Here is a 72,089-nt window from a genome sequence, read left to right as displayed (position 1 = left end):
AGGCGGACGATGAGGCGTTCTTCCTCCAACCGTCGTTTGGTTGTGGTCTGACGATGGAGGAGTCCAAGGACCTGCATATCCTTGGTGGAGTGGGAGGGGGAATTGAAATGTTGAGCCACACGGTGGTTGGGTTGGTTGGTCCGGGTGTCCCAGAGGTGTTCTCAGAAACGCTCTGCAAGTAGCCGGCCTGTCTCCCCAATATAGAGGAGGCCACATCGGGTGCAGAGGATGCAATAGATGATGTGTGTGGAGGTGCAGGTGAATCTGTGGCGGATATGGAAGTTTCCTTTGGGGCCTTGGAGGGAGGTGAGGGGGGAGGTATGGGCGCAAGTCTTGCACCTCCTGCGGTTGCAGGGGATGGTGCCGGATGTGGAGGTTGGGTTGGTGGGGGTGTGGATCTGACGAGGGATTCACGGAGGGAGTGGTCTTTACGGAATGCTGATAGGGGAGGGGAGGGAAATATATCCCTGGTGGTGGGGTCCGTTTGGAGGTGGCGGAAATGACGGCGGATGATGCGCTGTACATGGAGATTGGTGGGGTGGTAGGTGAGGACCAGTGGGGTTCTGACCTGGTGGCGAGAATTTGAGGTCGGGGTGGAAGGTGTTGGTGAAGTGGATGAACTGTTCAACCTCCTCGTGGGAGCATGGCGCCGATACAGTCATTGGTATAGCGGAGGAAAAGGTGGGGGGTGGGGCCAGTGTAGTTGTGGAAGATGAATTGTTCCACATATCCTACGAAGAGGCAGGCATAGCTGGGGCCCATGCGGTGCCCATGGCTACTCCTTTCGTTTGGAGGAAGTGGGAGGATTGGAAAGAGAAGTTGTTCAGGGTGAGGACCAGTTCAGTCAGTCGAAGGAGGGTGTCAGTGGAAGGGTACTGGTCGGTACGGCAGAAAAGAAAGAAGCGGAGGGCTTTGAGTCCTTCGTGATGGGGGATGGAGGTGTACAGGGACTGGATGTCCATGGTGAAAATAAGGCGTTGGGGACCGGGGAAGCGAACATCATGGAGCAGGTGGAGGGCATGGGTGGAGAAGGGGTCGTCAGAGGGAGGCGCGGTAGTAGGGTTGTCAGAGGGAGGCTCCTGCCCCACCGAACCCATCTCCGCATACCTTGACACCGTCCTGTCCCCCTTAGTCCAAGAACTCCCCACCTACGTTCGGGACACCACCCATGCCCTCCACCTCCTCCATGATTTTCGCTTCCCCGGTCCCCAACGCCTTATTTTCACCATGGACATCCAGTCCCTGTACACCTCCATCCCCCATCACGAAGGACTCAAAGCCCTCCGCTTCTTTCTTTTCTGCCGTACCGACCAGTACCCTTCCACTGACACCCTCCTTCGACTGACTGAACTGGTCCTCACCCTGAACAACTTCTCTTTCCAATCCTCCCACTTCCTCCAAACAAAAGGAGTAGCCATGGGCACCCGCATGGGCCCCAGCTATGCCTGCCTCTTCGTAGGATATGTGGAACAATCCATCTTCCGCAACTACACTGGCCCCACACCCCACCTTTTCCTCTGCTACATCGATGACTGTATCGGCGCTGCCTCGTGCTCCCACAAGGAGGTTGAACAGTTCATCCACTTCACCAACACCTTCCACCCCGACCTCAAATTCACCTGGACAGCTCAGATTCCTCCCTCCCCTTCCTCGACCTTTCTATTTCTATCTCAGGCGACCGAATCAACATGGACATCTACTACAAACCGACCGACTCCCACAGCTACCTGGACTACACCTCCTCCCATCCTGCCCCCTGTAAAAACGCCATCCCATTCTCCCAATTCCTTCGACTCCGCCGCATCTGCTCCCAGGAGGACCAGTTCCAAAAACGTACAACCCAGATGGCCTCCTTCTTCAAGGACCGCAATTTCCCCCCCGACGTGGTCGACGATGCCCTCCACCGCATCTCTTCCACTTCCCGCTCCTCCGCCCTTGAGCCCCACCCCTCCAACTGCCACCAGGACAGAACCCCACTGGTCCTCACCTACCACCCCACCAATCTCCATGTACAGCGCATCATCCGCCGTCATTTCCGCCACCTCCAAACGGACCCCACCACTAGGGTTATATTTCCCTCCCCTCCCCTATCAGCATTCCGTAAAGACCACTCCCTCCGTGAATCCCTCGTCAGATCCACACCCCCACCAACCCAACCTCCACATCCGGCACCTTCCCCTGCAACCGCAGGAGGTGCAAGACTTGCGCCCACACCTCCCCCCTCACCTCCCTCCAAGGCCCCAAAGGAAATTTCCATATCCGCCACAGATTCACCTGCACCTCCACACACATCATCTATTGCATCCTCTGCACCCGATGTGGCCTCCTCTATATTGGGGAGACAGGCCGGCTATTTGCGGAGCGTTTCAGAGAACACCTCTGGGACACCCGGACCAACCAACCCAACCACCCTGTGGCTCAACATTTCAATTCCCCCTCCCACTCCACCAAGGATATGCAGGTCCTTGGACTCCTCCATTGTCAGACCACAACAAAATGACGATTGGAGGAAGAACGCCTCATCTTCGCCTAGGAACCCTCCAACCACAAGGGATGAACTCGGATTTCACCAGTTTCCTCATTTCCTCTCCCCCCACCCTGTCTCAGTCAAATCCATCTAATTCAGCACCGCCTTCCGAACCTGCAATCTTCTTCCCGACCTCTCCGCCCCCACCCCAGTCTGACCTATCACCCTCACCTTGACCTCTTTCCACCTATAACATTTCTGACGCCCCTCCCCCAAGTCCCTCCTCCCTACCTTTTATCTTAGCCTGCTGGACAAACTTTCCTCATTCCTGAAGAAGGGCTTATGCCCGAAACGTCGATTCTCCTGTTCCCTGGATGCTGCCTGACCTGCTGCGCTTTTCCAGCAACACATTTCCAGAACAAAGGGTCAATGTCTAAGGATAAGGGTTCGGCTATTTCGTGCTGAGATGAGGATAAATTTATTCATTTCAGTTGAGAGTGTCAGAGAGAGTGTTTGTTGGCTAAAACACTGAATGGTTGAAAAAAAAGTCAAATATTGTTCTCAACAAGAACAGAAATTACGGGTGAAACTCATAAGGTTTGCAGAGAAACAAAGTCAGCTGTGAAGAAGGATCACTGGACTCCAAACATTAACTTTACTTTCTCTCCACAGATGCTGTCAGACCTGTTGAGTTTCTTCAGCAATTTTGGCTTTTGTTTCAGGTTTCTACTATCTGTATTTCTTTGCTTTAGTACGTCATGTTGTGGCTGTGCAGGCCATTGCTTTGGCCACTTTTGAAATGCTGCATGCAGCTCTGGGCTTCTTGCTATAGGAAGGATGTTGTGGAAGTTGAAATGGTTCAGAAAGGATTTACAAGGATGTTGCTGGGGTTGGAGGATTTGAACTAGAGGGAGAGGCTGAATAGGCTGGGGCTGTTACCCCTGAAGCGTGGGAGGCTGAGGGGTGATCTTATATAGAGGTTTATAAAACCATGAGGGGCATGGGTAGGGCAAATAGACAAGATGTTTTCCCCAGGGTTTGGGGAGACCAAAATTAGAGGGCATAGGATTAAGTTGAGGGGACAGGATTTAAAAATGACCTAAGGGCAACTTTTTCACACAGAGGGATGGTATGAGATTGGAGTGAGCTGCCAGAGGAAGTGGTGGAGGCTGGTACAGTTACAGCATATAAAAGACATCTGGATGAGTTTATGAATGCGAAAGGTTGAGAGGGATTAGGCCCAAATGCTTACAAATAGAGTCTGTGATGATGCTGCTCCTTTAACACGGTTATGTTGTACTTGGTTTCCCCCTGAGGCTGCTGATCCAAGAACCAGTTACGTGAAAGAAGCAAATCCGTGCTGATCCTCTCTGCCTGACATCTCTCTCCTGTAAGACCCTGTGTGTCTGATTTGTGCCAAGAGACATTTCTGGGGATTGTTGCATGTATTAGGAACAACATCAGTAAAGTCTGTTTGTTTTTTGGATAGGTTAAGTTATTCTGTATTCGGTTCTCTTTTGCTTGTATTTCATTGGGCAATCTTGTAAATAAATTCTGTTTGTACCTACCACCTTCTGTTTAAAGTACTTGCCGCGTGTATCCCCCTTAAACTTTTCACCTTTCACCTTGAAAGTGTAACCTCTAGTTATTGAATCCTTGACCCTGGGAAAAAGCTTATCTTTATCTACCCTGTCTATACACTTTTCCAGCAATTTTTGGTTTTGTTTCTGATTTACAGTGTCTGCAGTTCTTTTGGTTTTTAAATGAGTGTCCACCATATTGCTGTCTATTCTGTTTCTTCTTTCCTGAATCCATGTTGCAACGTTAGTCATGAGTTTACTTTGAATTTTTTAAAAGACCAGATCTAATACAGCCTCTGTAGTACCTTTACCCATCCTGTTATGTCAGCAAACAATTCAATAAGGTTTGACACCAGTGCTGACTGTTCTTTTCTGTATTCTCAGTTTTCAATATTTTTCCATTATGGTTTTTGTAAAGACTGCAATATTTTTACTCCAACCAACTTTAAACAGTTTGGACTGCAGACTCATGCTGCATTATTACCATGATTGTGATTCAGTAGCTGAGGATTCATTGAATATTATCAAAATTATATGAAATCTGTTTGACCAATGAGCTCATTTTGACCTTATGGTGTCCAAAATCTTTAAAAAAAAGTGTTAAACGTCAGCCACCAAAACACTCACTGTTTTGATATCGTGGAAGTAATGGGCAGTATTATCTCTAGACCATTAACCCAGAGGCCCAAATAATTTTCTAGGGATCCGAGATCAAATCCCAGTACAGTCAGAGATGAAATCTGAATTTAACAAAAGATCTGTAATTAAGAGTCATAACAGTGACCATTATCAATTGTTGGAAAAACCCATCTGGTTCACGAATGTTGTTTAGAGAAAGAAACTGCCATCCTTACCTGGTCTGGACTACATGGAACTCCAGACCCCCAGCAATGTGGCTGATGCTTAACTGCCCTGTCCCTCCTTGATGCTATCATTCCTGCCAGAATTATGGTCTTTATGGGGTTCTTGTCATCCTCAAGGAGGTGACCATTCCTCATCTGAGACTTGGAAGTGGAAAGTACTACGTTATAGAACATTACAGTGTAGTACAGGCCCTTCGGCCCTCGATGTTGTGCCAACCTGTGGAACCAATCTGAAGCCTATCTAACCTACACTATTCCATTTTCATCCATATGTTTATCCAATGATCATTTAAATGCCCTTAAAGTTGGCAAGTCTAGTACTGTTGCAGGCAATGCGTTCCACACCCCTACTATGCTCTGAGTAAAGAAACTACCTCTAACATTTGTCCTATATCTATCACCCCTCAATTTGAAGATATGCCCCCTCATGCTAGCCATTACCATCCAAGGAAAAAGGCTCTCACTGTCCATCTGTTCTCGCCCTCTGATTATCTTATATGTCTCAATTGAGTCATCTCTCAACATTCTTCTCTCTAACGAAACAGCCTCAAGTCCCTCAGCCTTTCCTGATAAGATCTTCCCTCCATACCAGGCAGCATCCTGGTAAATCTCCTCTGCACCCTTTCCAAAGTTTCCATATCCTTCCTATAATGCTATGACCAGAACTGTATAATACTCCAAGTGCAGCTTTCCCCAGAGTTTTGTATAGCTGCAGCATGACCTTGTGTCTCCAAAACTCAATCCCTCTACCAATAAAAGTTAACACAACATATGCCTTCTTAACAATCTACCTTAGCATTGATATTCTCAATAAACCAGCCTATACAGTCATCTGTGACAAATAATTCCATTGATTCATTACTCTCAGAAAAGAAATTCCACCTGATGTGTCTAGGGTGGTGAGGGATTATTTGGGGATTATGCCCTCTGGTTCCAGACTCTCCTGCAAGAGGAAACAATCTTTCTGCATCGACCCTGTCAAGTCCTCTGGGAATCTAGGATGTTTCAAGAAGGTTGCATCTCATGTGGAAAGGTCCCTGACCTGTACCAAACGGTTTCTCTCCACAGATACTGTCTGGTCTGACGCAGTTTCCCAGCATTTTGTGTTTTTAATTTCAGATTTCCAGCATTGCCAGCATTTTGCGTTTGTCTCAGGACATTAGGCATGAACATAGAACATAGAACATCACAGCACAGTCCAGGCCCTTTGGCCCTGAAACCTATCTGAAGCCCATCAAACCTATACCATTCCATTCTCGTCCATATGCTTATCTAATGACCATTTAAATATCCTTAAAGTTGGCGAGCCTACAACTGTTGCAAGCAGTGCATTCCACACCCCTACTACTCTTAGAGCAAAGAAATACCTCTGACATTGGTCCTATATCTATAACCCCTCAATTTAAAGCTATGCCTCCTCGTGCTAGCCATCACCATCCAAGGAAAAGGGCTTTTACCGTCCACCCGATCTAACCCTCTGATTATCTTGGATGTCTCAATTTAGTCACCTCTCAACCATCTTCTCTCTAATGAAAACAGCCTCAAGTCCCTCAATCTTTCCTCATTACATCTTCCCTCCAAATCATGCAGCATCTGAGTAAATCTCCTCTGAACCCTTTCCAAAGCTTCCACATCCTTCTGAGAATGCGGTGACCCGAACTGTGCACAATACTCCAAGTGCGGCTTTCCCCAGAGTTTTGTACAGCTGCAGCATGACTTAATGGTTCTGAAACTCGATCCCTTTACTAATAAAAGCTAACACACTGTACACCTTCTTAACAGCCCTGTCAACCTGAGTGGCAACTTTCAGGGAACTATGTACATGGACACTGAGATCTCTCTGCTCATCTACACTACCAAGAATCTTACCATTTGCCCAGTACTCTCCATTCCTGTTACTCCTTCCAAAGTCAATCACCTCACACTTTTCTGCATTAAACCCCATTTGCCACCTCTCAGCCCAGTTCTGCAACTTATCTTTGTTTCTCCGTAACCTACAACATCCTTCGGCACTATCCACAATCGTACCGAACTTAGTGTCGTCCACAAATTTACTAATCCATCCCTCTCCGCCCTCATCCAGGTCATTTATAAAAATGACAAACAGCAGTGGATCGAAAACAAATCCTTGCAGTACACCACTAGCAACTGAACTCTGTGACAAACATTTCCCATCAACCACCATCCTCTGTCTTCTTTCAGCTGATTCATGATCCAAACTGTTAAATCATCGTCAATCCCATGCCTCTGTACTTTGTACAGTAGCCTACCATGGGGAACATTATCAAACGCCTTACTGAAATCCATATACATCACATTAATGGCTTCACCCTCATCCACCTGTTTGGTCACCTTCTCAAAGAACTCAATAAGACTTGTGAGGTATGACCTAACCTTCACAAAATCCTTCACCTCTTCGGGAATCACAGTGGCTCAATGGTTAGCACTGTTGGCTCAGAGCCCTGGGTTCAATTCCTGCCTTGGGCAACAGTCTGTTTGCACATTCTCCCCGTGTCTGTGTGGGTTTCCTCCCACAGTCCAAAGATGTGCATTTTAGGTGAACTGGCCGTGCTAAATTGCCCATAGTGTTAGGTGCATTAGTCAGGAATAAATGTAGGGGAATGGGCCTGGGTGGGTTGTTCTTCGGAGGGTCGGTGTGGACTTGTTGGGCTGGAGGGCCTGTTCCCACACTGTGGGGAATCTAATCTAATTTAAGAAAAACCGTGTTGACTGTCCCTAATCGACTGATTCCTATCAAGATGATTATAAATCCTATCTCTTGTAACCTTTTCCAATACTTTACCCACAACCAAAGTAAGGCTCACAGGCCTATAATTACCAGGGTTGTCGCTACGCCACATCTTGAACAAGGGAACAACATTTGCTACCCTCCAGTCTTGTGGTACTATTCCTGTAGACAATGACAACATAAAGATCAAAGCCAAAGGCTCAGCAATATACTCCCTGGTTTCCCAGAGAATCCGAGGATAAATCCCATCTGTCCTATTTATCTATTTTCACACTTTCCAGAATTTCTGACACCTCTTCCTTGTGAACATCAATCCCATCTGGTCAAATCGCCTGTATCTCAGTATTCTCCTCAACAACGTTGTCTTTTTCCAGTGTCATTACTGACAAAAAATATTCATTTAGCACTTCCCCTGTCTCTTCTGACTCCATGCACAATTTCACATTACTGTCCTTGATTGGCCTGAATCTTGCTTTATCCCTTCTATACCTGTAGAAAGCTTTAGTGTTTTCCCTGATTCTATCCACTAACAACTTCTCATGTCCCCTCCTCGCTTGTCCTAACTCTCTCTTTCGATCTTTCCTGGAAAACTTGTAACTCTCAAGCACCCTAACTGAGCCTTCACATCTCATCCTAATATAAGCCTTCATTCTCCTCTTGACAAGAGATTCAATTTCCTTAGTAAACCACAGTTCCCTCGGTCGACCTCTTCCTCCCTGCCTGACAGGTGCATACTTATCAAGGACACACAATAGTTATTCCTTGAATAAACTCTACATTTCTGTTGTGCCCATGCCCTGCAGTTTCCTTCCCCAACCTATGCATCCTCCATGTTGTCTAATCGCGTTGTAATTGCCTTTCCTCCTTCTGGTGTGTACCTATCCCTTTCCATAGCTAAAGCAAATATAACTGAATCGTGGCATGACGGCTCAGAGGTTAGCACAGCTGCCTCACAGTGCTGGGGATCCGGTTCAGTTGAAGTCTTGGAGCCCGTGTGGAGTTTGCACATTCTCCCAGTATCTGCATGGGTGTTCGTCGTGTACTCCAGTTTCTTCCCACAGTCTAACGATGTGCAGGTTAAATAGATTAACTACAGTAAATGTGGATTACAGGATAGGACAGGGAGCTGGGTCTGAGTCAGTGCAGACTCAATGGGCCAAATGGTCTTTTTCCACATTGTAGAGATTCTGTGATCAGGAATTCTTCCAAATAGTATCCTCGTCTCACCCATTTTCAGCTGTTCCTTCAACAGTCCTCCATTTATCATATAAAGTCACAGCGATATTAGCAATTTTACATCGTTCAGCTCCATTCCCATTCCTTCAAGAATAAGGCAGCTCACAAGATGCCTATAGCAGGACCTGGTCAACATCGTGTGGCAGGTAGTACTTACTAATGAAGAAATAACAATTTCTAACAAGAAAATGTTCAACTGCCTGATGATTGAGAATGCGGCAGAGACTAGATACTGAGTGACTGTCACATTCTATCCACCATTTACACATTAAAAGGTAGATGCAAGTGATGGAAGTTTGAAGTTTCCTTCCACAAATGGAAATTGATATTTGATCAGTTGTTAACTCTCAAGTGAAACTAAGATTTCTGTTAAGCAGAAGTACTGAGAGATAGAGAACAAAGGCAGGTAAAAGGGACGGAGCTGCAGATCAGCCAGGATCACAGTGGAGGAGGAACATGCTTGTAACATTAAACTGCCTCCTACTCTTTCCATGTTCCCAACTAGAAGGACACTCAAGAAGCTCCAGAAGAGCAGCCTGCCTGATCGGCATCTCGGACAGGTTATCCATCCACTGCACCTGAACTATAGCTGTAAGACTGATCCTCAGAATGCATTACACCAACTCATTAATAACTCACTCCAACAGTACCAACCAACCAACTCCACATCCTATACCAACAGGAAAAACAAAGACATACCATACCCACTACGGACATGCTATTCAGTTCCTTCATTCTGCCGGATTAATATCCTGGAATTCCTGACACCTTCATCACTGGGACAGGTGAATATCAATGAGAAGGCCTATGAACACCTTCTCAGGGAAACTGGGGCTGGACAATAAATGTGGCCTCACAGTACGGCTCACTCCAGGAGAATAAAGAGGAAGAGAACAAATCACAGGTTGAGTGGTTATACCGAAAACTATCAGAACTGGCTTCGGATTTTACAGGTTAAGGTAAAACATGAGCACTGACAGAGGTTTAAAACTTGCTGAGCACGGGCGTGTAAGCGATAATAGTTAAAAATGGACAGAACGAACACAAGCCCCAAGGAGGAAGGACAAACTGGACATGGGAACAAACACAGACAGTTTTTAGTGGGACAATGTCTCTTAAAGTCTTAAGTTAGAAAAAGGAAGCAATTCTTTTCTCATTCTGATTTTGTTTTGCACATTCATATGGAGTCACAGAGATGTACAGCATGGAACCAGACCCTTCAGTCCAATTTGTCCACGCCAACCAAATATCCTAAATTAATCTACTTCCATTTGCCAACACTTGACTCACATCCCTCTAAAATAATCCTGTTCATCTACACATCCAGCTGCCTTTTAAATGTTGTAATTGAAGCAGCCTCCACCACTTCCTCTGGCAGCTCATTCCATATACGCACCAATCACTCTGTGCAAAAGTTGTCCCTTAGGTCCCTTTTACAGAGGAGCCTCGATTATCCGACATTTGATTAATCGAATTTCAGATGATCCTGAAATTAGATCCCAATGCGTGGCCTACTATGTTTTCCGGCATTCAATTAACTGAACAAAATACTCCCCTGCTTGTGCCCTTTGGATAATTGAGGTTCCTGTGTATATCTTTCCCCTCTCATCCTCAACCTATGCCCTCTAGTTCTGGACTCACCCAACCGAGGTAAAAGACCTCGTCTGTTTACCCTATCGATGCCCCTCATGATTTTATAAACCTCTATCAGGTCACCCTTAACCTCCCATGCTCCAGGGGATTGAAAACTATCTGCTACTTTTCCGCCCAACTCTCCAGTCTATCTATACCCTCCTGTATTCTCTGACAGTCCCTTATGCTTTCTGCTACTCCACCAATCTTCGTGTCATCTGCAAACATGCTGATCATACCCAACAGTGCCCTCTTACAGACCGTTTATGTATATTACAAACAACAGTGGCCCCAACACTGACCCCTGTGGAACACCACTGGTCACCTTTCTCCAATTTGAGAAACTCCCTTCAACTACTATTCTCTGTCTCCTGTTGCTCAACCAGTTCTTTATCCACCTAGCTAGAACATCCTGCACACCATGTGACTTCACTTTCTCCATTAGTCTACCATGGGGAACCTTATCAAATGCCTTTCTAAAGTCCATGTATATGACGTCAACAGCCCTTCCTTCATCTACCAACTTGGTCACTTCCTCAAAGAACTCTATTAAGGTGGCAAAGCACAATCTCCCCCTCACAAAACCATGGTGCCTATCACTGATAACCTCATTCTTTTCTAAATATAAATAGATCCTCTCCCTCAGTACCTTCTCCAGCAACTTTCCCACCACCAACATCAGCCTCACTGGTCTGTAGTTACCCGGAATATCCCTACTACCCTTCTTGTACAGAGGGTCAACAAGAACAACCTTCCAGTCCTCCGGCATCTCAACTGTATTTAAGGATGCCACAAAGATATCTGTCAGGCCCCAGCTATTTCCTCTCTCACCTCCCTCAGCAACCTGGGATAAGTCCCATCTGATCCAGGGGATTTGTCCACCTTAATAACCTCTAGCCTACCCAACACATCTTCCCTACGTATGCCAACGTGATCCAGACTAATCAAACTTCTATCTCTAATCTCAACATTCATCATGTTCCTCTCCTCAGTGAACACTGATGCAAAGTAATCATTCAGAATCTCACCCATTGTCTCAGATTCAACACACAGCCTCCCTTCATTATCCTTTAGTGGACCAATCCTTTCTCTAGTTACCTGCTTGCTTCTTATATAAGAATAAAATGCTTTGGGATTGTCCTTAATTCTGCGTGCTAAAGCTATTTCATAATCCCTTTTAGCCCGCTTGATTCCTCGCTTCAGACATTTCCTACTCTTTCGATATTCCTCCAAGGCCTGTTCTGTTCTTCGCTGCCTAGACCTTATGTACGCTTCCATTTTCCACTTGGCTAGTTGTACAATTTCTCCTGTCTTCCACGGTTCCCCAATCTTGCCCTTCCTATCCTTTGCCTTCAATGGGACATGCCTATCCTGCACTCTCTTTAACCTATCTTTGAAAGCATCCCACATCTCAAATGTGGACTTCCTTTCAAATAGCTGTGTCCAATCCATATTTCCAAGCTGCTGCCTAATTTTGATACAATTGGCCTTGACGCAGCTTAGGACTCATCCCTTCGGACCACTCTCATCTTTATCTATGAGTATTCTAACACTTACAGAATTGTGGTCACTGTTCCCAAATAAATCCCCCACTGCAACTTCTACCACCTGTCCTGGCTCGTTCCCCAGTACCAGATCCAATATAGCACCTTCCCTCGTCAGACTATTGACATACTGCTCTAGAAAACTCTCCTGGATGCTTCTTACAAATTCTGACACTAAGTGTATCCCAGTCAATGTGGGAAAATTAAAATCTCCAATCACCACAACCCTATTGCCTCTACATGTTTCCATAAACTGTTTATCTATTTGTTCTTCTACCTCACGCTCACTGTTGGGAGGCCTGTAATACAGCCCCAACAATGTAATTGCATCCTTCTTATTTCTCAGCTCCACCCATAATGCCTCACTACCACGATCTCCATAGTGTCCTCCTTTAGCACAGCCGTGATATCATCCCTGACCAGCAATACAACTCCACGCCTCCTTTTACTTCCCTCCCTGTCCTGTCTGAAGTGTCTATATCCTGGAACATTTAGTTGCCAATCATCATGCCCTTCCTTCAACCAAGTCTCTGTGATTGCAATAACATCACACTCCCAGGCACCAATCCAAGCCCTGAGTTCATCTGCCTTACACACTATACACCTTGCATTAAAGTAGATGCATTTCAGGTCACCAGTTCTTTTGCACTTATCCGCTCTCTGCCTACTCTTCCCTTTATTAATGCTATCTTCACGATTCTTGCCATCTCCAGTCTCCACCTCGCTGCCTACTTGTTTTCTCTTCTGGTTCCCAGTCCCCTGCCACATTAGTTTAAAACCTCCCCAACAGCAGTAGCAAAACCTCCCCCAAGGATATTGGTTCCAGTCTGGTTCAGACGTAGACCGTCCATTTTGTAATAGTCTCACCTTCCCCAGAACCGGTCCCAATGTCCAACAAATCTGAACCCCTCCCTCCTACACCATCTCTCAAGCCACGTGTTCATCCTGCCTATTTTTTCATTTCTACACTAGCTGTGGCACTGGTAGTAACCCTGAGATCACTACCTTTAAGGTCCTCCTCTTTAACCTCTCTCCTTGCTCCCTGAGTTCTTCTTCCAGAACATCATCTCGTTTTCTACTTAAATTGTTGGTGCCTAGATGCACCAAGACAACTGGCTGTATTCCTGAAGAAGGGCTTTTGCCCGAAACGTCGATTTTACTGCTCCTCGGATGCTGCCTGAACTGCTGTGCTTTTCCAGCACCACTCTAATCTAGACTCTAGTTTCCAGCATCTGCAGTCATTGTTTTTACCTGCACAAAGACCTGCTGTTCACCCTCCCCTTTTAGAATGCTCTGCAGCGGATCAGTGACATCCCTGACTCAAGCACCTGGGAGGCAACATACCATCCGGGAGTCCTGTTTTTGGCCTTCTTCACTGCTCTACCTACCTACAATTTAACTTTCAAGGAGCTATGAACCTCCACTCCAAGGTCTCTTTGTTCAGCAACACTCCCTCGGACCTTACCATTAAGTGTATAAGTTCTGCTCTGATTTGGTTTCTCAAAATGATAAATACACCTCACATTTATCTAAATTAAAGTCCACCTGCCACTTCTCAGCCCATTGGCCCATCTGATCAAGATCCCGTTGTAATCTGAGGTAACCTTCTTCACTATCCACTACACCTCCAATTTTGGTGTCATTTGCAAACTTACCAACTATACCAGTTATGCTCACATCCAAATAATTAAGTTAAATGACAAAAAGCAGTGGACACAGCACCGATCCTTGTTGGCACTCCACTTTCAACTAATTGAGTGCACTAATAACCAACAAACAAAGGCAACTCTAATCAGCTTTACTTCAAGGTCAAAGAACGCTTTGCACTGATACTCCAAATTGCCTCACAGCAAATTTTTTTTTAAAAGTCAAGTAATAAATTTAGTTGAAGCAGAAACTTACAACACCACTAATAAAATCTGAATTCACCATGGAATCTTTTTCTCTGCATGCACTCTCTATAACTGGATCAGAAGTCACACCTGACGTGTAGAGAAAATGTATTCCATTTTGAGAATTGCAAGGAAGCCGATTGACCAGTCACACCACATTACAAAGAACAAAGAAAATTACAGCACAGGAACGGGCCCTTCGGCTCTCCAAGCCTGCGCCCATCCAGATCCTCTCTCTGAATCTGTCACCCATTTTCTAAGGATCTAGTATCCCTTTGCTCCCTGCCCATTCATGTATCTGTCTGGTTACATCTTACATGACGCTATTGTGCCCACCTCGACCACTTCTGTATCAATTTCCCTTTCTCAATGAGAATTGAAGTTTCAGTTCAACATTATTTTGTAAAAATCATGTCACAAAGTTAAGATGACTTTGTTAATATCTGTGTCTTTGGATTAGTCATTATTTGCGCATAAGAAGCATTTTGTTACCATGAACCTTACACACTCACAAAAAAAAGTGAGACAAGACTTTTATTAATGCAGTTTCAGTGATTTCACAGCCAGTAACAATATAACTGAGCAATGACTGATCAGAACTGCTTAAAGACAAATTTGGGATTTAAAATTCAGAGACTAGAACCAGATAATTTAAAGCTGAGTGGAATATGCATATAATAGAACAATCCTGATACAATTTTCTGTATATAACCCAAAGCAGATTTGAATAATTTTGTGACATTAAGATCTGTTTGTTCTTATTAATTAACAGTGAAATGTCTCAGCCCCTTGTTCAGATTCCATCTCACAATTAGAGAAGATGGTCATATTAGTCAATACTTCAAACCATTTTCATGCACTCTGAATTACAAAATCAGAATTAATTGGCAAGATTGATTGGTTTTGATATCTTTAAACATTGTCAGTGATCTGTGTCATTGCCTCATGGTTAATTTGAAGCATAGCTGCATTGATTAATGTTCACCTGGACCATTCCTTAAAAAAAAACTGAGCATTGAACATCCAATTGGCAATATGAGGGCAAGTGTAGGAAGGAGACTGTTAAAACAAAGGGAGAGTGCTTGTGGTCCTCATGCAAAGAACTGGCACTTCAACAACAGGAAGTGAAATAAAGTGCCAGTTGCATTTTTGTTTAATTATTTCTGAGTTTCTTAACAGTGGAACCCGATGCTACAAGGTGAGCAACCCCAAAGGCCAGGACAGATACAACTCAATTATTCACGCAAAAACTGGACAATTACTTAATGGACAAAATGTTACAGAAACACAGGAGTAGACACTGGAATGGGAGCAGCCAGAGGAATCAGATGCTGAAGGGTAGAAAATAAAGTCAATCAGCTGAAATGGTTAGGAACATCACATTCTCAATCCACCTCACAGAACCAGCCGAGACACCATAACACCAGATGAGATATCAGTTTAGTACAGGAGCACTGTGCAGATCAGGGTAATGTACTGATAAATACAACCTGACAATCTGTGAAACGTCTGCTGACTACAGCAGTACATTGATGTATAAACCATGCTTGACACCCGGCTGGCACGTGGAGCTGTGTTAACTACACCTGTACGTTGATCTATAAACTCGGACTGGATATCTGTCCAACGCAGGGGAATGTGCAGACCATGCTGGTCTATTTATATTTAATGCGAACCACATATCTGCCAACCTTGGGTGCTGTGTAGTGAACACCAGTGAATTAATCTGTAATCCTGGAGCAGTTATCCTCCCAGCATGTAGAGCTGCATCCACCACGCCAGTGCATTGCTCAGTAACACTGTGTTAGATCGCTGCACAGGGTGGGCAGACTTGCAGCCCATGCTGGAAGTGAGAGAATGTGCAGCTCCCATCCATTTACAGCTCCATATCTACACTGTGCCAGGACAAAGGGTGCTGTGGGTGTCAAATTCACTGCCAGGAAGAGATCTCAGGGCAATCAATTTAAATACCAACAAATGGGAGGGGTTTGGGAAATAGACAGAAAGGGGCAGATTGAGAGATAGTGTTCTAGAAGGAAGTGTTCCCAGGTTACAGAATACTGCAATGAAGATATTTCGATAGCATCCTGTAACGTGGACCCATGTTTCCAGAAATGATGGGTGAATAGGATTGGTGTGAGTTCAGATGATGGAGAGTTTTGGATGAGCAGCTTTGTTCTGCAGCTTTGTAATTGTGAATGGAGTCGGCAGAGTTTTGCCTCATTGGGCTGAATCTAACAATAATTTGTCTCAGCTTCAATTTCACTGAGTGTGACAGAGGAATTGCCTGCATGAGGCTGAGCCCGATTCCTCATAATATCTTATCAAACTCATCTCATTAACTATCTACCCCACCCCGTGGCAGCCCTCTCATTCAATGCCAGCCCGCTTCTTCCACCCATCATGTCAGGAGGGTACTCACCCGGATATCCCTCGCTATTCCATGATCCCTGGCACTGGTGCTATTTTGAAAAGGCCAATGGGGAACAGGTTGAGCTTTCTCCGTTTGGAGTTGCCAAGCACGGCTTACCCTGAGCATGGCAAATAAAGGGCAATTGTATCGCAGTTTTTCGACAGGGGTACAGAGGGCCTGGTGGATGGGCTAATACAAAGGAGGAACACTCTCTCCCAGAGGAGGCCACATCACCAGACCCAGAAATGTCCAGTTTCAGCATCAATAACCTTTTCCGCTCTGCCAGTATAGTGTCACCATATCCTCTCTGCTCCCTCACACTCTGTTATAGAGCCTGCCCCTGAACAAGGCTCATGTCCACCACTCTGCATCCAGCAACTTCCCCCTCTCTCTCTCTCCTCCCTCTCTCTCTCCTCCCCCCTCCCTCTCTCTCTCCCCCCCCCCCCCCCCCCCTCTCTGACCTATGCAATGTTCCCACATAATTCCAGAGAATGCCAGTTACAGAAGGCTCTGAAAAATACTGGTTCTGGAATTTACTGGGTGATTTGATTACAAAATGTTCCAGGGTGATATGGTGACTCAGTGGTTAGCAGAGCTAACTCACAGTGCGAGGGACCTGGATTTAATTCCAGCCTTGAGCAGCTGTCTGTGTGGAGCTTGCACATTCTGTGCACCCCTCCCCGATCCTCGCTAGCTGCACTTCCATTCAATTTTGCAAGAGTGACATGTTGCTGCTGTTGTACCTCACCTTATGGAGACCTCTGTGTGTGAAGTTCTTTTTATCTCTATACCTGAGAATGGATAGAATTGGAAGCAGTTCTGTAGGGGGTAGTGTAATTTTTAAACGGTTAGTTGCATTTTAGTCTTTTCTACCTTATGGTAAACACAAGCAGACACTCGAAACTGTTGCCGGACCTCCCCCATGTTTTTATGAATGAAACAATTGTAACAGCTTTCCTCGATAGTTGAGAGACCGCCCTTAACCACAGTTGTACAACATCATCCATATAAGGAAAGAACAGGGAGCTCGAACACTGATTGGTCAAGTGAATAACAAAATAATCGCAGGCTCCAGAAACCAAATAAGGAAAACAGTGGGGAACCCTAGCACTCATTGGTCAAGACAGCAGTAGGAGACCCAGCCCACATATACGTGTATATAATGCGTGGAGATTACTATGCTTGTGTGTGTGTACCCACGGGAACAACACCCGACTTTGCAAAGTTGAATGAAAAGTTTTGGACAGACTCCTCCGTGTCTTTGTTCCTGGGAAGGGAAATAAAAGTGCCGGAGATGGGGCCGGACAGCCGCTTATCTCGCACAATTGGGGGCTCTTCCGGGATGAAATAATTATTGCCGGGGGGAAGTCTCTTCGGCTCACGGATCAAGCCTGATCACAACAAAGACGCATCTAGTATATATTTATACTTCTCACTGATCAGCTTGGTCCGTCGGCCGTCAGCCAAGAGAGGATGTGACCCGGCTCATTTAAAAATAATTTTGAATCCTGGAAAAAGGAACACACGGACGAGTGCTGGGACGACCGGTTAGTGACTATACACGGGGGTACACACATTTAAAAAGGCCAGACAACTCCGTGCACGGATCAAGGTAAGAGAGTTTCTTTTGTTCGTCCTTGTTGGCCGCGTGGTTTTGACTGTCATCTGTGAAAACGCTTTGGGCGTTTAAGACCAGGACCGAAGATAAACCATGGGAAATTGTGGTTTTGACGGTCATCTGTGAAAACGTTTTAGGCGTTTAAGACCAGGACCGAAGATAGACCATGGGAAATTAGACTTCTAGATTTACTAAGGAGAAGTCAGGGAAGACTGCAAATGGGAAAGAAATACCCCCTGATAGTCCACTAGGTCGGAAGTTAAGTCTATGGACGGACAGTAGTAGAACGAAGGACTTAAAGAAAGAGACCATGATAAAATATTGTTGTTTTATATGGACCAAAGAACCTATCCGCGCCCCCTCGGTAGTTTGGCCCGAGTATGGGTCTGATGAAGACTGGGTGTGTCAAATCCTAAATGTATATGTTAACAGAAAACAACCGTTTGACCCAGAAGAGAGCAAATACGCCGCCGCCTGGTTGGCGGGCGATGGCGAGAGTCCCACGCGTCTCTATCCTCTGATTCCCCAAACAGACCCGAGGAAGCCCCAGAAATCTTGGCACATCCTCACCGATGGTTTGCCACCGTCCGCCCCGCCCCCGTATATACCACCCGCGCACGGCCAGGCGTCCAGCGCGGACCTCCCTCCTGCGACTGATAAATCCGATTCCCAGCAGGCTACGACCAGTGAGGAAGGGACTGCTGGGGGGGGGGGGGGGGGGGGCACAGGAGGGGGCGCAGAACCCACCCCAGGCACTAGGAAATCAGTCCGACTCGAGATGCGGAAAGGTCGAGAAGAGGGATTGAGAGCTGGGAGGAGTGACAATATTGAACAGCTGAACCCCTTACGAGAGGTGCCGTTTGGGAACGAACGGACCGGGTTTGTAGTACAACCTTTAAATTCTGGGGATATCCGGCAACTCCGTAACGAACTATCCCATCTCCTGGACGACCCCATCAGTGTGGGAATACAACTGGACCAATTTCTGGGGCCCAGTATATACACATGGGCCGAATTGCAGGCCATGATGAGAATACTATGTAATTACGATGAAATTGTTATGATCCGGAATAGTGCAATGGCCATTTGGGATAGGGAGCATCAGGACGGCCCTCAGCGTGGAGAGCAGAAGTACCCCTTAGAGGACCCCTGGTGGGATCATAACGACGCGGGGGTCGGGCCAATATGACAGATCTCAGAAGCCTTATAATCAGGGGGATCCAAACCTGCGTGCCCAAACAGCGGAATTTAGCGAAAGCATTCGAAGTTGGACAGAAAAAGGATGAATCCCCAAGTGAGTTTTTCGACCGTTTGCGGGAGTCCATGCGAAAGTATTCAGGTTTGGACCCCAATGGGGAAATAGGCAAGGGCATGCTTAAGGTGCACTTTGTGACTAAGTCATGGCCTGACATTCAGAAGAAATTACAGAAAGTGGAGGATTGGGCTGAAAAAGATGTTGCAGAATTATTCCGGGAAGCACAGAAGGTGTACGTTCAGAGGGATGTAATAAGGGAGAAACATAAGACAAAAATGATGGTGGCAGCCGTACGGGAAGCTTGTAAGTCCACCGGAATGGGGGAGGGAGGTTATGGGGTGGAAAGAGGAACGTCGAAGGAAAGTTGGAGAGGGAGAGGAGCGAGACGGGGCAGAAGTGAGAGAGGAGGATCTTATGGAATTGAGCGGCCTCAGGTGGCCGGATGTTACCATTGCGGGAAACTGGGACACTTCAAAAGGGATTGTCCCGAGTTTAAAAGGGAAAAAGAAGGGATGTATGAAATGGAGCGTGAACAAATGGATTAGGGAAGTCAGGGGAGGATCGGACAAACGTGCGAATTGTACGCCTTGCACCGGGCTCTGAGGAATTTAAAGGGAATAGCCGGGACAATCTACACTGACTCTAAGTATGCCTTTGGGGTAGTACACACCTTTGGGAAGATCTGGAAGGAAAGGGGAATGATAAATAGTAGAGGAAAGGAGTTGGTCCATGAGGAACTAGTAGCCATGATCTTGGAGGATTTGTTGCTGCCACAAGAGATTGCTGTAGTGCATGTGAAAGGGCACCAGAAAGACGACCCTGGGGAATCAATTGGCAGATGAACAGGCAAAATTGGCCGGGATGGGGAAGGAAGTAATAAACTGCCTGGTAAGGATTCCCCAGATATCCGAAATTACCGAAGTGCCCATGTTTACTGACAAAGAAGAAACTCTTCTTGCGTCTCTGGGGGGTACAAAGGATAGGGAAGGGAAGTGGACCTTACCCGATGGCTGCCAGCTACTAAATCGACCGTTGACGCGGGACATTATTGCCCGTCTACACCAAGGGGGTCACTGGGGCGCCCAGGCACTGTGTGATGCCTTCCTGTGCCGATATGCTCACCCTGGTCTGTACACGGTAGCCAAGCAGGTCACAGGAGATTGCATAACATGTCGAAAGATTAACAAAAGGGGGCTGCGGCAGCATGCAAGACAAGGGGGTAGGAGTCCGGCCTATAGGCCGTTTGAGTATGTCCAGGTCGATTACACTGAGCTCCCCCCCATAGGTCGCCTGAAGTATCTATTAGTAGTAGTAGATCACGTGACAGGATGGGTGGAAGCTTTCCCCACTGCCACAGCAACGGCAACTCAGGTTAGCAAAATTCTACTCGAACAAATCATCCCACGATTTGGGCTACCCCGCGCTATTGACTCTGACCAGGGGAGCCACTTCACCTCGACCGTCCTCCAGAATGTAGTGCAAGCAATGGGGATTGACTGGGATTTGCACACCCCCTGGCATCCCCCCTCCTCGGGCAAGGTCGAAAGAATGAACCAGACCATCAAAAAGCAGCTAACCAAACTCACTAGTGAAATCGGCCTGCCTTGGACCAAATGCCTACCCCTTGCCCTATTGCAAATTCGCACCCAGCCAAGGCGGGATTTGGGCGTCTCCCCTTTCAAAATGCTGTTTGGCCTCCCGTTCCATGGGCCGAAGGGCGAACCTCCTGTATTCGAGTCTCGGGATATGTTTGTGCAAAAATATATGGTGGCTCTGGGGTCTGCTCTATCTCGTTTACGCCAACAGGGACTTTTGGCACAGACGCCGCCCCTCGAGTTTGCGGTGCACACTGTCAAGCCGGGTCAGTGGGTCCTAATTAAAAGCTGGAAGCAACGTACCTTCGAACCAACTTGGGACGGTCCCTTCCTGGTACATTTGACTACCGAAACGGCTGTCCGTACGGCCGAAAAGGGCTGGACACATTACACTCGAGTCAAGGGACCAGTGCCACAACCGACGGAGGACGAACAAACCTCTCTGACAAAGGCATCTAAGGAACAGAGACCCTGAGAACAAACTACTCGGACTTTGGCGAGTCTAAAGGAACTGTGCCCTCTGGCTACAGGTGTCGCGACAAAATGCGGTCAATTGTATTGTTAACTTGCTATGCCATTATCCTTGGGCTGGGTCATAGTGTGCGTGTTACCCAATTTGGCCTCTGGAAAAAACAAGCAGAGGACCATCAGTGATTCTCCATCTCCGTGCCTGCCAACAAGCCAACACAGACATTTAGCTTAGACCTATGTGGGTTGGTGCCCTGTGGGACTAAAAGAGAACTGAATCAAACTAAGCGGAACCTAGAGAGAGAAAGGGGATTCCAGGGTCAGACGTTAGTATTACAATTGCATGGTAGGGAAGGCATAAATAGGCCTCCAGTCCCCGGGGTCCAGGCTATGGTGTCAGTTGTCCGTGATCCCATCACCTCTGGGTGGGATTGTGGGCAGAATCAGTGCAATCCGCTCTATCTGACCATAAAGAACTTGGGAAACAACGGGGCGAGCCTTAATGGAACAATACTGGGTATTAGGGTTGGGGGCCAGGCAGGACAGGAGAGGTTGCAGCTGTGCTGCACGCGTATCACGATCATTGAAGCTGAGTCTGGGGGGCTCATCCGCCACCGATGAGCAGGAAAAGATTAGAATAATTGAGGTGACAGATTTGGAAAAGACCTTTGAAATAGAAACGGGATACGGGGAGGCGAATGCCTGGATGGAATGGGTCAAATATACTGTGAGGACCATGAAAAAGAGTGATTGCTACGCATGCACGAGTGCCCGCCCTAACCCTCAGGTGGTCCCATTCCCGCTGGGATGGGAGAAACACCCACGAGCCTTGGACTGCATGATAAGGCTGTACCAGGATCGAGAGGCCTGGAACGACTCCACTTGTCGACCCTTGAGTTTGAAGTTTCCCCCCGTCAGGTCTGAGGGGGCACCCCGTCAGGCGACCTATGGGGGGGAGCTCAGGGGTAACGGGTATGCACCAGGCCTGCGTCTCTCGGACGGGACTACAGTGGGACAACAATGTGGGGACATTTGACAAGTGCAGCGGATCAATTCGGCTGGTCAATGAAACTACCGGAGGCGGGAATTACTCCCACATTAAAGTGCCTAGGGCAGACCTCTGGTGGTTCCTTGGTGGGAGGGTTCTGTGACCGACCCTGCCCCGAAAATGGACGGGCACTTGTGCAATCGTTCAATTGGCCATCCCATTCACCCTGGCATTCGAAAAACAAGAGCAACCCCGTTCCAGTGGAAGAACTGAGAGAGCTTTGGAGACCTCTTTCGATGATAACATATATTTAGATGCCATAGGGGTGTCCAGGGGTGTTCCTGACGAATACAAGGCTAGGAACCGGATAGCGGCGGGTTTGAGTCGTCACTGTTCTGGTGGGTGACCATCAATAAGAACGTGGATTGGATTAATTATATTTACTACAATCAGCAGAGGTTCATTAATTATACCCGGGATGCAGTGAAAGGAATAGCAGAACAACTGGACGCCACTAGTAGGATGGCGTGGGAAAAAAGGTTGGCCTTAGACATGATGTTGACAGAGAAGGGGGGTGTTTGTGTCATGATAGGCACTCAGTGCTGCACTTTCATCCCCAACAACACAGCCCCTGATGGGTCCATCACCCGCGCCCTGGATGGACTCACCACATTGGCGGTCGAACTGGCCGAAAACTCGGGCATCGACTCTGGCCTCACGGACTGGTTGGAAGCTTGGTTCGGTAAATGGACGGGGGTGGTCGTTCCCTTTCTTGTCTCATGTATAGTGGTGGCAGGGGTACTCACTGCCCTTAGGTGTTGCGTTATTCCCTGCGTCCGGGGATTAACTCAACGATTGATCGAAACTGCCCTTACTAAGAGGGATGTTCCCTATGGGCAGGTTGGACGAATGAATCTCGAGATGGAACAACGTGAATCCCTCTTGGGCGGGGGTAGTATTAGAGATGGGCAGTTTGATGAACAAGCTCGGGAGTTATTAAACGCCCTGGAGAAGAAACTTACGGTTTAAAAATTACAGGCCGTAAGAAAAGACACAGGGGATTTGTAGGGGGTAGTGTAATTTTAAAACGGTTAGCTGCATTTTAGTCTTTTCTACCTTATAGTAAACACAAGCAGACACTCGAAACTGTTGCCGGACCTCCCCCATGTTTTTATGAATGAAACGATTGTAACAGCTTTCCTCGATAGTTGAGAGACCGCCCTTAACCACAGTTGTACAACATCATCCATATAAGGAAAGAACGGGGAACTCGAACACTGATTGGCCATGTGAATAACAAAATAATCGCAGGCTCCAGAACCCAAATAAGGAAAACAGTGGGGAACCCTAGCACTCATTGGTCAAGACAGCAGTAGGAGACCCAGCCCACATATACGTGTATATAATGCGTGGAGATTACTATGCTTGTGTGTGTGTACCCACGGGAACAACACCCGACTTTGCAAAGTTGAATGAAAAGTTTTGGACAGACTCCTCCGTGTCTTTGTTCCTGGGAAGGGAAATAAAAGTGCCGGAGATGGGGTCGGACAGACGCTTATCTCGCACAGTTCAGAGATGTTTCACTTCACTAATCCCTGGGATGAAAAGCTTATATTATGGAAGATTAACAGATTCCCTTTGGAATAAGAGATGATCTCATTGAATCACACAAGATCGAGAGTGGAATGATTTGGGTCGATACCTGATGGGTCTTTGTAACATCCATATTGTTATCAATAGAGTTTGCATCTTTGTTTGAAGAAGCTTATTTCAGTAATAAACCAGTTAGTTGTGGCTGGCTAAATACATCGGTCTGAATTCTCCTATCACTGACCCTGATCCAGCCTGAGACCCATATCATTGGCCATATCACCAACCTGGTTACATTTAAATTTCGCTGTGGCCACTGGAGGAGTGGGACTAGAAAAGGAAACAGTGGCCCCTCCACATTCAGTCACAACAGGATGTCCCCAGCCGAGCACACAGATCGTGTGCAGATCCTGGCGGAAGTATTCACCTGCTCCCTCTTCCACACAGTCGTCCCCACTTGCTTTAAGAAGGTCATCATCATCCTCATATCTAAGAAAGCACATGCAATATGGTTTAATGGCAACCACCCAATGGCACTGGCCTCAATAATAATGAAGTGCTAATGAGAGGCTGGTCATGGCCCACATCAACTCCAATCTCCCAGCCTGCCTCAATCCCCAACCATTTGCATCCTGAAGTAACAGGTCCACAGCGAATGCCACATCCCTAGCCCTGTACTCACCTAGATCACCTGGACAACAACAACACTCATTTTAGACTCCTGTTCATTGACTTCAGCTCTGCCTTCAACACCATTATCTACCCGCCCCCCCCCACTCCCCCACCCCCCCCAGAATGATCTCAAATCTCTGGGACCTTGGTCTCCGCTCCACCATCTGCAACTGGATCCTCAGCTTTCTGACTCACAGACCACAATCAGTGAAGACAGATAACTGCACCTCCTCCATAATAACACTCAACACTGGAGCCCCCCAACGATGCATCTTCAGCTCCCTCCTGTACTTCATGTACACCCACAAATGTGTCGCTAAATTCTGATTTAACGCCATCTATAATTTCCCTGCTGACACCACCTTAGTAAAACGGATATCTAGCAACGACGAGTCTAAATACAGAATGTAGATAGAGAATCTGATGAAGTGATGTAATGTTAGAAAAACTAAAGAACTGATTATTGTCTTTAGTAAAAAGGGAGGAGAATACGCCCCATTTACAGAGCTGAGGTTGAGAGGATGGAGATTGTCAAGTTCCTCCGTGGGACAATAAGTGATAACCTGCCCTAGACTTCCTGCGATGGTCAGGAAGGCTCCACAATGCCTCATCTTCCTCAGGTAACTCAGGAAATTTGGCATGTCCATAAGGATCCTCTCTAATTTCTCCAGATGCACAACTGAAAGCATACTGTCTGGGTACAGAACGGCCTGTTATGGCAACTGTTCTGCCTAGGACCATAAGACAGAGGACAGTGTGCACAGCCCACACCATCAATGGAGCCAATCTCCCATCCATGGATTCCATTTACACAGCTCACTGCTGCCAAAATCCTGCCAACATCATCAAAGATCCTTTACACCCCTGAAATGATCTCCTACAACCTCTTCCATCAGGCAGAAGATGCAGAAACCTGAACACCCATAATAGTATTGTTCAGAAATAGTTTTTTTCTGACTGTTGAGTGGACTCTTTAGTCTCAAATAATGCTGGTCTTGCTGACATTGAACATTCTTGCAGACTCTAAGGAATGTTAGCTGGATGCCTCTGTCTAAATGTCTTGTTCTGTACATCCCTGCTTACTGTGATCTGCCTGGACTGCTCGTAAACAAAGCTTTTCACTGTCCTGCGGTACAAGTGACAATAGATCCATCAATCAGGAGAATTTCACCGAGTGGGAATTCATTCAAGTGGAAATTCCTTTTCCCAGAAGTTTGTGCTGGCTGGATCTTTAACTTATATCGAGGCTGACTTTGTTTGGTTTTTGATAGAGAGGTACATTGAGGATAATGTGTTCTGACAGAAAAGTGCGGCCGAGGTGACAATGAGATGAGCCACAATATTTACTGGAGCAGGAGTGTTAAAGGGTCAAATGGACCACTCGTGTCTGCTGTCCTTTATTCTGATGTTCTATTCAGCCCTTTGAAACTGCTGCATAGAAGGAGATTGAGGCCACTTCTATGATTGGGAATTGCATTTGGAAAATTCAGGCTGGGTCAGGAAGTAACCCCTTTCCCAACAATCCCTCTTTACAGGCTTCCCCTCTCTGCAGCTTCTGCTCTGGATGTTGGTCATGCTGCAGACCCACTGTGAATACAGCCCCCATACGTCAACCAAATCTTCTGCTCTCCCTGAATGCAAGATTACACAACATGACTTTCAGCAAAATAACAAGCTACTTTCCAACAACAGAACATAAGAACATCAGAAATAGGAACATGAGTAAACTATTCCACCTCTCGAACCTGCTCTATACTTCAGTAAGAACATGGCTGATCTGCTCCAGGGTTCAACTCCACTTTCATATCAGCTCCTTGTCTCCCTCAACTCGCTGAGGTGTCAAAATGTCATCCACCCCCTCTCTAAATACTTTCAGTGATCTCGCCTCCACAACCCTCCAGGATACGCAATTGCAGACACTCCGTGCCTTCTGAGAGAAGCCATTTCTTAGCATCTCAGTTCTAAATTGACATTTTTTCATTCTATATGTATGTCCCTGACTTCAAGACTCCACCCAGGAGTGGAAACACCATCTCAACATTTACCTTGTCACTTACGTATTTGTAGTTTTCAGTAATAGCACCCCTTATTCGTTTCAACCACAATAAATAATTGCCTAACCATTTTAGACATTTTTGATAAGTCAACCCTTTCACCCCAGGAATCAGTCGAATGAACCATCCTGGTTACTTGCTTCACCAGCATGTTAACTTGATGTGTCATACACAGGAACACCCCAATCCCTTTACAATGCACATTTTTTTGGGGTCCTCTCCATTAAATAATGGCCTGCCTTTTGGTTCTCAGTGCAAAAGTGCATTATCTAATGCTTCTATTTTACAATGGATTCCCCCGCCAGTCTGCTCACTGACCTTATCTATATCCTCTTTCAGATTCCTTACATCGTTATTGCAACATGCCCTCCCACGTATGTTTGTGTATCCACAAGCTTGGACATGTATTACACTCAGCCCCGCCTTCAAACCATCAGGGCAATTTATAAAGAACAGATGCCATCCAGTAGATATATATATATAAAATGTCTGTCTATCTGTCTATCTATCTATCTATATCCTTATACATCTGGAATGCTGAATATGCTGTCTACGAGTTCCCCTTTATGAGTCTGCTTGTCATGTTCTGAGTGATCTCAGATTTAAGGAATAAAAGGATGATTAGGGTAGGAATAGGGCCAATCAAAAACAGAAGTTGGAAGTTGAGTGTTGATCCTGTGGAGATCAGAGAGATGCTAAACAAACATTTCTCATCAGTTTTCACTCAGGAAAAGGAGAATATAGTAGAGAAGAAGAATGAGGTACGAGATATTAGACGAGAAAGGATCGAGGTTAGTTACAAACAGGTGTTATCAATTCTAGAAGGAGTGAAAGTCGACAAGTCCCCTGGTCAGATGGGATTTATCCGAGGATTCTCTGGGAAGCCAGGGAGGAGGTAGCAGAGCCTTTGGCTTCGATATTTGAGTCGTCATTGTCTACAGGTTTGTTACCAGAGGACTAGAGGATTGCAAATGTTGTGCCCTTGTTCAAGAAGGGCAGCAGAAATGGCCCAGGAAATTATAGACCAGTGAGTCTGACTTCTGTTGTAGGAAAGGTCCTGGAAAGGGTTATAAGAGGTAAGATTTATAATCATCTCGCAAACAACAATTTGATTTCAGATAGTCAACATGGTTTCGTTAAGGTCAGGTCGCGTCTCATAAACCTCATTGAGTTTTTTGAGGAGGTTACCAAGCATGTAGATGAGGATAGGGCAGTTGACATAGTAGACATGGACTTCAGTAAAGCCTTTGATAAGGTTCCACATGGTAGGCTGTTGGAGAAAATGCAGAGGCTTGGGATTGAAGGTGATTTAGCAGTTTGGATTAGCTTTCTGGAAGATGGCAGCGAGTGGTGGTTGATGGAAAATATTCAGCTTGGAGTCTAGTTACTAGTAATGTGCCACAAGGATCTGTTTTGGGACCACTGCTGTTTGTAATTTTAATAAATGACTTAGATGCAGACATAGGTGGATGGATTAGTAAATTTGCAGATGACATTAAAGTCGGCGGAGTAGTGGACAGTGTGGAAGAGTGTTGCAGATTGCAGGGGGACTTGGATAAACTGCAGAATTGGGCTGAGAGGTGGCAAATGGAGTTCAATGCAGCTAAATGTGAGGTGATGCACTTTGGGAAGAATAACAGGAAGGCAGAGTACTCGGTCAATGGAAAGATTATTGCTAGTGTGGATGTGCAGAGAGATCTTGGAGTCCATGTACATAGATCCCTAAAAGTTGCCACCCAGGTTAATAGTGCTGTTAAGAAGGCATACGGTGTGTTAAGTTTCATTGGTAGAGGGATTGGGTTCCAGTGCCACAATATCATGCTGCAACTATACAAAATGCTGGGGTGGACATACTTGGAACATTGTGTACAGTTCTGGTCACCATGTTTCGGGAAGGATGTGGAAGCATTGGAAAAGGTGCAGAGGAGATCTACCAGGATGTTGCCTGGTCTGGAGGGAAGGTCTTATGAGGAAAGACTGAGAGACTTGAACCTGTTCTCATTGACAAGAAGAAGGCTAAGAGGGGATTTGATAATGATGTACAAGATTATCAGAGGATTAGATAGGGTAGACAGTGAAAGTCATTTTTCTAGGATGATTACTTCAGCGTGTACGAGGTGGCATAATTACAAATTGTGGGGTGATAGATTTAAGACAGATGTCAGAGGCAGGTTATTTATGCAGAATGGTAAGGGCATGGAATGCACAACCTGCTAATGTAGTAAACTCAGCCACTTTAGGGAGATTTAAACAATCCTTAGATAAGTGCATGGATGATTTTGGGATAGTGTGGGGGGACGAGCTGAGATAGTTTCCAGGTTGGCGCAACATCGAGGGCCGAAGGGCCTGTTCTGCATTATATTGTCCTACGTTCTATGTTCCATGTTCCAGCAAAATTTTGCCCGATTTCACAAGGTAAAACATAATTTTCCTTTTACAAAAGCATGTTGACTCTAATTGCATTAAGCTTTTCTAAATGCCTTGCAATTATTTTCTAAGTATTGAACTCCAACAGATTCCCAGCGATAATCGTCAGGCTAAATGGCCAATAGGTTCCTGCTTTCTGTCTCGCCCCTTTCTTGAAGACAGGCACGACGTTGGCGTTTCCCTGTTTTTGCTGGAACACTCCTGCAATCCAGAGTTCTGGAATCTTTCACACAATGTTGCCAGTCACTCTGCAACCATTTCTTTTAAAGCCATGCATCAGCTGCTGCTGACTGATCTGCCCTTAGATTAAACTGTTTGTTAAAAACCTTGTTCCTTTTGTTGGAGACAATTCAAGAAATTTTATTGATTGGATGGAGGTGAGGGGGGAGGTATGGGTACAGATTTGCACTTCTTGCGGTGGCAGGGGAAGTTGCCAGGAGTTGAGGGCGGGTTGGCGGGGCGTGTGCACCTAACAAGGGAATCGCGGAGGGAATGGTCTCTGTGGAATGCTGATAGGGGTGGGGATGGAAATATATCCCTGGTGGTAGGGTCTGTTTGTAGGTGGCAGAGGATGACATGTTTTATCGGGAGGGTGGTGGAGTAGAGGTGAGGACCAGAGTAGTTCTGCCCTTGGTGCGATTAGAGAGCTGGTGTTCAAGGGCGAAGGAGCAGGAAGTGGAGGAATTGCACTGGAGGGTACCATCGATCACCTGGGAGGGGAAACTGCCGTCCTTGAAGAAGGAGGCCATCTCGGATGTTCGATGGTGGAATTTGTCCTCCTGGGGGCAGATGTGGCGGAGGCGGAGGAATTGGGAATAAGGGAAGGCATTTTTGTAGGAGTGGGGGTGGAAGGAGGTGTAGACCAGGTAACTGTAGGAGTCTGTGGGTTTGAATTAAATGTCCATGTTGAGTCTGTCACCGGAAATGGAGATGGAGAGGAGGAGAAAGGAAGGAGAAAGGGGAAAGGTCCCTTCCTAACATGGTGCCATTATTTAAGAAAGGTGGTAAGGAAAAGCCAGGGAACTATAGACTGGTGAACCTGTTGTCAGTGATGCGTGAGTCTTGAGAAAAAAATAATCAAGTTAAAAAATTACATGAAAAAGGACACATTGTTTATACACCGAGCTTGTGGAGAGGCCTGCATAGGGACGGCTTGGGAGAGTTTTTGTAACCAGACATTGGAAGCTGAATGTTGGGATTATTTGAGGAGGAATTGTTTTTTTCATTTGTTCAGTTAAGTGTTTGATTTTTAAAAAAATTTTTTTTTTTACTTTTCTTTGCATGCTTCATAATAAATCTGTGCTTAAGGAAAGATAGTTTAATTTAATATATAATTTCTTTAGATATCTGGAAAAGAAAATCTGACAAGCAAAGACATTTGCCCCACCTCCCCTTCCAATGTGAAATTAAAATTACTCTGCAATTTGGGAGACTGTAGACTATAATTGCTTGCAACAAGGAGAATCTTACATGCAAATTGACGAATGCCAAGATATTCTGTGACACAAACACTCAGCTTCAAGGTCATCGCTGATTCTTCTCCATCTTTGGACTGTGACTTGTATATTCACCTGCAGAAGCCTGAAGGAAAATGTCGAACCCACCCCCTCCCCATCAGGCGTATTAATCATGAACAACTCATGCTTGCAAAGCCTCATGTAAATTCAGTTTCTTGAATTTTCCATTCTAACAATTTTCTGTTTAAATTTTAGTCATTTTCTAGAATTCATGCAAGAATGAATCTAAATAGTCTCCGATTTGTTGCCCCACACATTAAAGAGCAACTACTAGTTAACAAATTAAATTCATAAGGGGTGGGTACATGGGAAGACCAAGAGCTGACTTTCAATCAGCCTACAAAAATGTAGGGAAAAATACAACATGGTTAGGGATGACAGCACCCAGAGACAGCCAATTGGAAGCCATTCTCATTCTTCTAATTCCACAGTTAGCAGAACTAAAGTGACTATTCACAGCTTTTGTCATTTTAAAGGTGTACAAATATTAAAAAGGTTAAAAGTTGACGACTCAACTTGTCTTCCAGTTGAAGCTTCCTGGTCTTCAATAGCACTCGACTTCTCAACTGAGAATATGTAAGTCGTTCAAAGCCAATTCCACAGCATCTTGTGCAGTTACTTTGAGCACAGGAAAGAAGAAGCCTCTCCATTCTGAAGCACTGGAGTACCACGCTTGATTTTTAAAACAATTGATTTGGGTGGCACGGTGGCTCAGTGGTTAGCACTGCTGCCTCACAGCACCAGGGATCCGGGTTCAATTACTGCCATGGGCCACTGTCTATGTGGAGTTTGCACTTTCTCCCCGTGTCTGTGTCGGTTTCCTCCCCCAATCCAAAGATGTGCAGGCCAGGCAAGTTGATCATGCTAAATTGCCCATAGTTTAGGTCCATTAGTCAGGGTAAATGTTGGGGATGGGTTACTCTTTGGAGGGTCGGTGTGGACTTGCTGGGACAAAGGACCTGTTTCTACACTGTAGGTAATGTAAAATACAATCATGTAAGGTGCTATTGGAAGCTTCTTCATTTTCAGATTAATGTGAAAGAGATATTGAGGACGATGAGAAATAGATTTAGTGAATTGATTACATAACAAGATCATTCAGACAGATAACTGTCCGTCAGGAAGGGTATGAAGGTGGTTTAGAAGTCCCCGTGGCTATTCCTCTCTCAAAGAGATATTCCATTTTGGGTATTGTTGAATGAGAAAAATAAAAGTGGTTGTCAGATCTTGGGCACTAACAATGAATTTTGTGTTAAATGGGTTTGTCAGGTTTTAAAGGAATAATCGTTTTCGGGAGCTCTCCTGTCAGGGACACAGACAGGAGATTCTGCAGTAGTGAGTGTGAATCGAGGATAGTACGTTGCTTTTCTGGTACCAGCATCTCAAAATGTTTGAAGCAGATTGTCAAAGGGGAGAGTGAGAAGCTGGAACCGGGAAAGGGTTAAAGCTTTACAGAGTGAGTACAAGTGGTTAGGTAGAAGGTTACAAAAAGTAGTAGTATGAAAAGTAGCAATCTCTGGTTTACTTCTGGTGCCAAGTTCTAATGAGGGAAGTAATAAAAGGACAGGGCAGATAAATCAATGGTTGACGAGGTGCTGCAATGTGCAGGGAGTCACTTTCTTGGAGCATTGAGCCACCGTGCTGCCCTTTTCTAGCACCACTCTGATTCTGACTCTAACCTCCAGCATCTGCAGTACCCACTTCTGCTGAATGGAAAAGACTGGCAGCTCAATGATTTTACAGAAAGGATAGAAAGAGGCAAGGTGGGAGAAGGACTGGCATGTTTGATTAAGGAAAATATTACGACTGTAATTAGGGAAGATATTTCTGAGGGATCATTTAGTGAAAATGTATGGGTTGAAGTTAGAAATAAGAAAGGGGTGATCACCTTGATGGGATTGTACTACCAGCTCCCCAAAAGTCAGAGGGCAATTGAGAAGCAAATATGCAGAGAGATCTCGAATGTATGTAAGAATAATAAGTTTGTAATTGGAGGGGATTTTAATTTTCCAAACATGACTCAGACTGCCATGGTGTTAAAGATTTTGATAGTGAAGTATTTGTTCAATTGCAAGAGAATTTTCGCTATCAATATATAAATCTTCCCACGAGAGACAGATCAATTCTTGAACTTCTCTTGGGAAATAAGGCAGGCCAAGTAACTGAAGTGTTAGTCAGGGTCATTTTGGACCAGTCATCAACTAATAATTTTAAAATAGTTATGTAAAAGGATAAAAGTTAAAGTTCTTATTTGGAGTAAGGCAAATGGGTATGAAAGGGTATGAAACAAGAACTTTCTGGAGCAGAATGATTGCAGGGAAAAGGATGACTGACAAGTTGGAGGCCTTCCAATGTGTGAGAACAAGAATTCTGAAGCATTCTGTTCCTGTCAGAGTGAAAGGCAAGGCTGGTAAGGTTAGGGTGCAATGGATGAATAAAGATGTTGAAGTTTAAGTCAAGATTAAAAAAAAATCTATTAGAAAGACAATTGAGATCAACTGAATGTCTTGAAGAGCATAAAGAGTTTAGGGGAATTCTTCAGCAAGAAATGAGGAAGGCAAAGAGGGGATAGGAGATCGTCTTGGCAAATAGGGTAAAGATTATCCAAAGAGATTCTGTAAATAGTGAGTGAGGGAGCAACTGGAGAGAGAGTAGGATCCCTTGAAGTCCAACGAGGTTGTCTTTGTGTTGAAACTCAAGAGATGGGAGAGATAAAAGTGAATATTTCACATCAGTTGTTATTGTTGGGAAAGAAATGGAGGCTAGAGAAATCAGGGAAATAAATACTGATGTTTTAGAAACACTTCACAGTCCAGAAGAGGAAGTGCTGGAGATCTTAAAAAACATGAAGATAGATAAACCTTGAAGACCTAATCAAGTGTGTCCCAGGACGTTGTGGGAAGTTAGAGAGAAGATTGTCAGGCCCAGAGCAGAAATATTTGTATCATCTATAAACTTGGGCAAAGTACTGGAGGACTGAGGTGTGGCGAAAATGTCATTGTTTATGAAGTGGTGTGAGGAGAAGCCTGGAAATGATCGACCTGTGAGTCTGACCTCAGGGTGGGTCCTCGGCCCTGGGTAGTGTTGTAGAGCAGAGAGAGACCTCAGGGTTTAAGTGCATAATCCTTTGAAATTTGCATCACAGGTAGACAGTCTGGTTAAGAAGGTGATTAGCATGCTTGCCTTCATTGTTCAGACTTTTGAGCATAGGAGTTCTGACATTATATTGAATTTGTACAGGACAGTGATGAGGCCTCTTCTGGATTAATGTGTGCAATTCTCATCGCCCTGTTATAGGAAGGATATTATTAAACTAGAAAGGGTTCAGTAAAGATTTACCAAGATGTTGCCAAGAATAGAGGGCTTGAGATATAAAAATGGGCTGTTGCATTGGAAGGTGAGGGGTGACCTTATTGATGTTTAAAAAATCTTGTGGGGCATAGATCAGGTGAATGACAAGGGTCTTTTCTCTCGGGTGAGGAGTTCAAACCAGGGGGGTATATTTTTAACGTGAGAGTAGAAAGATTGAAAAGAAGATGAGGGGCATCGTTTTGACTAGTTCATGTGTGGAATGAACTACCAGAGGAAGTGATGGATGTAAGTACAGTTACAATGTTTAAAATACATTTGGATAAGTTCATGAATAGGAACGTTTGGAGGGATATGGGCCAAGCACAGGAAGGTGGGAATAGTTTATGTTTGGAACATGGTCAGTGTGGCCTGGTTGGTCTGAAGGGTCTGTCTCCGTGCTGTATGACTCAATGACTCCATGACATTATGGTAGGCAGTCAAAAGACACGTTACTCTCTGCACATGCTCACGGATACATCAGGGGGGAAGGGTGTATTGTCTAGGTAACATCAATTGTTACAGCTAACCTGAGAATGCAACTTTTAAAAAAACGTTTTGTGATTTACACATGAGAGAAGTGAAACTATCAGCTCCCTTTAATCGGGAATTAACTCCCCCAGGGATGGAGCATAGCCAGAGTCACCACAGTGCGATTAGAGGGAGGGGGGAGGAAGGGAGGGTGGAGGTGTGAGAGGATGCAGCAGGTAAACAGTTTCATCCAGTCTGCCTTTGTCTACTCCAACTTTGCATTTTATTGTCTTGGAATGAAAGCCAAATGTATTTTCAAACTGATCAAATTCCTTTTGTCTTTGGGGTATACTCCTGATCAATGTGAAAGGCTCAGCTTGAGATTGCCAGGAATCAACACAAGGAAGAGAAAGGAAACAAAGTAAATTATTGTTGAAAATAAATGTGCAATCAAAACACACATAACTCTTACAGTATGTTCTTTCCTCTTTCTACAGGAAACTACTCATGTGTTTTAATTTGCTCAGATGTGTTGCTCAGAGTATTCAGTGAGGAAGAGTGGACAGTCATTCCTGTTGTTGCATTTCCCACTCTGGCCTGCAGTGAACGATTACACCTAACTCCATACCATTTATTTTTCTCCCCACTTCACTCACTGAGAATGGATTACTTGGGATAAATGTAGCATTTGTGTACATTTAATTTCTCTTTTGGTTTTGCTTTTGTTGTCCCACTTCCTACGAAATTTTTGCAATTTGCAACAGCACTTTACACTGCCTTTACACCTCCAGTCTCTGTCATTTTGCTCCTCAGATGGAGTCATTCCCTGCCCATGAGGAAAGGAATGTTATCATGTTGCTGCTCTTCCTTCTCCTCTCGGTCCATTCCTCACGTGGACTCCTCGTTCTGTTACCTGCTGCACCTAATGTTGGATTTATTCATCAATTGAATTATTGTTCTAACTGGATATGTCACGGCGTACTTTAACTGGTCTCTGAAATGTTTCTGTGTCACCACATAAATAAGGGCATTTGTGCAGCAACTTAAGTTCCTCAACATATATCCAATCTGAACAAAGAGACTCAAAGAAACAGAATCCAAGAAATAACCAGCCTTAAAAAAATATAAAATATGCAACAACCAGAGAAGTATGAAGCTGGCAGATATGGCAAAGAGTACAATCACAGAATTCTTCCTGCTCTCCACCTCTGGATCATTCTCTGTTTTTCTCTGACCTCTCAGTTCCTTCCGTACCTTAATGGCCTCGAAGATATGTCTGACAGTCAGAATGTTGATAAAGACAATAAAAATGAATGGAAACAGTGGTGTTAAAAAAGTCTGAAAATATTTAAAACTTGTCCACCGAGGGTCATTATTATAACCAGGCCTGAAATAACAGTACCATGGAACATTGTTGACCATCTTTCCAGGTTTATACACAAAGAAGTTGGGAATGTTCTTTAAACAAAAGAAGATGCAGATTGTTGCTAGAACCCTGGTTGCAGTTTTCCCTGTGCAATACTTAGTTTTCATCTCATGAAAACAAATGGCGACTAATCAATCAAAGGAAAAAGCAATGGTGAACCACGCAGAACAATCAATGCTCAAGCGGCTGAGGACATAGAGAACGGTACAAACGGGAGTGATGTGCAGGAAACACAGTGGATAATAATAAAGTTGAAATCGGCGAAGGATGATATAAACAACAATGAACAGTAGATCTGACGTTGTCATGGCCACCAGATAGCGACTGCTGCATGTAGAAAGGCCACATTTGCCCCGAGCTAAGATTACAATCACCACTAGACTAACTGTAAGAGAAAGAAAAAAGGGACATGAGGTTCTTAATCAAACATTCTCTCTGCCTGAGCCCAGACTGTAAGTAATGACACAAAGATAATTGTTGTTCCATGTTATATGAAGTTTAAAGAATCTGAACCATATCATCGCATTCTCTCTAAATGAATCATTTGCACATTTAAAGGACACAGCGACGAACATGAGCAGCAGATTACTCACAGAAACACAGTCATATACTTAAGGTGTTTTTGGTTCAGCAGCAGTCAATTTCATCTGCTTTCCGGGTTACTCTGACTGGCTGGCATTTCCCATAAGCCCACAGCATCCAGACAGACACCTGGGATCAGTAAAACAGAATAGCAGACACCTAGTATGGACATTGATCACAACATTCCTCTACTTGGTTTTGGAGTCTCCACAGTTAAGTTTACCTCCAGAATTCGACATCCACACTGCATGAACCACAGGGCTGGGCATTTAATCACAATATGGATGAACAAATGATAGGGTATTGAGTCCCTTTCCCATGAAGGTATTCAGCAGTGAATCCAATCACCATGCCTCAGGTTGGATATCCACTTTAATCAGAAAAACTGCAACATTTGTCCAAGCGGCACGGTGGCACAGTGGTTAGCACTGTTGCCTCACAGCGCCAGAGACCCGGGTTCAATTCCCGACTCAGGCGACTGACTGTGTGGAGTTTGCACATTCTCCCCGTGTCTGCGTGGGTTTCCTCCGGGTGCTCCGGTTTCCTCCCACAGTCCAAAGATGTGCAGGTCAGGTGAATTGGCCATGCTAAATTGCCCATAGTGTTAGGTTAAAAGGGGTAAATGTGGGGGTATGGGTGCTATGCGCTTCGGCGGGTCGGTGTGGACTTGTTGGGCCGAAAGGCCTGTTTCCACACTGTAAGTAATCTAATCTAAAAGGTATAGTACAGCACAGCCCTCATGCAAATAAAATCTGAATCCCCACAACACTGGTCATGGTAATGCTCTGGTTTAAAAGCAGACACTTTATCTGGGATGAAGCAAAGCTTCCTGCCTGATGTCGAGGCCTATGCTCCCAAGCTTCTCTCCTCAACCCTCTCCTTGTGAATGGAGATTCCCCCTCTCAGATTCAGAGCGAATCCTGGGGCTAGAATACCCCACAGTTTACCCAGCATTCTCCATGGAGTTCACTAGACTTGTACCCACAGCTGTGCATTGCAGAGTAATAAATACTTTTCAAAATTGATAGTCAAAGACAAAATAACATTCTCAAATGAATGCACCTTCACGAAGACCATTATTGTTTGGGGAACATCAAAGTGTAACAGCAACAAAGGGCAACGAAGGAAATATCCTGTTGGACAAAGTTGTTTGATCCTCTGTGGGAGATCCGCTGCCACAACACTCCAGACCTTAGAGTTTGTCCTATTAGACACTGTACCACGGTACTGTGCATCATTTTACAAATGGCACACTGACTTTCTGTTCAACAATCAAAGAATTCAACAATACACTTCATAATTGGTCTCCTGTTCTCAACAACCCTCCCAGTGATCTGTCCTCACAAATACGATGCCGACACACATCCACTGACTGATGAAAACACACAAGACTATCAAACTCATCCTTGCTGACCATCACTTATCACTCCTGATGACTTGAGTTGTTACGGCATGGTGCTGGAAAAGGTACAGCAGGTCAGGCACCATCCCAGGAGCAAGAAAGTCCATATTTTGGGCATGACTTCCCCCACCCCACCCCCCAAAATGTCCACGATGGAATAGCACCTCCCGCAAATAAAATCTGAATCCATGCAACATTGGTCACTTTAACTGTCCTGAAGAAGGGTCCTGCCGAAACTTTGACTCTCTTGTTCCTCGGATGTTGCCTGACCTGCTGTGCCTTTTCCATCACCACGGTCTATCTGCAGCCCCCATTGTCTCCACATTCCTAATGACCTGCTGAACCCACCCATTACCCTGCCGTATCTGGGCTCCCATTTGGAGCAAACTGCCTGAACAAGATCCACCAACACAATCCCTTTCCATCAAGGAATGGGAAACACCAAGTGTCACTGAGGTGAGTTGTTACAAAACCTATCTGAACGATAGCAGGCTGTGAACTACCAAAGAGAGAGGGTGGTCTTCCAAAACACTTTCTAGACCAGCCAGTTCTGGTGCTCAGCCAAACTGCTTCAATGTGGCCTCAGTGTAAACCCATTCTGCACAGTATAGGGAAACACACAATGCTGCACATTACTGAGGAGCCTCCGAACTGACAATATATTCACTTTAAACTCACTAAGTGAGGACACTATTGTCTGCCATCAGGATTTGCTTTGCTAAATGGAAATATAATAATTTATCAGTTGTCGGTAGAAATCAGGATAATTCAATGCAGAAGTTTATGTAAGTTAAGTTGTTGCAAGACCTACCAGGAACACCAACGACAGCGAGGATGGTCTCGTACACTCTATCGATCCTTTCCCTGAGAAGATGCATTTCGTTGTGTGTGGTACAACCTTTCCCTTCCTGCTATGTGTCGAAATCAGAGAATTCTCTCAGAGATGGAGCTGACACAGTTCCAGACACTTTATTTTATATTGTGTGGTATCTCCACTGGGAAACTGTGATTACACCTTCAATTTTTTTAGCATAATTTTGAACAAACAAATTATGACAACAGGTTTATTTTAATGATGTGATAGCATTGAGATTTATGTCTGTATTCGAATTCCCCAAAGACTGGATTAATCTGATCCTGTTAATTCTCAGGGAATCTACTTTGGTTTCAAGCAACAGTTCTTGCAAATTTCACTCACTATCAGTCCCATCAATATCTAGCTACCTTTTGATGATGACCTTCATTCTACTCAGACATTCAATACCTCGTGTTGTAGAGCTTTTTGAGAGCTGTTCCACTGCACACTGTTATCCCACTAATTTCCTTGTTAATTCAGTTATACGACTGATTTGGGCAATTCTCTCTGTGAATGAGCACTCTAATACAGAACCTGAAGCTGGTACCGACCACACCAACAGCTGGAACTTCCACTCGGTCACATTTACTCAAAACAAATTATTACATCCAGATCAAATTCATAGAATAATGGTATCATACAGGACCGACATGGCCCTTCGCTCCATCGAGTCTGTATCTCTCAAATCACACTCAAAGCTATACATGGCTGGAAAATGGGAAGCCTTCACAAATGAGATAACGAGAGTCCAGAGAGAATGTGTTCCTGTTCGGGTTAAAGGCAAGGCTGGTAGGTGTAGGGAATGCTGGATGACTGGAGAAATTGAGATGTTGGTTAAGAAAGAAAAAGGAGACATATGTCAGGTTTGGACAGCAGAGACCATGTAGGCATATATTTAAGAGGGAAATCAGGAGGGCCAAAAGGGGACATGAGATAGCATTGGCAAATAAGGTCATAGAGTCAGAGAGATGTACAGCATGGAAACAGACCCTTCGATCCAACCTGTCCACGCCGACTAGATATCCCGTCCCACCTGCCAGCACCCGGCCCATATCCCTCCAAACCCTTCCTATTCATATACCCATTCAAACGCCTCTTAAATAATGCAATTGTACCAGCCTCCACCACATCCTCTGGCAGCTCAGTTCATACATGTACCACCCTCTGTGTGAAAAAGTTGCCCCTTAGATTTCTTTTATATCTTTCCCCTCTCACCCTAAACCTATGCCCTCCAGTTCTCGATTCCCCGACCCCAGGGAAAAAACTTTGTCTATTTATCTTATCCATGCCCCTCATAATTTTGGAAACCTCTATAAGGTCACCTTTTAGCCTCCGACGCTCCAGGGGAAACAGCCCCAGCCTGTTCAGTCTCTCCCAATAGCTCAAATCCTCCAACCCTGCCAACATCCTTGTAAATCTTTTTGGAACCCTTTCAAGTTTCACAACATCTTTCTGGTAGGAAGGAGACCAGAATTGCACGTAATATCCCAACAGTGGCCTAACCAATGTCCTGTACAGCCGCAATATGGCCTCCCAACTCCTGTACTCAATACTCTGACCAAGAAAGGAAAGCCTACCAAACACCATCTCAAATTGGGTGATGTCACATTAGTTCAGATAGGATTCAAGTTCATGTAGTTCACAGCCCTCACTCCGTCTGTCTGTATTCACATTTTCTCGAGACCAAATAGAAGCAAACTAATATTACACTCAATGAGAAATAATAAAACTTAAACATTTATTTCATAATTGGGACAAAAATGTCAAGTTGGATTCTAAATCAGCCAGGAGGCCAGCCATCGAACTGGCTCATATTCAGACACTTCCCAACTCGTATCGTGGACCCGGGTCAAATCCTATCAATGACAGATGGCAGAACTTCAATTTAATAAACATGTGGAATTATGACTCTAATGGTGACCACAAAACCCTTGTCAATTGTTGTTAAAACCCATCTGGTTCTCTAATGCCCTTTACGGATTAGGGCTGTCCTTGTCTTGTCTGGGCTACATGTGACTCCAGACCCATAGCAATTGGTGCAGTTGGTGGAGGTCAGCCAACTCAGCTCCAGGCCCTCACAGCAGGAGGTCCTCAAGATTGTGTCCTAGCCCTAACTATCTTTAGTGACTGTATAACTGACCTTCCCTCAGGCAGAATGTCATGGGTCAGAGGGTTCGCTAATACTCACACAATGTTCAGCAGCATTCTTCCCTCCTCAGATACGGAAGCACTCCATGTGGCTCTGCAGCAAGATCCGGGCAACTTCAGCTCCTCGGAAACGGCGTTAGGGAACTGGAGCCGGAGCTGCATGAACTTCGGATCAATTGGGAGGCTGAGGGAGTAATTGAGAGGAGTTACAGGGAGGTAGTCACACCTCAGGTTAGGGGAATGGTAGATGAATTACAGTCAGCACACAGTGCAGGGACTCCCTGTGGCCATTCCCCTCAATAGCAAGTATACTGTTTTGGATACTGCTGCGGGGGATGACTTACCAGGAGTAACACATGGGGTATGTCCCTCGTGCTCAGAAGGGAAGGGGGAGGAGGAGCAGAACATTAGTCATTGGGGACTTTATAATTAGGGGGAATGATAGAAGGTTCTGTGGGAACGAGAGAGACTGACGGTTGATGTATTGTCTCCCAAGTGCCAGGGTCCATGATGTTTCTGATCGTGTTTTCGGTATCTTTAAGTGGGAGGAGGAGCGACCCCAAGTCGTGCTCCACATAGGCACTAACAACATATGTAGGAAACGGGATGGAGATTTATGGCAGAAATTCAGGGAGCTAGGGTGGAAGCTTAGTGCTAGAGCAAACAGAATTGATGTCTCTGGTTTGTTACCCATGTCACATGCTCGTGAGGTGAGGAATAAGGTGACAGAGTATTTGAACATGTGGCTACAGGGATGTTATAGGAGGGAGGGTTTCAGATACCCGGATAATTGGGGCTCATTCTACACCTCATTGGAACACCAGAGGGGTTCCAATATCCTTGGGGTGCAATTTGCTTATGTGCTTCATGAATGTTTAACCTAATTCAGCAAGGGAACCTGAATTGTAGCTCCAGTGTGCAGGAGGTGGAGAGTAGTGAGCTCATAAATAAAGTTTCAAGATCACAGGAGTGTAACAGAAAACAGGAAGGTGGTTTGAAGTGTATCTACTTCAATGCCAGGAACATCTGGAATAAGGTGGGTGAAATTGCAGCATGGGTTGGTACCTGGGACTTTGACGTTGTGGCCATTTTGGAGACATGGATCGTTTGTTTCAGGTTCAGTGTTTTAGATGTTTCAGTAGGAACAGAGGCAATGATAAAAGAGGGGGAGGTGAGGCATTGTTAGACAAGGATAGTATTACGGTGGCTGAAAGGACGTTTGATGATGACTCATCTACTGAGGTAGAATGGGCTGAGGTTAGAAACAGGAAAGGAGAGGTCAACCTGTCTGGAGATTTGTATAGGCTTCTGAAAAGTCCTAGGGAAGTAGAGTAAAGCATTGTAAAGATGATTGTGAATAGGAGAGAAAGTAACAGGGTAGTTGCTATGGGGACCTTTAACTTTCCAAATATTGACTGAAAATGCTTACTTTAGATGGGTCAGTTTTTGTCCAATGTCTGCAGGACTGTTTTCTGACCCAGTATGCAGATAGGCAGACAAGGGGCGAGGCCACATTGGATTTGGTACCGGCTAATGAGCCAGGCTTGATGTTAGATTTGGAGATAGGTGAGCACTTTGGTGACAGTGACCACAGTTCGATTACATTTCCTTCAGTGATGGAAATGGATAGGCATATTCCGCAGGGCAAGAGATATAGTTGGGGTGAAGGCAATTATCGTGGGGAAAGTTGAGGACTGCAGATGCTGGAGATCAGAGCTGAAAATGTGTTGCTGGAAAAGCGCAGCAGGTCAGGCAGCATCCAAGGAGCAAGAGAATCGAGAACAGGGCTCCTGTTTCCTGAAGAAGGGCTAACACGCGAAACGTCAATTCTCCTGCTCCTTGGATGCTGCCTGACCTGCTGCGCTTTTCCAGCAACACATTTTCAGCTGTGAAGGCAATTATGATGTGATTAGGATTTAAGATGCATAGGATGAGAAGGAAACTGCAGGGCACAATTGAAATGTGGAGCTTGTTCAAGGAAGAGCTACTGTATGTCCTTGATAAGTATGTACCTGTCAGGCAAGGAGGAAGTGTTTGAGCGAAGGAACCGTGATTTACTAAAGAAGTTGAATCTCTTGTCAAGGGAAGAGGGACAGAATTGTGATCGCTGTCTCCAAAGTGCTCACTTACTTCCAAATCTAACACCTGGCTAGGCTCGTTACCCAGTACTAAATCTAAAGTGGCTTTGCCCCTTGTTGGCCTGTCTACATACTGTGTCAGGAATCCCTCCTGCACACACTGGACAAAAACTGACCCATCTATAATACTCGTACTGTTGCGATCCCAGTCAATATTTGGATAGTTGAAGTCCCCCATGACAACTACCCTGCCTCTCTCACTCCTGTCGAGAATCATCTTTGCTATCATTTCCTCTACATCTCTGGGACTATTCGGAGGCCTATAGAAAACTCCCAGCTTGGTGACTTCTCCTTTCCTGTTTCTAACCTCAGCCCATACTACCTCAGTTAACAAGTCCCCAAACATCCTTTCTCCAACTGTAATATTGTCCCTGATCAACAATGCCACACCTCTCCCTCTTTTACCGTCTTCTCTGTTCTTACTGAAACATCTGAATCCCGGAACCTGCAACAGCCTTTCCTGCCCCTGCTCTATCCATGTCTCCGTAATGGCCACAACATCGAAGTCCCAGGTACCAACCCACGCTGCCACGTTATTTCGGATGCTCCTCTCATTGAAGTACACACACTTCAATCCAGGTTCTTGTTCGCCAGTGTCAGGTACTTGATTTGGGAACTCCCTACTCTCATCCTCTTCTGTACCTGTCCTACAATTTTGGTTCCAATCCCCCTGCTGTATTAGCTCACATCAACCTTAATCACTTTAGCGAATTTCCCACCCAGGACATTGGTACCCCTCTGGTTTAGATGAAGACCATCCTGCTTGTAGAGGTCCCACCAACCCCAGGAAGAGCTCCAATTATCTAAAAACCCGAAACCCTCCCTCCTGCACCATCCCTGTAGTCACGTGTTCAACTCCTTTCTCTCCCTATTCCTCACCTCACTAGCACGTGGCATGGGCAGCAAACCAGAGAAAACAACTCTGTTTGTCCTAGCTCTAAGCTTCCATTCTAGCTCCCTGAATTTCTGCCTCAAGTCCCCACCTCTCTTCCGACCTATGTCATTGGTGCCAATGTGGACCACGACTTGGGGCTGCTCTCCCTCCACCCGAAGGATCCCAAAAACACGATCAGTGACATCACGGACCCTGGCAACCGGGAGGCAACACACCAACCGTGAGTCTCTCATTCCCATAGAACCTCCTATCTGTCCCCCTAAATATCGAGTCCCCAATGACTACTGCTCTGCTCCTCTTCCCCCTTCCCTTCGGAGCAGCAGGTGCCCCACAGCTTTCCCCTGGTAAGTCACCCCCCCCGACAGTATCCAAAATGGTGTACTTATTGTTGAGGGGAATGGCCACAGGAATAAGGATGATTCAATGCAAAGTTTTGTATGAGCTAAGTTGTTACAAGACTGACCAGGAACACCAACCACAGCGAGGATGGTGTCAAACACCTGACCCACCCTTTCTCTGAGAAGATACATTTCATTGTTTCTTTCCCTTCCTGCTGCTGGCAATCTGTCGGAATCGGAGAATTCTCTCGGAGATGGAGCTGACACAGTTCCAGAGACTTTATTTTATATTGTGTGGTATCTCCACTGGGAAACCGTGATTACATCTTCAAATTTTTATATCATTTTGAACGAACAATTAACGACAACAGGTTTATTTATCATTGAGATTTAAGTCTGTATTTGAATACCCCAAAGACTGGATTAATCTGATCCTGTTAGGTCTCAAATGTTCATTCCAATTTGTCTTCAACAACAATACTTGCAATATTTCACTCACTATCAATCCCATCAATATCTGAATATCTTTTGATATTCTTTTCAGTGATGACCTTCATTCTGCTGAGGTTATTCAGACATTCAATACCTCATGTTGTCGAGCTCCTTGAGAGCTGTTCTACTGCTCACTGTTATCCCACAGCTTTCCTTGTTAATCCAGCTGTATGACTGATTTGGGAAATTCTCTCTGTGAATGAGCACTCTCACACAGAACCTGAAGCTGATACCAACCACACCAACAGCTGGAACTTCCACTCGGTCACATTTTCTCAAAACAAAGACAAAACAAAAATCAGAATCTTACATTCAAATTAATAGCATGATGTCATCATACGGGATAAATGTCCCGTTTGGTCCATCGAGTTTGTACCTCCAAAATTACACGAAAAGCAACACAAGTCTCAGTCCCCAGCACTTCGTCCATGGTCTTGAATGTTTTGACATTTCAGTGCTTATCCAAGTACTTTGTGACGGTTTTGAGGATTTCTACCTCAACTCCCCTCCTGGACGATGAAGCGCAGGCCCCTACTATCCTCTGGGTGGCATGTCCTCTCTAAAGCATTTGCCATTCAGCTTAAAATTACACCATCTTGTTAATTGCCTTCTGACTAAGGGGGAAAACTGCTTTCCATTCACACTGTCCACATCTCCCTTGGTCTTATATACCTCGATCTCTGCTCTAAAGAAAGCAGCCAGAGCTTATCCAGTCTCCCCCTTCACAGCGAAACTGCTGCAGCCCAAGCCTGTTCTGGTGAATGTCCTTTACCCTCCCTCCAGTGCAATCACACCCATCCAATGGTGCAGTGACCAGAACTGCACACAATACTCCAACTGTGGCCTATCCAAATGGCTGTAGAGCTCCAACAGGACCCTCCCTGCTCTGATAATCTCTGCCTCAATGTGTAAAGGTATGTTTCCTATCTGCCTTCTTAACTGCCCACTTAACTCACTGGCCTCTGCACTGGGACTCGAGTCCCAGTGCAGAGGTTAGTGAGGGAAATCGAGTCCCAGTGTGTGAATGTGTCTGTGTGTGTGTGTGTGTGGACACACACAGACAGAGACACACACACACACTTACAGACACACACACACATAAATACAGACACACACACTTAGAGACACACAAACACAGACAGATAGACACACAGACACACATAGACACACACACAGACACACATAGACACACACACAGACACAGACAGATAAACAGACACATACACAGATAGACACACAGACAGATAGACACACACACACAGACATACACAGACACACACAGACAGATAGACACACAGACACGCACACACAGACACAGACAGATAGACAGACAGACATACACAGACAGACACAGACAGACATACACAGACAGACACAGACATACAGACACAGACATACAGACACAGACAGACAGACACAGACAGACACAGACATACAGACACACACATACAGACACAGACAGACATACACATACAGACACAGATAGACATACACAAACACAGACACACTGACAAACACAGATACACAGACACACACTGACAAACACAGAATCCCACAGACAGAGACAGACACATACACATACATAGACACACCACAAAGACCACAAACACAGACGGAGATACACAGTCACACACACACACACAGACTCTCACAATCACACATACACACACACACACACACACACACACACACACAAATACCCCGATTCTCTACTTCTCATTTCCCTTCCTTGACATTTCTGTTTATATTTCATGGGATAGACTGGATGCCAATGTCGATCAGAAACACCTTGCCTCTCCATCCACACTTCCTGCATCCTGCAAAGACTGTATTCCATTCTCCAACTTGGCAGCGGTCCTCAAGCAGGCTAATTCCTCCAGAGCAGTCCCACCTCCTTGCAAGCATGACACCGCATAGCCTTCACTGACCAGAATGCTGCCTCACAGCGCCAGAGACCCGGGTTCAATTCCAGCCTCAGGCGACTGTCTGAGTGGAGTTTGCACATTCTCCCTGTGTCTGCGTGGGTTTCCTCCGGGTGCTCCGGTTTCCTCCCACAGTCCAAAAATGTGCAGGGTAGGTGAATTGGCTGTGCTAAATTGTCTGTAGTGTTAGGTGAAGGGATAAATTTAGGGGAATGGGTCTGGGTGGGTTGTGCTTCGCCGGGTCGGTGTGGACTTGTTGGGCCGAAGGGCCTGTTTCCACACTGTAAGTAATCTAATCTAATCTAATCTAATCTAATGTAATGCCAGGTAAGCAAAGACCTCCTTTAGACCAAGCAGTACTGACACGATACACAACATCATCTCCTTGAGCTGGCGAAGGTGTGATGGAAGTAAATCAAATGGAACAAAGGGCAGGATGTTCAACAAAATGACCCTCTGGGACATTACCTCCAGAGGGTCAACAGGCAATACCATCGTAGTGACAGTAAGGCCCTTCTCCAAGGTGGGTTGCACCACCTACTCAGTCTTCAGGAAGAACACTGCCTTCCCATAAATCTTTGATGCAGCGACAATGGTGAGGAACCAGACTAGCCCCACCAAGGCCGCTGACAGGTCTTAATGGTCATGTTGGGGTGAATGTAACATTTCATCCCGAGCTGGTTTGTTAAATAGGGAAAGGGTGACGAGGCCCCGGGAGAGGTGAAAGATGCATCCACCCCCATGTAGGAATGACTGGGCCCCACCCTCGGTGTTGTTTTACAGAGTCCTGTGATCACCATCGCCCCTCCCAACCTAGACCAACACCTCCCCTCACACAAATAGTCAGTAAAGGAAACTGAGAGAGTCCTGTTAGACTTGACCTGCCAGTCCAGTCACCCTGGCAACCATGCCCTGACCTGCTACCCAAACCACAGGTGCAAAACAATTGCTCCCCAGTGCCCAGAGCAATAGTCCCTGGCAGCAAATAGGTTACAGTCACAAAGCAGCAGCCAAAAGGAGATGGTCCAGGCTCCAAATAGTTCCAGGACTCCAACATACAGCCACTCACTGTAAGTGTTCAGCTCCCTCTCCCCCCTCCAAGAAATTAGTGTCCAGGCCAGAATCCCCAATCTGAAGAAGACATCCAGGCTCCAGAAACAAATCTTCCAGGCACCGGTGAATAGAATTGCAGACCCTCAGGCTTCTCAGGGCGGCAGCAAGTCCCAAGTTTGGTCCCCTCCAAGCTGCAGTACGTCAGGCCCAGGCTGTAGGCCCCAATCCTCAGCATTTTCTTCCCTGCATAGGAGGTGCAATTACAGCAGTCTTCAACTCACTGAGGAAAAATACAGGGGCCACCAGGCTTACAAAGGCAGTAAAAGGATCAGAGAATCCCAGGTTCAAGTGCTTCCAGGCAGGCAGGCTGCAGCGCTAGAGACTTCATGCTCTAGGCCTCAACCTACTCAGCTGCTCTCAGTTGCAACAACTCAGCATCTATTTTCCAAGGACAGCAGCAGCAGAGTGCAGACTCCCTACATACTGCCCTCTATGGGAGAACAATCCTCTGCCGTCACTCTGTCCCCTGACATTAAGCCAGTTTTGTATCCAAGTGGCAAGATCACTGAATCCCTTGCGATCTAACTCGATTAATTAGTCTACTTTGTGGAACCTGGTCAAAGACTTTACTAAAGTCCAAGTATACAACATCTACTGCTCTGCCCTCATCCACCTTTTAGATAACTTCTTCAAAAAGCTCAATTACATTTGCAAGACACGATTTTTCTCATACAAATGGATGCTAACTATCCTGAATCAAATTCTGCCTCCATAAATATCCAAACATCTTAGCTTTTAAGCTCACCTCTACCAATTTACCATAATAGATGTCAGTCTCACAGGTTCAATAGTTCTCCTTACAACCCTTCTGAAACAAGGGCACAATATTAGACGCTGTCCAGTCACCAGGCACCTCACTCGTTGTAATAGATGATGAAAACATTTTGCAAGGGGCCCTGTAATTCCCTCCCTTACTGTGTATATCTGAGTGGGATGCATTAGACCCAGAGATTAATCCATCTTTATATTCCCTAAAACCTCCAAAACATCTTCTTCTGTGATGTGAACTGTTTTTAAAACATTAATATTTATTTTTATATTAAAAGAAGAGGCTAATTAAAATATCAGGTATCATTTTATGACAGTGAATTCAGAGAAATTTAGAATCCAGCAAAGGAGGACCAAGAAACTGCTCGGGAAATCAAAAGGAGAACGTGAATGCAAACAAGGAACAAACAAATGGACAAAAAGCTTCAATCGATATTTGAAAGGGAAATGAAAGCAAAGTCCGATGTGGAGCAGTGAATGTGTGGACAGGATAAATTATTGTGGAGAACATGGAAATTACTGGGAAAATAAACAACTACTTTGTGTCTGTTTTCATGGAGTAAGATCCAGAAAATCCCCCAGAAACACCAAGTGACCGTGGGCCTTGTGCAAATAAAGAAAATAAAATCCTTCCTATCAGGGAGGAGGTAGGATTTGGAAACAAAGCTGGATTGAACATTGATAAGTCTGATAGACAAAATGTACTTCATCCCAGAATTCCGGAGGAAGCAGCAATAGAAGCATTGCTTGCATTGGACAGCATTTGGTTTTGCTCTGGTCATTCGCAAAGGCAGGAGTCCATTCTGGGTAAGTGGAAGGTGATTAATGTGGGAGACAGTATGCACTGCAGGTGTTGGAAGTCAGAGTCAACAAATGTGAAGCTGGAACAGCAGAGCAGGTCAAGCAGCCTCCAAGGAACAGGAAAATCAATGCTTCCAGCCAAAACTCTTGGAAAACCGGAATGTTATGAACTTAATCCGACTATTTGTGAAGGGAAGAAGAGGGAGATTGGAGACCTACAGATTTGGTAACTTGTTATCCACAGTCAGGAATCTGTTAGATTCTATGATAAAGAATGTGATCAGCAAGTTTTGGTACAAGTGAGCACTTCGGCAGTTGAGTTTTCAATATTCTTGAGATTATCGGGAGGGTGAATGTGGGATGCTGGCCAGGAGTGGGTTTAGATAATGAAATCTAGAGTTAACAAAAGGAACGAATGAGAGTTTCAGCAAATGAGCTGAGACTGTGGTGAGGTCAGGTGATATCACTGAAGTCGAAATAGTGGTCTTGGAGGGGGTCTGGCCTGTCATCCTCACCTCATTCAGCTGCTTGTCAGTTTGTGAATCAAGTCTGTAACAAGCTCAGGAACTGAGTGGCCCTGGCAGAACCCAAACTGGGCATCGCTGAGCAGGTTATTGCTGAGCAGGTGCTTGACAGCACTGTTGGTGACACCTTCCATCACTTCACTGCTGAGCAAGTGTGGACTGATGGAGGGGAATTGGCTGAGTTGGATCTGCCCTGTGTTTTTGTGTTGGAACATCCCTGAGCAATGTTCCACAAAGTCAGTAGGTGCCAGTGCTGGAGCAGTACTTGCCTTGGTGGCCAGCAGGTTCTGGAGCACAGCCAACAGTATTATTGCCAGAATATTGGCAGGGCCCATACCCTTACACTGCTTATCCATTTCTTGATCTGATTTGAAATGAGTTTTCAACCAAGTCAATTCATATCGGTGATGTCAGGGACCAATGGAGAAGGCTCATCCACTTGGCACTGCTGGCTGAAAATCACTGCTAATGCTGTCCTCTTATCTGTTGCATGCATGTGTGAGACCCCTCCATCGGTCAGGGTGGGGATATCTGTGATGCTTCCTCCAGTGAGTTGTTTAATTGTCCATCACTATTCTTGACTGGGTGTGGCAGAACTGCAGAACTCCGGTCTAATCCATTGGTTATGGGATCACTTAGTTCTATTTGGTGTTGCTTGTGCTGTTTGGCCATGCAGGTTTGGTAGCTGCACCAAGTTGGCACCTCATTTTTAGATATGCCTGGTACTGCTCCTGGCATGCCCTCCTGCATTCACCATTGAACCAGGGTTGATTCCCCTGGCTTGATGTTAATGGTTGAGTGGGGGATATCAGGCCATGAGATTTCAGATTGGGCTGGAGTACAGTTCTGCTGCTGTTGTTGGCCCATAGTGAGGCGGAAGTTGCAGGGTCAAGAGGGCTGATTGTGTGGTTGGTTTTGCTAGTGCATTGGTAGATGTAATGTGGTCCATCCAGTTTCATTCCTTTGTTGAGACTGTGCAGTGATTAATACAATGAGTGATTTGATGGGCCACTGTTGGGTTTCTTTCCCTCAAGGACATTGTCAATGGCAGAAAAACATCCCCAATGGTTCCATGGCAAACAGTAGATTCTTCATTCCAGTTATTTTTTTCTTGACTTCAGAGCCACCTTCTACCGATTTGGGATTCAAACCTGAACTTCAGTTGTATATTTTAATATTCTTGATAAATACGACAGGTTTGATCACTTAATTTTAGAATCACTATCACAGGTTTTGTTTATTGTTTCGGAAATTAAAAAATGTTCATTATCCTGTCTCCTCCATTCTCGCTTCCAACAACAAGAGTGAGGAGCACATGGAGTTTCTCTGTCAATAACATTGAGCCAATCCAATCAGCTGCCTCTGCTTCTTTCCTCCCTCTCCACTAGCCCACCAAGCTAAACTGCCTCACAAGGATGATCCTCATTATCGTCCTAAACTTGCATTTCTTAGAGTCTCTTGTCAAGCCTTATTAGAGATCATCTTGACCATTTACCCTAGTGTAGCTAAATCATGGACATTCCAAATCTCTGCTCATCCTCCTGCTTGTCACTGCCCCCCCCCCCCCACCCTTGCCAATTCACAGATATTGTTCCATGATCTGTCTGTCTGTCTTTTCTGGTTATGTCCTTCTCTCCCATTCTGGTAAAACCTAATATGTGACCTCACCATCACTGGAAAATCCTGCTCCATCTCCACTCTCCCTTTCCTTTCTGAATTCCTTGTATTTGGTCTCCTTCCAGGATCTATCCTCGGTCCGTCCTGTTTCTCACCTACATACAGCCAGGAGGTAACATTGCCCAAAAGCACTGTGTTAGGTTTCACATGTACACTGACCATGTCCAGCTCTCCCTTCCCATCATCCGTCTCCATTACTCCACTATTACTCAGTTATCAAACTGCTTACCACGCATCGATTAGCTGCAATTCACTCCAATGAAACACTAATTGTTAAACCCATTGCCTTCAGTTGCTATTCCAAATTCATTTCCCTTACTGTTGTGTCCCTCCCTCTCACTGGGAAGTGTCTGAGGCAGAACTACATTCTTCACAATATTGCTTTCATATCTGATCCCAAGGTGACCTTCTGATCAGGCATCTACACAATCACAAACACCAGGAATTCCAATCTCTAAAACATTGCTTGTCTCCTTCTCACCCCAGCTCCATTGCTACTGAAACCCTAACCTGTGTCGGTGTTGCCTTTAACTTGACAAATCTGAAACAGAACCCTTGATTCCACGACTGACCCAGAATCTGGTTCAAGACTCACCCGTAATGGGACACATCCTCTCCATATTTACCCTGTCAAACCTCGACAGAATCCTGTATGTTTCAAAGAGATCACCTCTCATTCTTCCAAAGTCCAGTGAGTAGATTCCCAACTTATTCAGCCTTTGCTTACAGGATAATCCCTTCAAAACAGGGATCATCCTAATGGATCTTCTCTGAAATGCCTCCAATAAACTGCTCTATTTCATTAACTAAAGCGACCAAATCTGTTCACGTTACTCCAGATGGGGTCTCACTCGCCATTTGTTTAGTTGCTCTAAGGTATATACTCCAAACTCTTATATTGCAAACTCTTTGAAATAAGGGATAGCATTCCATTCCCCTTCCCGATTCCATGTTGTAACTATGTGCTAGCTTTCTGTGTTTCCTGTTCATTTTCCCCCAGTCCCTTTGTGGTACAGCTTTCTCCAGTTTATCCCAAGTTATACTCTATTTGCTAACTTGTTGCCCACGTTTCCTGTGAATATCTCTCTGTAAACTGTTTATAATCCTTTTGGAACTTTCCTTTTATGCCTTTTCTCGGAGATTTCCCCCCTTATTATTCGAAACATGTACTGTGAGCACTGGGCAGTGGGAAGCATGCGCAGTTGCTATCTTTCAGGGATACTTTGTTTCATGACTGGGAGGAGCTTGCTGCCCATTGGTCAGAATGGAGACATCTTGCCCATCAAGCTGCATGAGCCTTTCACACCCCACATCTTATTGAGGAGGCACAGCGGCAGAACGGAAGGAAAGAAAAGGAAGCAAATCCTGCTCTCCATATCTCACTGAATCTTGGGACATTCTGTCCCATGTTCAGTCACATGAAGTCCCAAGGTGGAAACTCATAGAAACCCACATAGATTTGCTCTTGAAGTGCCTGCTAACCTCCACCAGGGGTAATGTGTACAGTCATCCTGGGCCAGGAGGAGGGGATTGTATGAGTTTCAAACTTGAATTGACAGTGACGGATTTTATAACTTTGTATTACAGGCAGATATTCAGATGATAATCTCAGTCATTGTAATGCCAAACTCTGACAGAATTACTCCATTCATCAGGACCTGGATATTCATATTGTGTGAGAGTATTGTGTTCCAGATCAATACCATTTGCTGAATAAAAGTTCTCCTTTGAATCAAACCATCCTCTCAATAGATCTTCCCAAATCTTCAACATGTGTCCTGTAATCCTTGTATAATGAACTGATGGGTGTAAGGTTTATTATTATAACGTGTAACTTTTGTAAACCGCTTTGTCACAGCTCCCCAAATTTCCTTTGCTACAAGGAGAACAATCTCAGTTTTTCCAAACCGCTAATTCCCCAATGTCTGTTTGCTCTCTATAAGGTACACATCAGGGTTGTGTTGGAATATTCTCTACTTGCCTGCATCAGTGCACCCCCCCTTCCCCGACCCCCCCCACCCCCAACAATATTAAAGTGAACATCCTCCAGGATAAAGCACTGTACCTGAGTGGTTTCCCATCCACCACCTTCAGCATTCCCTCTCCCCACCCTCGAGGCACAGTGGCATCACTGTGTAAAAGATCAAGTCAGCATTGTCCTACCCTACCATAGGACTGCTCTCTCATTAGAGAGAGATGTCTGGTAGTGGTTAACCTGAATATTACCACAGCGCAGGCAAGGGGAGAGGTTGAAAAGGAGAGTCCATTAATTGTGGATGGTTATTCTTGATGTGTATTAGCAACACACATGTCACGTGAACAACTAATGTTAAAAATGCCCCACAAATTCTGCAACTAAAATCCCCCATTCCTTGAACCATCCTGGTAAATCTCCTGTGCCCCCTCTCAGGGACCCTGCCATCCTTCACAATGTGTGGATGATCTGTGGTTCACACAGACCCAGCTGCTCTGAACCCTGTGGGTGATAGCATAGAGCAACAGTTGCACTAAACTTCACTGTCTGGAAGAGAGTGAGAGACAGAAATCTCGATGGCATTTAAAATCTATTTAGGAACACACTTGCAAGGCCAAGGCTGACAGGTCTATGGGCTCTGTGCTGGAAAATGGGATTAAAATAGCTCGCTGGGAGATTTCTTTACACCATAAACCCAATGGACCACAAAACCGTTTTCTGTCATGTAGACCACAGACGGGTAATATAGGAATATGACAAGCCACAATAGAAACCAAGTCAGAGAAGGTGATATTAGAATAGATGATACGTGATTGATTAATGTTTTTTGGAGGAAAATGTGACAGAGGTTAAGCGGGACATTGTGGAGCTCTGGGTGCAGGAATCTGAAATAAAAATAGGTTATCCTGAAGGCTGGAATTAAAGAAAGGCACATCACAGAGATTTGTGAGGTTGGACAAGATTAAAGATAGAGAGGGTGTTGAGACTGGAGGAGATTAGAGATTGGAGGATGTTGCAGAGATTGAGATGTTTTTGATGCAGAGATAGTGATAGTTCTGAGGCTAGAGAGGAATTATAGAGATAAGGATGAGTTGTTAGTTTTCCCAAACTACCTCTTTACTGATAATGATTGTTTCTCCGTCCTCATCTGCCATTGCCTCCATAGGCCTGCGACAATGAGAGTACACAGACAGTATGTTCCTCTTAAGGCCAAGGCTGGGAGGCGTCGAGAATGCTGCGTGACATGCGAAATTGAGGCTCTGGTCAAGAAAATGAAGGAAGGATATGGCAGGTACAGACCACTGTGTGAATCCTTAGAGGACTATAAGGGCAGTAGGAGTATACTCGCGGGAAACCAGGAGGCAAAAAAAGGGGACATGAGATAGCTTTGGGAAATAGGTTTAAGGAAAATCCAAAGAGATTCTACAAATACACTAAAGACAAAAGAATAACTAGGCAGAGAATAGCGACCCTCAAAGATCAACAAGACTGTCTATGGAACAGCAGGAGGTGGGAGAGATTCTGTAAATATTTCATGTCAGTTTTTACTGAAAGGAGATATTGAAGTTAGAGAAGTTGGAGAAATAAATAGTGATAACTTGGCAAGTGTACATATTACAGAGGAGGAGGTACTGGATGTCTTAAAATGCATAAAGGTGGATAAATCCCTGGAATCTGATCAGGTGTATCCCAGAACTTTGTGGGTAATTAGGGAAGCTTTTGCTGGGCCCCTCGCTGCGATATTTGTATCATCGATCGCCACAGGTGAGGTGCTGGAAGACTGGTGCCATTATTTGTGAAAGATGGTAAGGAAAAGCCAGGGAACTATCGACCGGTGAGCCTGAAGTCAGTGGCAGATAAGTTGTTGGAAGGGATTCTCAGGGACAGGATTTACATGTCATTGGAAAAGCAGGAAATGATTAGGGAGAGTCAGCATGGCTTTGTGCATTGAAATCATTAACTTGGACTTGAGAAAGACACAAGGTTTCACATAACACACTGGTTAGCAGGTTCAACACCATAGAATTCTGGCGGAACTAGCTGTTTGGATACGGAATTGGCTAGAAGGTCAAAGAGTCATAGATGGACAGCACAGAAACAGAGACCCGTCGGTCCAACCAGTACATGCTGATCAGATATCCCAATGCAATCTAGTCCCACCTGTCAGCACCCGGCCCATATCCTTCCTAGTCATATACACATGAAGCTGCCTTTTAAATGTTGCAATCGTAATGGCCTCCACCACTTCCTCTGGCAGCTCATTCTATACACGTACCACCCTCTGTGTGAAAACGTTGCCTCTCAAGTCTCTTTAAAGTCTTTCCCCTCATACCATAAACCTATGCCCTCTAGTGCTGGGATCCCCCACGCCAGGGAAAAGACTTTGTCTATTTATCCTATCCATGCACCTCATGTTTTTATATACATAGATAAGATCACCTCTCAGCCTCCGACGCTGCAGGGAAAACAGCCCCAGTATATTCAATCTCTATTCAACCCCCAGCCTAGCTCAAATCCTCCAACCCTGGCAATGTTCTTGTAAATCTTTTCTGAACCCTTTCAAGTTTCACAACATCCTTCCAATCGGAGGGAGACCAGATTTGTACGCAACGTTCCAAAAGTGGCCTAACCAATGTCCTGTACAACCGCAAGATGATCTCATAACTCCTGTACTCAATACTTTGTCCGATAAAGGAAAGCATACCGAATGCCGCCTTCACTATCCTATCTACGTGCACTCCAAGGTCTTTGTTCAGTAACACTCCTCAGGACGTTAGCATTAAGTGTATAAGTCCTGCTAAGATTTGCTTTCCCAAAATGCCACTCCTCAGCCCATTCACCCATCTGATCAAGATCCCATTGTACTCTGAGGTCATCTTTTTCACTATCTACTACACCTCCAGTTTTGGTGTCATCTCACTAACTATACCTCCTATGGTCACATCCAAGTCATTGATATAAATGACGAAAGGTAGTGGATCCAGCAGTGATCCTTGTAACACTCCACTAGTCACAGGCCTCCAGTCTGAAAAGCAACCCTCCATCACCACCCTCTGTCTTCTGCCTTTGAGCCAGTTCTGTATCCAAATGGTTAGTTCTCCCTGTATGCCACGAGCTCTAACCTTGCTGAGCAGTCAGTGTCATAGTGGAGGCTGCTTTTTGGACTGGAAGCCTGTGATGAGCAATATGCGGTCAGGCTGGGTGCTGGGTCCACTGCTTTTTGCCATTTATATAAATGATTTCTATGTGAATATAGGAGCTATGGTTAGTAGGTTTACAATAGACACCAAAATTGGAGGTGCAATGGACAGCAAAGTTACCTGAGAGTACAATGAGACTCTGATCAAATGGGCTGAGGAGTGGCAAATGAAGTTTAACTTAGATATATGTGAGGTTCTGCATTTTGGAAAAGCAAATCAGGGTGGGACTTATACACTTAATGGGAAGGTCCTGGGGAGTGTTGCTGAACAAAGATACCTTGGAGTGCAGTTTCATAGTTCCTTGAAAGTGAAATCATCGATAGGCAGGGTAGTGAAGAAAGTGTTTGGTGTACTTGCCTTTATTGGTCTGTGCATTGAGTACAGGAGTTGTGACGTCATTTTGCGGCTGTACAGGACATTCATTCAGCCACTTCTGGAATTCTGCTTTCAGTCCTGGTCTCCCTGCTATTGGAATGACATTGCGAAACTTGAAAGGATTCAGAAAAGATGCAAAGATGTTGCCAGGGTTGAGGCTGAATAGACTGAGGCTGTTTTCACTGGAGAATCGGATGCTGAGAGGTGACCATAGAGGTTGATAAAATCGTGAGGGGCATGGATAGGGTAAACAGCCAGGGTCTTATTCCTGTTTAGGTGAGTCCAAAACTAGAAAGCACAGGCGTGAGGGAAAAGATTGAAAAGGGATATTAGGGGCAAAGTTTCAAGCTGAACGTGGTATGTACATAGAACATAGAACATAGAAGAATACAGCGCAGTACAGGTCCTTCGGCCCTCGATGTTGCGCCGATCCAAGCCCACCTAACCTACATTAGCCCACTATCCTCCATATGCCTATCCAATGCCCGCTTAAATGCCCATAATGAGGGAGAGTCCACCACTGCTACTGGCAGGGCATTCCATGAACTCACGACTTGCTGAGTAAAGAACCTACCCCTAACATCTGTCCTATACCTACTCCCCCCCCCCCCCCCCCCCCTTAATTTAAAGCTATGCCCCCTTGTAATAGCTGACAATGTGTATGGAATGAGCTGCCAGAGAAAGTAGGATGAGGGATGAGGGATGAGGGAGCTCTCAGTGGGCTAGGCAATGGCCTAGTGTTACTCTCACTCGACTCTTCATCCAGAATTTAATGCCGGTAGCAGGGATATCCATCTGACTGCTTAATACCCTTTAAATAAGGAAATCTGTTATGTGCTGCCGGTCTGGCCTACATATGAATCCAGACCCAGAGCAAGGAGGTTGACGCTCAACTGCCCACTGGAATGATCTAGCAAGCCACTCAGCTCAAGGGCAGCTCGGGTGTGGGCATGAAATGCTGGCCAGCCAGAGACAGCAACATCCCATGAGTGAAATAAAAACAACACTGCAGGGAGCAGTGTCCTGGCCAATCATGTCGGTAGGTTTATGGACAGGGCTTTAAACTGACAGAGAGGATGCAGGGACAGGGTTCAGGTGAAAGGAGCTTTCCAAATCCAAATAGAAAAGGTGAAGCATCAGAAGAGCATAAGGACGTGACTGAATACAAGCAGAAGGGAACGGGAAAGGGACAGAGTTTAACTAAAACTGTACACCAGTGAATTAGGCTGTGACAGCAATTTCTGGGAAAAAGTCAATAACAGTTTTTTTTGGAATTGTCAAAGTATCAGCAATAACTTGTGACACAGGGATAAATAAGATTTGGTCACCAGAAAGATGTGTTTACAAGAGAAACTGTGCTGTTTTCTAAACAGGGAGCGTTACAATGGCAGGAAGAAGTTTCAGGAGGCTGAAGAGGATGAGATCTGAACGAATAGACACAATTAGGAATATTTGCTCGGAGTGCCAGAGGTAACAGAAACACCAATGTCCTGATCTGAAACAGATGACCCAGACTGGGATGGGTGTGGGGATTTGGAGGTGGTTTCACAGGGAAGGTTTGGGGGCAGGCGGGATGCTCTGTTGGACGCGGGCGGAGAGTGATATTGGATGGGTTTGGGGCGGGCGGGGTGCTCTGATGGTGGCGGGCGGAGGGTGATGTTGGATCGGTTTGGGGGCGGGTGGGGTGCTCTGTTGGATGCGGGCAGAGGGTGATGTTGGATGGGTTTGGGGGCAGGCAGAGTGCTCTGTTGGTGGCGGGTGGAGGGTGATGTTGGATGGGTTTGGGGGCGGGGTGTGTGGCAAGTGAGGGTGCCGTTGGACGGTTTTGGAGGCGGGGTGGCGTGGGTCGGTGTTGGATGGGTTTGGGGGTTGGGGGTGAACTGTTGGAGACGGGCGGAGGGTGATATTGAATGGGTTTGGGGTGGGCAGGGTGCCCTGTTGGTGGCGGGCAGAGGGTGGTGTTGGATGGGTTTGGGGGTGGGTGGGGTGGCAAGTGGAGGGTGGCGCTGGACAGTTTTGGAGGCGGGGCGGCGTGGGATGGGTTTGGGGGTGAACTGTTGGAGGCGGGCGGAGGGTGATATTGGATGATTTTATGGGCGGGCGGGTTGCTCTGTTGGAGGTGGGCTGAGGGTGGTGTTGGATGGGTTTGGGGCGGGCGGGGTACTCTGTTGGAGGCGGGCGCAGGGTGATGATGGATGGGTTTAGGGGTGAGGTGGGTGGCAAGTGGAGGGTGGCGGTGGGCGGTTTTTGTGGCGGGGGACTGGCGTGGGTTGGTGTTGGAAGGGTTTGAGAACGGGTGGGAGGCGATGTTGAGGTGTGGGTGAGGGCGGAACAGCTGGGTGTTTTCGGGGGTTGGCGGGGCGTGAGGGCTCACGCATGGTTTGCTGCTGTCGAGTCCCCTCAACGGGGAGTAGACATTACCAAAAACTCCGAGTCCCAGAGGAAAGGCATGGAATCGATTAATCGAATAACCAATTATCTGAATGTACTATTGCCCGCCCATCTCGTTCAGATAATCAAGGTTCCTGTGTAAACAGCTGGATGTTAACCTGGTGTTGTGTGATTTTTACCTTCATCCAATCAACCCCTGCTCGATCCTGTTGAATGGCCCCAATGGTGGCCCTGTTCCAGTTTAAGACCTTAATCTGTGGACCTGTCTGATCTTTTTCCATAACTATGTTAAAAATAAGACAGTTGTGGTCACTGGACCCAAAGTGCTCTCTGACTGACAATTCAGTCACTTGCCCGACCTCGGTTTCTGAAGGGAGGTCCAGTGTTGCATCCACCTGAGTAGCATAGAGCCCTGTACATCTTGATTCAGGAAACATTCTTAGACATATTTGACAAATTCCACCCCGTATGGTCCTTTTACACTCTGGGTGACCCAGTCAATCCATGGGAAGTTAAAATCTCCATCCAATACTACTCTATTATTTTTATAGGTACCTGCAATCTGACGACACATTTTCTCCTCTCGTACCTGCTGGCTATTTGGGGGACTAGAACACCTTCCCAGCAGACTGACCACCCCCTTTTTGTTTCTAACTTTTAAAAATATGGCCTCATTTGATGACCACTTAACAACAATATTGTCTCTCAGCACTGTTTTTCTGTCCTCCCTAATCAAAGGGACAACTTCCCCTACTCAATTACTTGTTCTTCTGTCACGCTTGTAGCTTCTGTATCCTGGAACACTGCCAGTCCTGCCCTTCTCTCAGCCATGTTTCTGTTATGGCTGTAATATCCCAGTCCCCAGAGTGAATCCATGGTCTGAACTTGTCTGCCTTACCAGTCAGACCTCGTGCGTTGAAATTAATGCCTTTGAAACCAGAAGTCTTTTCCCTCCCTGTACTGTGCCCAGATATCCTGGATAGGAAACTTGCTTTCGATGGCTCATGTATTTTCCCCTGACTAGTTGATGGCCCCTCTCTTATTCAGAGTCTCAACTCCCTGCCAAACTAGTTTAAATCCTGCCGGATCTCCTCCCAGTGATACTGGTGCCTCTCTGCTTCCAGTGCAAACCATCCCCCTGGTGCACGTCACCTCTACCCCAGAAGAGATCCCAATGACCTAAGAACTGAAAACCCTACCCCCTATACCAGCATCTCAGCCACACATCCATCTGGCCGATCTTTCTAATTCTATCCTCACTGGCACGTGGCACTGGGAGTAATCTGGAGATCATTAACCTCAATATCTTGTTTTTTAACTTCTTACCTAACTCCCTGTACTTATTTCACAAGGGCCTATCCCTTTGTCTACCTCTGTCACGTGGGCCGGTGTGCACAATGACCTCTGGATGTTCACCCCCCCCCCCCCCCCCTTCAGAACGTTCAGTAACCGCTCAGAGACATCCTTGACCCTGGCACCCTGGAGGCAGCATACCATCGGGGGTCTCTTCTGCAGCCACACAGTCTCCTGTCTGTCCCCCTCACAACTGAGTCTCTTTTCAGTATTGCGATCATTAGACAGGATCTGGCAAACAGAGACAGGGAGGAACTACCTGCTGTTGGGTTGATATTAGGAAAGTGGGAGTATTTAAAAGTGATGCTGTGAAAACTCGGGGCCAGTGTGTTCCTTGAAGAGTGAATAGTAAAGGCAGCAACTCCAGCGAATACTGATCAAGTGATATCGTGAGTTTGATAAAGAAAATCCAGTTCAATAAAATCAGGAGAAGCCATTCACAAGTATAGAGAGGGCAAAGGGATTGTAGAAAATGAGGGACAAACAATGGTCATGAAGTACATTTGGCAGATACAACTGAGGAAAAACCACCATCGTTAGCATAAGAGGCTTCCCAGTGAAAGAGCGAGGCCTGTTAGAAACCAAAGGGATAATCTGTGCATGGAGCCAGAGGATGTCGGTGAGGTCTTCAATGAATACTTCCCATCTGTATTCACACAGGAGCAAGGCATTGTAGCTGGGGATTTCAGTCGTGATGGTGAGGTTCCAGAACATGATAAGATCAATAAGGAGGGGGTATTAAATGTTTTCACAGGCATAAATAGGTGGAGAAATCCCCAGAGCCCAATGAAATGTACCCCAGGCTGCTATAGGAGGACAATCGGTACATGGAGCCAGAGAAAGTAGGTGAGGTCTTCAATGAGTACTTCCCATCTTTATTCACACAGGAGAAAGACATTGTCGCCGGGGATTTAAGTGGAATGGTGTGGTCCCAGAACATGTTAAGATCAATAAGGAGGAGGTATTAAATGTTTTCACAGGCATAAAAAGTGTAGAAATCCCCAGTGCCCAATGAAATGTGTCTTAGGCTGCTGTGGAAGGTAAGGGAGCAGATTGCTGGGGCCCTGGCAGAGAAATTTAATACTTTGCTGGCCACAGGTGAAATTCAAAAAGGGTAGCAGGGATAGGCCAGGTAGTTAGAGTGTATAGCCCAACATCAGTGTGAGGGAAATTACTGGAAACAATTGTGAGGGTCAATTTGAATCAATAATTGGAAAGGTAGGGATCGATTAGGGATACTCAGTACAGATTTGGTAGAAGAAGATCCTGTCTGATGAATTCAGCTAATTTTTCTTTGAAATTACAATTAAAAATATTGATAAGGGCAGTGCAGATGATGTGGGTTCCATGGAGTTCATTAAGTTCTTTGACAAGGTCCCACATGGAGGGCTCATCCAAATGGGAAGAGCCCATGGGATCCAAAGCAAGTTGGCAAATTGTATCCAAAATTGGTGGAGGATTGGTTTTGTGATTGAAAACCTTTGCCCAGCAGGTGTACCACAGGGATCTGTGCAGCAACCATTGCTGTTTATTATGTACATTAATGAGTTGGATGTGAAAGCAGAAGGTATCATTAGTAGGTTTCCAGATGACATGAAAGGTGAGGGTGTTGTCCACAGTGAGGGGGAACGGTCTCAGGCTACAGTCTGAAGGTTGAGGCTGGATCAGAATTTCAAGACAGTCATTTCAATTGACAAGGCAGGCAAGAGCACAGCTGGCGATGAGGGAAAACTGATGTATTAAGCTGCATTTACTTTGATATAAAATGGCTGACAGGAAAAGCAGATGAATGCACGGCATGGATAGGAACATGGGACTGGGATATCACAGGAATTACATAGGTACAGCTGAGGGAAGGATAGGCCAAGCAACTTAATGTTCTGGGGTACAGATGCTACAGGAAGAAGAGAAGGAGAGGCATTTGAGGAGGAAGAGGAGCGGATGTTTTGATCAGTGAAAACATCACTGCAGAATTGAGAGAGGATATTCATGGTGATCACTCAGTGAAGCTGTAATAGTGCAATTGAGAAATGAGAATGTGAAGCATCGGAACAACACTCCTGTCCCTCACTCAGGACAAATTGGATCGTAATAGATTATGAGGCAAACAAGATCAGCAAAACGTGCTTAAAATCCAGAAGTGAGAGTGTGCTTTAAGAGTAAGTTTTAAAGGAATCGCAAAGGGTCTGCTCGCAGGAGGAGGGCAGGTGGAACGTGAATCATTGTCAGGGTTTAATGACGTGACAGGAACAGGGAGAGATGAAGGTGCTGGAGGTGATGAGAGTGTTACAGAGAGTGGCCAGGACATGAACGGTGTTACAAAGCCAGTACGGATTGCTGCAGCTGGAGGGGTTTACAGAGATAGGGAGGGAAATTGGAGGGAGAGGATCAACCAGCTGCTCATCCAAAACCACCACATCAGTGGCCACAGGATTTTTCATACACACTATTGACCATCCTCAGGCCATAGGATTATTCACACACAGTATTGACCATCCTCAGCCCACAGGAGCATTTACATAAAGCATTTACGAATTATAGGCCAGAGGATAATTCACACACTGTACTGACCGTCCTCAGGACACAGGATTATTCACAGATAGTATTGACAACCCTCAGGTCACAGGATTATTCACACAGTTTTGAGCATGCACAGCGCACAGGATTATTCATACTCTGCATTGACCATGCACAGGCCACAGTATAATTAACAAACAGAAATGACCATGCAGAGACCACAGATTATTAACACACAGCATTGACCATCCACAGGCCACATTATTACTCACACACAGTATTGACGATTCACAGGCCACAAGTTTATCAACACACAGTATTGACCATTCTCAGGCTGCAGGATTATTCACACACAGTATTGACCATTCTCAGGCTGCAGGATTATTCACACACAGTATTGAACAACCTCAGGCAACAGGATTATTCACACACTGCATTGACCATCCTCAGGCCACAGGAGTATCCACACACAGTATTGACTATTTTCAGGGCACAGTCTTATTACCACACAGCATTGACCGTCATCAGGCCATCAGATTAGTCACACACATTATTGAACATCCTCAAGCAACAGGATTATCCACACACAATATTGACCATCCTAGGGTCGCAGGATTTCTCACACACTGTATTGACCAGCTTATGGCCACAAGATTTTTGAACATACTGTCTTGAACATTTACAGGTCACAGGATTACCCACACACAGTATTGACTACCCTCAGGACACAGGATGATTCACACACAGTATTGACCATTCACAGGATGCAGTTTTATTAACAAACAGTATTGACTATGCACAGGCCACAGATTATTCACACACAGTAGTGACCATTCAATGGCCACAGCCTTATTCCCGCACAGAATTGACTATCCTCAGGCCACATGTTTATTCACGCAGAGTATTGTGCGGTCACAGTACACAGAATTATTCACACTAAGTATTGACTATACTCAGGCTACAGGATTATTCACACTCAGTATTGACCATCCCTAGGCAAAGGTTTATTCACACACAGTATTGACGATTCACAGGCTACAGGGTTTTTCACACAGATCATTGACCATCATCAGTCCGGACGATTATTCACACACAGTATTGACTATCCTCAGGCCACAGAATTATTCACACATAGTATTGACCATTGACAGTCCAAAGGATTAAGTGCACATCATGTTGACCATCCTCAGTCCACAGGATTACTCACATACAGTACTGACCATCCGAAGACCACAGGATTATTCACTCACAGTATTGACCATTCACAGCCCACAGGATTATTCACACAAGCATTGACCATTCACAGATAACAGGATTATTCTCACGCAGGATTGAACAACCTCAGGCAACAGGATTAATCACACATCGTATTGATCATCCATAGGCTACAGGATTACCCACACACAGTTTTGATCATCCTCAGGCCAAGGGTTATTCACACACAGTACTAATGATTCACATGCCAGAGGATTAGTCACACACAGTATTGTCCAACCTCCGGCCACAGGAATGTTCACAAACAATATTCAACATTCTTAGGACACAGGATTAATCACACATAGTATTGATCACTCCGGCCACAGGATTAATGAACACACTGTTTTGACCACTTACAGGTCACAGGATTATTCACAAACAGTACTCACTATCCTTAGGCCACAGGATATTTCAGACACTGTATTGATCCTCAGGCCACAGGATTATTCACACACAGTATTGACCATGTTCAGGCCACAGGATTATTCACACACAGTATTGAGCATTCACAGTGCACAGGATTATTCAACACTTCGTATAGTCCATCCATAGGCCACACTATTATTAACAAACAGTATTGACGGTTCACAGGCCACAGGATTATTCGCACACAGTTTTGACCACCCTCAGGCCAAGGGTTATTTACACACAGTATTGACGATTCACAGGCCAGAGGATTATTCACACATGGTATTGACCATTCACTGTCCAAGGATAATTCACACACAGCATTGACGGTCACAGGCCACAGGTTTATTCACACACAATATTGAGTATCCTCAGGGCACAGGATTATTCAGTATTGACCATCATCAGATCACAAGATTATTCAGACACTGTATTAACCAGCCTCTGGCCACAAGATTATTCACAACAGTATTGACCATCCACAGGCCACAGATTATTCACACACAGTATTGGCCATTCACAGACCACAGCCTTATTCACACACAGTATTGACTATCCTTAGGCCACTGGATTATTCCCACACTTTATTGACTACTCTCAGGCCACAGGTTTATTTACACAGAGTATTGAGCAGTCACAGTGCACAGGATTATTCACACACAGTATTGACCATCCTCAGGCCATTGTATTATTAACAAACAGAAGTGACCATCCTCAGTCCACAGGATTTTTCACACACAGTATTGACCATCCTCAGGCCAAGAGTTATTCACACACAGTATTGATGATTCACAGGCCAGAGGATTATTCACACATGGTATTGACCAGTCACTGTCCAAGGATAATTCACACACAGTATTGACGTTCACAGGCCACAGGATTATTCGCACACAGTATTGTACATCCTCAGGCCTCAGAATTATTCACACACTGTATTGATCAGTCTACGGCCACAGGAGTTTTGAATCCACTGCCTTGTCACTTTAAAGGCACAGGATTATTCACACACTGTATTGACCATCCTCAGGCCACAGGATTATTCACACACATTATTGACCATCCTCAGGCCACAGTATTATTCACACATATTATTGACCATCCACAGGCCAAGGGTTATGCACACACGGTATTGACCATTCTCAAGCCAGAGGATTACTTTCACATGTTATTGACCACCATCAGCCCACAAGATTATTCACACACATTATTGACAAACCTTAGGCCACAGGTGTATTCATAAACAGTATCGAGCATTCATAGTTCCCAGGATTATTTACACACAGTATTGACAATCCACAGTCCACAGGATTATTCACACAAGTATCATCCATCCTCAGGCTGCAGGATTATTCGCACACAGTATTCTACATCCTCAGGCCTCAGAATTATTCACACATCGTGTTGACCATTCACAGTACAAAGGAATAATTACACATCATGTTGACCATCCTCAGTCCACAGGATTACTCTCACACAGTATTGACCATTCACAGGTAACAAGATTATTCTAACACAGGATTGAACAACCTCAGGCAACAGGATTAATCGCACAGAGTTGATCATCCTCAAGCCACAGGATTATTCACACGTGGAACTGACCATTCACTGTCCAAAAGGATTATTCACACACAGTATTGACCATCTCAAGTCACCGGATTAGTGGCACACATTATTGAACATCCTCAGGCAACAGGATTATTCACACACAATATTGACCATCCTCACGCAAAGAATTATTCACACACAGTATAGACCACCCTAATGCCACAGGATTATTCACACACAGTGTTGACAGTCCGCAGGCCACAGGATTATTTTCACACATTATTGACCAGCCTCCAGCCACAAGATTATTCACTCACAGTATTGACCATCCTCAGTCCACAGGATTATTCACACACAGCGTTGACCATTCACAGTACACAGCATTATTCACACACACAGTATTGAACAACCTCAGGCCACTGGATTAATCACACATGGAACTGACCATTCACTGTCCAAAGGATTATTCACAAACTGTATTGAACATCCTCAAGCCACCGGATTAGTGGCACACATTACTGCACATTACTGAACATCCTCAGGCAACAGGATTATTCACACGCAATATTGACCATCCCCACGCAAAGAATTATTCACACATAGTATAGACCACCCTACTGCCACAGGATTTTTCACACACAGTATTGACATTCCGCAGGACACAGGATTATTTTCACACATTATTGACCAGCCTCCAGCCACAAGATTATTCACTCAAAGTATTGACCAACCTCAGGCCACAGGAGTATTTATAAACCTCAGGCCACAGGAGTATTCATAAACAGTATTGAGCAGTCATAGTTCCCAGGATTATTTAAACACAGTATTGACAATCCACAGTCCACAGGATTATTCACACAAGTATTCTCCATCCTCAGGCCTCAGGATTATTCACACACTGTATTGACCAGCCTACTTCCACAGGATTTTTGAACCTACTGCCTTGTCAGTTTACAGGTCACAGGATTATTCACACAAAGTTTTGACCATCCTCAGGCCAAGGGTAATTCTCACAGTATTGACCAGCCTACAGACCCAGGAGTAATGAACACACTGTTATGACCATCCTCGTGCCACAGGATTATTCACACACCATATTGACACTTCACAGGACGGAGGATTATTCATACACAGTATTGACGATTCACAGGCCACAGGATTAGTGACACACATTATTGACCATCCTCAGATACCAGGATTATTCACACAGGGTATTGACCATTATCAGGACACAGGATTATTCGTATACAGTATTGACTTAACTCAAACCACAGGATTTTTCACACACAGTATTAACGATCCTCAAGGCACAGGATTATTTTCACAAGGTATTGACCATCATCAGGCCACAGGATTATTCACACACAGCATTGACCATTCTCAGGCCACAAGATTATTCCCACACAGTATTGAGCAATCATAGTTCCCAGGATTATTTACACACATTATTGACCATCCTCAGTACACAGGGATACTCAAAAAAAAACATTCTCAGGTCACAGGAATACTCAAACACAGTATTGACCACCATTAGGCCACAGGATTAATGAACACACTGTCTTGACCATTTACAGGTCTCAGTTTCATTCATGCACAGTTTTGACCATTCTCAGGCCACAGGATTGTTCACATAGTGTATTGATCATCCTCAGGCTGCAGGATTATACACAGACAGTACTCACTACCCTCAGGTCACAGGATTGTTCACACACAGTAATGACCATCCAAGGGTTATTCACACGCAGTATTCAGCATTCATCGTGCACAGGATTATTCACACACAGTTTTGACCTTCCTCAGACCAAAGGATTATTCCCATACAGAACTGACCATCCTCAGTCCACGGGATAATTCCCACAGATTGTTGGCCATCCTCAGGCCACAGGATTGTTCACAAATAATATTGACCAGCCTCGTGGCGCAGGATTATTCGCACACAGTATTCACCATTCACAGTCCACAGCATTATTCACACACATCATAGATTGTTAACAGACCACAGGATTATTCACACAGAGCATTGAATAACCCTAGTCAACAGGATTAATCGCACACAATTTTGACCATTCTCAGGCCACAGGATTGCTCACACACAGTATTGACCATCCTCAGGCCAAGGGTTATTCACACACAGTATTGACCATTCACGGGCCAGAGGATTATTCACATGTAGTATTGACCATTCACTGTCCAAGGATAATTCACACACAGCATTGACCGTCACAGGCCACAGGTTTATTCACACACAATATTGAACATCCTCAGGGCACAGGATTATTCAATATTGACCATCATCAGACCACACGATTATTCACACACTGTATTAACCAGCCTCCGACCACAAGATTATTCACAACAGTATTGACCATGCACAAGCTACAGATTATTAACACACAGTATTGACCATCCACAGGCCACAGCCTTATTCACACACAGTATTGACTATTCTTAGGCCACTGGATTATTCCCACACTTTATTGACTACTCTCAGGCCACATGATTATTAACTCACAGCATTGACCATTTTCAGGCCAACAGGATTATTCCCATACATTATGGACCATTCTAAAGCCACAGGATTATTCACACACAGTATGGACCGTCCTCAGGCAACAGGATTATTCACACAAAGTATTGACAATCCTCAGGCCTCTAGATTATTCACACACTGTATTGAACATTCTCAGTTCACAGGATTATTCACACACAGTATTGACTAGCACATGGCCACAGGATTAATGAACACACTGTCTTGACCATTTACAGGTCACAGGATTATTCCCACACAGTATTGACCATCCTCAAGCCACGGGATTGTTCACACACACAGTATTGACCATCCTCAGGCCATGGATTTTTCACACACAATATTGACAATCCTCAGGCCACAGGATTATTCACACACTGTATTGAACATCCTCAGGCCACGGGATTATTTACACATAGTATTGACAGTATACAGACCGCAGGATTACTCACACACAGTAGTCACAATTCTCAGGCCACAGGATAATTCGCACACAGTATTGAACATTCTCAGGCCACAGGATTACTCACACACTGTATTCACAATCCTCAGACCTCAGGATTATTCGCACACAGCATTGAACGTCCTCAGGCCACTTGATTATTCACACACAGTACTGACCATCCTCAGGACACACTAGTATTCACATACAATATTCAATATTCCCAGCCCACAGCATTATTCACACAGAGTATTGATTGGAACACGGCCACAGGATTAATGAACATACTGTCTTAACCATTTACATGGTCACAGAATTACTTCCACACAATATTGACTATCTTCAAGCCACAGGATTGTTCACACACAGTATTGAACATCCTAAGACCACAGGAGTATTCACACACTGTATTGACCATTCTCAGGCAACAGGATTTTCCTCACACAGAATATGACCACACTCAGGCCACAGGATTATTTACACAAAGTATTGAACATCCTCAGGCTACAGGATTATTCACTCACTGTATTGAACATCCTCGGGCAGCAGGATATTTAACACACAGTATTGACTATCCTTTGGCCCAACGGTTATTCCCACACAGTATTGACCATTCTCAGTCCACAGCAATACTCACACACAGAATTGATCATTCACAGGGCACAGGATTATTCACACACAGTATTGACTAGCACACAGCCACAGGATTAATGAACACTCAGTCTTCAACTTTTGCAGGTCACAGGATTGTTCCAACATAGAATTCACAATCCTCAGGCTACATGATTATTCACACACATTATTGTCCAGCCTACGGCCACAGGATTAATGAATACACTGTCTTGATCATTTACAGGTCACAGGATTATTCCCACACGGTATTGATCATCCTCATGGAAGAGGAATATTTACACAAAGTATCACCATGCTCAGGCCATGGATTATTCCCACACAGTATTGACGATTCTCAGGCCACAGCAATATTCACACACAGTATTGACCATTCACAGGGCACAGGTTTATTCACACACAGCATTGACTAGCACATGGCCACAGAATTAATGAATACTCTGTCTTCAACATTTTCAGGTCACAGGATTATTCCCACATAGTATTGACCCTCCTGAAGTCACAGTATTGACCATCCTCAGGCCATGAATTATCCACACAATGTATTGACAACCTCAAGCCACAGGATTTTTCCTACACAGTATTGAGCATCCACAGGCACCAAGATTATTCTCACACTGTATTGAGAATTCTCAGGCCACAGGAATATTCCCACACAGTACTGACAATCCACAGGGCACAGGATTATTCACACACAGTATTGAACATCCTCAAGTTCAGGATGACTCTGACACACTATTGACCATTCACAGTCCACAGGATTGTTCACACATAGTATTGTTCATACTCAGTCCAAGGATTAGTCAAACACAGTATTGATGATTCACAGGCCAGAGGATTATTCACACACAGTATTGACTAACTTCAGGCCACAGGTTTATTCACACACTGTATTGACTAAACACAAGCTACTGGAGTATTCACACACAATGTTCAATATTCTCAGCCAACAGGATTATTCAGATACAGTATTGACCAGCATACGGCCACAGGATTAATGCACACACTGTCTTGTTCATTTACACGTCACAGGATTATTTCCACGCAGGATTGACGATTCTCAGGCCACAGCAATATTCACACACAGTATTGACCATTCACAGGGCACAGGTTTATTCACACACAGCATTGACTAGCACATGGCCACAGAATTAATGAATACTCTGTCTTCAACATTTTCAGTCACATGATTATTCCCACATAGTATTGACCCTCCTGAAGTCACAGTATTGACCATCCTCAGGCCATGAATTATCCACACAATGTATTGACAACCTCAAGCCACAGGATTTTTCCTACACAGTATTGATCATCCTTAGGCAACAGGATTATTCTCACACTATATTGACCATTCTCAGGCCACAGGATTATTAATAAATGGTATTGAACAACCTCAGGCAACACGATTGTTCACACACTGTGTTGACCATCCTCAGGCCAAGGGTTATTCACGCACAGTATTGACCATCCTCAGGACAGTATTATTTGCAAAAAATATTGACCATGCACAGGCCAAAGATTTTAAACACATAGTATTGACCATCCACAGCCCACATGATTATTATCACACAGCATTGACCATCCACAGGCCACATCATTATTCACACACAGTATTGCCCATCCTTAGGCAAAGGGCTATTCACACACAGTATTTACGATTCACGGGCCATAGGATTATTCACACACAGTATTGACTGCCCTCAGTCGACAGGATTATTTACACACTGTATTGAGCATTCACGGTGCACAGGAGTATTCATTCACACACTGTATTCACAATTCTCAGGTCACAAGTTAATTCACACACAGTATTGACCATTCTCAGGCCACAGGATTATTTTCGCACAGTATTGACCATCCTCAGGCCACAGGATTACTCTCATACAGTATTGACCATTCATAGTCCACAGCATTTTTCACACATTGACCATTCTCAGGCCAAAGGACTACTCACACACAGTATTGACCAACCTCAGGCAACATAAGTTTTCACACACCGTATTGACCA

The 72,089-nt window shown here is 45.1% G+C and overlaps 1 long non-coding RNA gene across 1 annotated transcript; it reads left to right on the top strand.

Moving 5' to 3' along the window:
* Positions 1 to 17,462: 17,462 nt before the first annotated feature.
* LOC148136018 (uncharacterized) lies at positions 17,463 to 23,792 on the top strand. Its single transcript, XR_015754682.1, has 2 exons — positions 17,463 to 17,988; positions 21,056 to 23,792. It is a non-coding gene; the product is annotated as an uncharacterized LOC148136018 (long non-coding RNA).
* Positions 23,793 to 72,089: the final 48,297 nt, after the last annotated feature.

Source organism: Chiloscyllium plagiosum, unplaced genomic scaffold (assembly GCF_037043375.1).
Source record: "Chiloscyllium plagiosum isolate Xiang-an unplaced genomic scaffold, Cpla_swu_hap1 HiC_scaffold_47, whole genome shotgun sequence".
Taxonomy (NCBI): domain Eukaryota; kingdom Metazoa; phylum Chordata; class Chondrichthyes; order Orectolobiformes; family Hemiscylliidae; genus Chiloscyllium; species Chiloscyllium plagiosum.
This window is presented reverse-complemented; position numbering and strand designations above follow the sequence as displayed.